Here is a 72,089-nt window from a genome sequence, read left to right on the forward strand (position 1 = left end):
TTGTGCCACTTCCCTCTTCATAGCTGGCCACCAATAAACCTTCTTTAGATCTTGATACATCTTGGTGGCTCCAGGGTGAATGCTGTATCTTGCATTATGAGCCTCTCTCATAATGTCTCCTTTAAGCCCGATGTCATCTGGTACACATAGTCTGTTCCCATAGCGGAGGATCCCCTTATCATCGAATCTGAACTCACTATCTTTGCCTGACTGAACAGTCCTGGCAATCTTCACTAACTCTGGGTCCTCGTGCTGTTTCTGAGCCACCTGCTCCAGAAACACGGGGGTTACTTTCATCTGTGCAATCAAAGCACCTGTACCAGACAACTCCATTTGTAGACCCTCCTCAATGAGCTTATAAAATTCCTTCACCACCGGTCTCCTCTCTGCCGTGATGTGGGATAGACTGCCAAGTGATTTCCGGCTTAAGGCATCAGCTACTACATTAGCCTTACCCGGATGGTACTGTATCTTACAATCATAGTCACTGAGCAGTTCTACCCATCTCCTCTGCCTCAAGTTCAAATCTCTCTGACTCAAGATGTGCTGCAGGCTCTTATGATCTGTGAAGATCTCACATTTTACCCCATAGAGGTAATGCCTCCACATCTTGAGGGCAAAGATAACTGCTGCCATCTCCAGATCGTGTGTGGGGTAATTCATCTCATGCCTCTTTAGCTGTCTAGAAGCATAAGCGATCACCCTACCATTCTGCATCAACACACAACCCAAGCCTACTCTGGATGCATCACAGAATACTGTGAAGTCCTCATTGCTGGTTGGCAGAGCTAACACTGGTGCTGAAGTCAACCTCTTCTTGAGCTCCTCAAAGCTTTCTTCACACCGATCGGTCCACTCGAACCTCTGATTCTTTCTGGTCAATCTGGTTAAAGGAGCTGCAATTTTGGAGAAGTCCTGTACGAACCTCCTGTAATAACCAGCCAAACCCAAGAAACTTCTGATCTCTGTCACTGAGGTGGGTCTGGGCCAGTTAGTCACAGCCTCTACTTTCTTGGGGTCTACCTCTATTCCATTCTCTGACACTATATGCCCCAAGAATGATATGCTCCTTAACCAGAACTCGCACTTGGAGAACTTGGCATACAAGCCATGTTCCCTCAAGGTCTGCAATACAATCCTCAGATGATGGGCATGCTCCTCTGCATTCCTGGAATACACTAGGATATCATCTATGAAGACAATAACGAAGTGATCCAGGTATGGTCTGAATATTCTGTTCATGAGGTCCATGAATGCTGCAGGGGCGTTGGTTAACCCAAACGGCATTACAAGGAACTCATAGTGCCCATATCTGGTCCTGAAGGCCGTCTTTGGCACGTCCTCCTCTCTGATTCTCAACTGATGGTACCCAGATCTCAGATCTATTTTGGAGAAACAACCCGCTCCTGCTAGCTGGTCGAATAGATCGTCGATCCTTGGCAATGGGTACTTATTCTTGATGGTGACTTTGTTCAACTGCCTGTAGTCGATACAAAGCCTGAGGGATCCATCCTTTTTCTTCACAAAGAGTACTGGAGCACCCCAAGGTGAGGTACTCGGTCGGATGAAACCCTTGTCCACCAGTTCTTGCAACTGTTCCTTCAACTCTTTCATCTCGGCTGGTGCCATCCTGTAGGGAGGGATAGAGATCGGTCTGGTACTAGGCATTAACTCGATTTCGAACTCTATCTCCCTAGCAGGTGGTAACCCTGGCAGCTCGTCTGGGAAAACATCTAAGAACTCACTCACCACAGGCACTGAGGCGGGCTCTCTAACATGACTATCTAGTTCCCTCACATGAGCCAAAAACCCCTGACATCCCCTCCTAAGCAACCTACGAGCCTGAAGAGCTGATATCAGACCTCTAGGTGTACCCCTCTTGTCTCCTCTGAAGACGACCTCTGACCCATCCTGACATCTGAACTTAACTACCTTGTCCCTGCAGTCCAAGGTAGCACCATGGGTAGATAGCCAATCCATCCCTAGAATGACGTCAAAGTCTGTCAAATCTAGAACCACAAGGTCGGCGGACAAGCATCTTCCCTCTATAAAAACTGGACTACACTGGCAGACTGCCTCTGCCACTGACGGGTCACACTTGGGTCCACTGACCCATAGGGGACACTCTAACCCAGAGACCATCAACCCTAACCTCTGAACGGCTCTCGGTGCAATAAAAGAGTGAGATGCACCCGGGTCCATTAATGCATACACATCAGAACACCCGATGATGAGATTACCTGACACCACGGTGTTGGATGTGTTAGCCTCCTGCTGCGTCATGGTGAAGATCCTGGCTGGAGCTGACGGACCCTCACCTCTGAACCCTGCTGAAGAAGAGGCTGACCCTCTCCCTCTGCCTCTGCCACTGGCCTGTGTAGCAGCTGGAGCTACTGGCTGTGCCACACTTCCTGAAGCTGTCTGCTGTGTCTGTGCCATAGGAACTGCTTTAGGACATTGCCATGACATATGCCCCTCTTGCCCACATCTGTAGCAGGTCGCCGTCCCATACCGGCATAAACCCCTGTGTGGCCTACCACACTTCGCACAAGCTGCATTATCTGCCCCAGAACTAGAACCACTGCCAAATCCCAGACTAGACTTGACCTTGTTCCAAAACTTATTCTTCTTGCCCTTGGGCTTACCCCATCTCTTACTGCCTGAAGCTGCTGCACCCAAGGTAGAGGGATCTAACCTTCCCCCACCCGGAGTTTTAGAACCAGAAGCTTGTGCCACTGTCTGTTTGACTGTCCCCTGAACGATGGCACTAGCCTCCATTCTCCTAGCCATATCCACTATGGCGTGAAAACTCTCTCTATCTGCTGACTGTACCAAGGAGGAATACCTGGGATGGAGCTTCATGATATACCTCCTCGACTTCTTCTGGTCTGTGCTAAGGTCTTGCCCAGCAAAAGGCAGCAACTCCATAAACCTGTCAGTATACTCATCTACACTCATGTCATCGGTTTGCCTCAACTGCTCGAATTCTATCATCTTCAATTCCCTTGAACTATCAGGGAAAGCCCATCCTGCAAATTCATTAGCGAACTCCTCCCACGATAGACTGTCTACCCTTGGCTTCACATAGGCCTTGAACCACTCACGGGCCTTTTTGCATTTCAAGGTGAAACCAGCCATCTGAATGGCTCTGCTGTCATCAGCTCCAATCTCCTCTGTGATCATCTTGACCTTCTCCAAATATACAAACGGGTCATCACCTGACTCAAACTGGGGAGCACCCAACTTCATATAATCTGTCATTTTAGCCTTACTTCCCCCAGATGAGCTAGGCTGAGGTATCTGGGTATCTGGGCATGTAGGTGCTGGTGGTGGAGGAGGTACAGCATCCCCAGGGGTAGGGTTTGCTGGATTTGGATAGTATGGTGGAGGTGGGTACACTGGGTACTGTGGATATGGTGGGTAGTATGGTGGGTATGACATCTGTGTGGGGTAGGGGTTAAAACTAGGGTAATCCGATGTACCTCCCATCGAATACCCGGGATTTTGGGTGTAGGGCGGATAGTGAGGTGGCTGAACAAATCCCGAGGCCTGAGTGCCTCCTTGGGATTCCCCCATACCCTCTTCTGACATACTAACGCCCAAACTGCCATCCCTCCTTTGATCAACATCCATCTGATCCCCCATATCCTCTGACATACCTCCCTGCACTGTTCCTCTGACTGATCTGCTTCTTCCCAGATCTAAAGACCTTCTAGGGTCTCTCACTGCTCGGTCTCTGTTTGACCTACTTGACATTGCCCTAGGCAATGTGGAAGGACGGGCATCAGTGCCCTCGTCCTGAGGTGGTATTCCAGTCAATCGCGCAGATCGACGGGTTCCTTTCATCCTGTTTTCTGAAAACAGCACATAGCACAGCAAATATTAGCATCATATGATTCATGTGGGCACACATGAATCCTCATCACATACATATCACATCATTATAGCAAGACAGGACTCTACATCCTATCCTAGTGAACATGACTTTTTCCTATTGTGCTTGACCTTCTATAACATCTATGAGCCCGACACTCTAGGTCCGACCATATGAACCTAGGGCTCTGATACCACTCTGTAACGCCCCGGAAATCCGGACCGCTACCGGCGCTAGGATTCAGGTCGGCTTAAGGCCGCCGGAACCCGTAGCAAGCCTACATACATCCTGTTTACCTGTTTAATCCCATACATGATCAACAAACATACATAAGAATTAAAAACTTTTCTTTTTCTTCATTCACCAAACTCAACCTGTGCATGCACTGTATTCATCATATACATAAACATTAATCCCTCTGTGGGATTTCATCAAAGCCTCAATGGGCAATATATATCCTGTGTTGAGTTGGTTCACATATACATCATAAAATAAGATCATGTACATACCAAGGGATTAACACATACTATGGTCAAGCACAACTCTATCCTCAATAACATAATTACATTACATAACTGTTTCCAACTTTACATTACATTCTCATCATTTGTTCTGGTCTGTGCTAAGGTCTTGCCCAGCAAAAGGCAGCAACTCCATAAACCTGTCAGTATACTCATCTACACTCATGTCATCGGTTTGCCTCAACTGCTCGAATTCTATCATCTTCAATTCCCTTGAACTATCAGGGAAAGCCCATCCTGCAAATTCATTAGCGAACTCCTCCCACGATAGACTGTCTACCCTTGGCTTCACATAGGCCTTGAACCACTCACGGGCCTTTTTGCATTTCAAGGTGAAACCAGCCATCTGAATGGCTCTGCTGTCATCAGCTCCAATCTCCTCTGTGATCATCTTGACCTTCTCCAAATATACAAACGGGTCATCACCTGACTCAAACTGGGGAGCACCCAACTTCATATAATCTGTCATTTTAGCCTTACTTCCCCCAGATGAGCTAGGCTGAGGTATCTGGGTATCTGGGCATGTAGGTGCTGGTGGTGGAGGAGGTACAGCATCCCCAGGGGTAGGGTTTGCTGGATTTGGATAGTATGGTGGAGGTGGGTACACTGGGTACTGTGGATATGGTGGGTAGTATGGTGGGTATGGCATCTGTGTGGGGTAGGGGTTAAAACTAGGGTAATCCGATGTACCTCCCATCGAATACCCGGGATTTTGGGTGTAGGGCGGATAGTGAGGTGGCTGAACAAATCCCGAGGCCTGAGTGCCTCCTTGGGATTCCCCCATACCCTCTTCTGACATACTAACGCCCAAACTGCCATCCCTCCTTTGATCAACATCCATCTGATCCCCCATATCCTCTGACATACCTCCCTGCACTGTTCCTCTGACTGATCTGCTTCTTCCCAGATCTAAAGACCTTCTAGGGTCTCTCACTGCTCGGTCTCTGTTTGACCTACTTGACATTGCCCTAGGCAATGTGGAAGGACGGGCATCAGTGCCCTCGTCCTGAGGTGGTATTCCAGTCAATCGCGCAGATCGACGGGTTCCTTTCATCCTGTTTTCTGAAAACAGCACATAGCACAGCAAATATTAGCATCATATGATTCATGTGGGCACACATGAATCCTCATCACATACATATCACATCATTATAGCAAGACAGGACTCTACATCCTATCCTAGTGAACATGACTTTTTCCTATTGTGCTTGACCTTCTATAACATCTATGAGCCCGACACTCTAGGTCCGACCATATGAACCTAGGGCTCTGATACCACTCTGTAACGCCCCGGAAATCCGGACCGCTACCGGCGCTAGGATTCAGGTCGGCTTAAGGCCGCCGGAACCCGTAGCAAGCCTACATACATCCTGTTTACCTGTTTAATCCCATACATGATCAACAAACATACATAAGAATTAAAAACTTTTCTTTTTCTTCATTCACCAAACTCAACCTGTGCATGCACTGTATTCATCATATACATAAACATTAATCCCTCTGTGGGATTTCATCAAAGCCTCAATGGGCAATATATATCCTGTGTTGAGTTGGTTCACATATACATCATAAAATAAGATCATGTACATACCAAGGGATTAACACATACTATGGTCAAGCACAACTCTATCCTCAATAACATAATTACATTACATAACTGTTTCCAACTTTACATTACATTCTCATCATTTGTCATGTCCACATACTCTAGCTATTACATACATATGACTTTTCTCTTCTTTTCTTCTCTATCAAACCCGTACCTGCAAACCTGGGGGTTAGGGGAGAGGGGTGAGCTAAAAGCCCAGTGAGCAGAAACTAAAAACATTATATTAAAATTCATGCTTTCATGAAATGTATCATATCACAGACAATCCACATCAAGGGTGAACCTGTCACCAATTAGTCCCAACATAGTCTCGTGCCAGGCCGTAGCATGGGGTCCTGGTCTTCCTGTCATAACATACATAAAGTCTCGTGCCAGGCCGTAGCATGGGGTCCTGGTCTTCCTGTCATATCATATATAAAGCCTCGTGCCAGGCCGTAGCATGGGGTCCTGGTCTTCCTGTCATAACATATATAAAGTCTCGTGCCAGGCCGTAGCATGGGGTCCTGGTCTTCCTGTCATATCATATGGACTAATTGGATCATACAGCATTCACCCACAACCACAGAGTAAAATGCAATGCGACATATTCGTGAACTAATGCAATCAGCCTATTACATGTCATCATGATGCGTGAAGCATGCTCAAAACATTTAATTACTTGATTTAAAACATTAAGCTTGTTTCCACTCACCTCTGGTTAGCTCTGACCAGACACTGAAGCAGCTCACTCACTGCTGGGGTCCTCGGTTCCTCGGGTCCGAACCTACACAGGTGGACTCCAATGAGGGACCAAACATATATAAACACAACTCTAATATATCCCCCAAAAACCCCCTAAAACATCATGAAAACATCATAGAAAATATGCATGAAACGGCTGAACAGGGCACCTTCGGCGGCACCTTCGGCGGCCGAAAGTCCTGGACAGAGACGAAACTCAGCTAGGTTCGGCGGCACCTTCGGCGGCCGAAAGTGCCAGACAGAGACGAAAGTCTCTTTTCGGGGGCACCTTCGGCAGCCGAAAGCTGCCTTCACAAGAGGGGTTCGGCGGCCGAAACTCCCTTCGGCTGCCGAACCTGGTTTCTGCCAAACGGCAGAAACTTGGTTCAAATGAACCTCCTGTCTCCCAAAACCATAGATCATGCATATTTCTCAACCAAAACACATATACAAGCTCCTAGGGGCCTCCAACATGCATATACCCCATCTACAACACTTCATTCACACACAATCAAGCTACATTGTTCATAAAGTCATCAAAAACCCATAGGTTCAACATATGTCCTAACATGCATTTCTACCCATAGATCTTACTTAAAACTTGTTTAAAACATAAAAAGGGTTCAAGATCGACCCTTACCTCTTGAAGAAACGAGAGGAAAGCGATCCTAGCTTGGAGATGGAGAGATTAAGCTCTTTGAACCTCCAAGCACTCAAAACTTGCTCAAAGCTCACAAATCTTCAAAACAAAGTTATAAACTTGTTAAAACCATGAAAGATCTAGAGGAAACACTCGAGATCGAGGGAGGAACGGTGGAGACTCACCTTGGCCGACAATGGGAGAGAAAAAGCTCGCCCGTGCGGACCAAGGGGACCCTTTTATAGTGGCTGGCCAGACCACGTTCGGGGGCCGAATGTGCCTCCGCATCCATGCAATGTTCGGCGGCCGAACATAAGGTTCGGCGGCCGAACCTGCACTTCCCTCACTTAGACTTTCGGGGGCCTAACGTGCCTCCCAAAGTCCATGCACGTTCGGCGGCCGAAAGTGAGTTTCGGCGGCCGAACCTGGGTTTTTCCTTAAAGAAATTTCATGCAAAAACTTATTTAAAATCATACTTAAAACATTAAAATACATAAAAACATTTTATAAAAACATGCTTTTACCCTTCTAGAGGTTTCCGACACCCAAATTCCACCGGACGGTAGGAATTCCGATACCGGAGTCTAGCCGGGTATTACAAGGTGTGTCTCATGAAGAAGTTTTTGTATGGCCTTAAACAGGCCGCTAGACAATGGAATATAGAATTTTCTTCCTTCCTTCAATCTCTGGGGTTTTCTCAGTCTCCAAATGATCATTGCCTTTTCACTAGAACTTTCTCTAGGTAGTTCCTTACTTTGCTTGTTTATGTGGATAATATAATCATCACTGATACTTGTTTTATTTCTATTCAGCATGTTAAACAAGCTTTACATTCAAAATTCACTATCAAAGATTTGGGCCTCCTTAAATATTTGTTGGGCTTGGAGATTGCTAGACCTACTTCTGGTACTATTCTTAGCCATAATAAATTTGTTTTGGATGTCATTAAAGATTCCGACATGATTCATGCTAAGCCTTCTTTTACTCCTTTACCAAAGGGTCTGCAGCTTTCCATCGACTCTAGTGACAAGTTGTCTTCTCCAGACACTTACAGTAGATTAATTAGAAGGCTGTTGTACATTAACCTTACTAGGTTAGACATAAGTTATGTTGTACAACACCTTTCTCAATTTATGCATGATCCTCGACAGTCCCATTTGAATGCTGCTTTACAGAGGACTTTATTTTCTTGCTTCTGGTGACTTTATACTTATTGCCTATTGTGATGCTGACTGGGCTTCTTGTGTCTATTTACAGAAGTCACTCGTTGGTTTTTGCATTTTCTTGGGTGGTTCCTTGATTTCTTAGAAGACTAAGAAATAGTCTACAATTTCTCATTCTTCTGCTGAGGCAGAATACTGGGCTCTTGCTTTTGTGGTTTATGAGTTACTAAGATTTATTATGTTTTGCAAGACTTCTAACCACATATTCCTCTACCTGTGCCTCTCTATTGTGATAATTAGGCTGCACTCCACATCATAATCAACCTAGTTTTACATGAATGTATTAAATATATCGACATCAATTGCCACATTGTTTGTAATGAGCTTAATCTTGGCTTTATTGCTCATCAGCATCTATCTTCCAACTTGCAATTGGCCAACATCCTTACCAAGCCTCTCAACTTTGTTCCTTATTCTCAGCTCAATTCCAAGTTGTCTCTTGTGACCATGTCACATGCTCCAACTTGAGGGTACTTCAAAAATTAGTTAGCATGAGTTTTTGTTTAAATAGATTACTTATCAGTAGTTAGTTTTTATCATATGTTTTCTTAATTACTTTTTCACTGTTGTAAGTTTTTGTTAATGACTTATCGTTGTAAATCTTCCTAAGTGAGGAATCTGCCGTCCTTCCAAAAAGAGAAAAAGAGTGAAGAGGAGTGAAACATTTATCCTTGCTTTCCGTCGACCGCCATTCATCTGTTTAGATGGCTTCTGATGATCAGTTTCGATGAGATCATGAAACTCTCTTGAGCGATCGTAGATCCAAATTATTATTCGATTGCCTAATGAATCTGGATCTGACCCAAAAGATTTTGCCTTCATATTCGACGCCGCAATCTCTTCGATCAAGTTCTCAAGCTCTAGATCGTTCCCGATTTGCATGAGTTTAGCCCGGTACACTTTGTTTCTTCATTTGTTTTCTGCATTCTCTATATTTAATCAATTTATTCCTTTGCATACTAATTAAAGAGGCAAGGAGAAGATTGGTGTGACTTACATTTGCGATTAGAAAAAGAGATAAATTTCTCCAACAGTTTCTCTGTATTTTCTCTTTCTTTATTTTGCTCCTATATTCATTTTTTATTTTGCCTTTAAACTCTATATGACTGCCATTGTGCAGAAATCCAACTCCTTAACTATTGAACGGTTTATTGATGGCCTTATTGATCTTCCATTTTGTTTTGATGTGCATTTGAACTGAGAAATAGATTAAGCTTTTCACATTCCTTTACCTGCTTTTGATCGTCTTTTCAGGTTTCTACTATTGGATTGGATGGCCGTGATATGATATGGAAGTTTTGAGTACGACATTAGTTGGGGACATGTTTGGCGCTGGTGAAAGCTTTGCATTATTATTTTTAATATATGTTCTTTGCCTTAAGATGGGAGCAAGTAAGTAGGTACTCTGCACTTTTTGTACTGTCATGCTTGATTTATGCCATGGTGTGTAAGGTATTTCTACTTTGTTTCAAAACTCGGACTCTTCATATAATGCAAGAGAATAAAGCGATAGAGTGATCAAATATGGTCCCATTTTCAGAAAAATCTATTAAATTTCTTGATTTTGTCATTTACAGCTCTTTTCAAACATAGCATCAGATGCTATATTGAAGAGTCTTTTGTTTGATGGAGGTGCAAAAGTTTTGCATGATTACTATGAAATAATTGTTCAATTTGTAAGTCCTTACTCAATAGTATGTTAGAATAAGATGGTATCATAATATCACCTCTGCTCTCACTTTGTTTTGTGGTTTTTAACCCATCACTTTATATTCTTTACTCAATTTCATCATGACAATTTAATTTTTACTGCTTTTAATATATTACCTTATTGATTATGAGTTGTGACTACTCATCTCTCTAAGCATTTTCTTATAGAATATTTAGCTTATGGATTTTATTTGCATCGTGCAGATAGTACTTTCAAGGCATTCTTCTATTCGCTTAAGTCATTGTAATTATCTATTTTTTTAAAAAATTCTTTGGGTAATTTATTTTTCATTTTAAAGAGACATGTTGATAAGCGAATAAATCATAAATTTTTATTAAGGAATTATTGATTTTATATTTTCTAAATATTAAAATGATTTGTATTGTTCAATAAAAAGATTAGAAATTAAAGATTAAAATCTAAGTTCACCTCAAACTCCTCCTGTATTTCTTTTAATTAGTTTAATTGTCTTTTATTTTGCATTAGTTGTTCTAATGGTTTTTAATGTTTCTGTTATGGTTTTTCAGGTTATGTGTTTGCCTTTTGTTCTATTGTTATTTATTGTATGTATTATTAGTTATTTATTTGGTTTTTACTGTTGATTATCTATTTTACTCTTTGTTATGCGTGGGATTATGGAGATCCATTTTCAGTATAGTGTATTTTCGTGAAATATATTATTAATGAGAAGGCATTTTAATTTCTGTCAATTGCTTGAAAAATGGGATAGTTGTGTAATGGTTAGTAAGGTAGGAATTAGAGTGGCAGCTATGATGATAGACGATTGGAGCTATTCATCTCACTATTGGAATGCACACACTTTTATTTGCTGAACAATCTACCTTTTATCTTTGAAGGTATGCTGATATAATTTGCAAGGGATGCCATATAGGTGCAAATTTAAGAACTGACAGGCCTTGGCCAGTTAAGCTGCTTTGACAAGCCGAGGAGAATTGAGGTACATAAACTTTGTGCATGTGTTGGTTATCAGTTTGATTATGGTGTTGGTAAACTGAACTCCCACCTTACTTTAGCTGTTTTTGAAACTGAATTCTTCAATCAGGTGAAACAAATTGCAGTATGTGTTGATGAACCATCTGTCAGTAAAAACAGTTGGAGGCTCCAGAGAGGTGAGCAAACACCCTGAAGCTTATGAGAAAGCCATCCAAAGAGGAAAAAGGAACCACTCTTCTCCTTGAGATTAACTGACATAAGCATGAAGAAAGAGTTTTAGAGGGCAAATCCCCTTCATTTAAAAGTATATTTTTTTATTTTCATTTTCCTTATTCTGTTGTACGTTTAGTTTATGAAATAATATATTATCTTTAATTAATTAGGTTATAGATTAAAGGCTATATAAATTATGTCTTTTATTTTAATTGTAGATGATTTATGAATTTTACGAATGTGTCTTAAATTAATTTTATGTTTTTGCTTTAGTAAATCTCATTAATAAAATTTTAACAGATTTAATAATTTGAATAATTGGAATTTTGTAGTTTGGTTCCTGCTTCCTTTTCTTTTTATGGTGGTGGTTTATTTTATATTGCCTTTATGTCTTGGGCATATAAATGATGGGGATGAGTAAGGACTTGATAGATCTTGAAGTCTTGTTTTAACTTATTAAAAACATTGTCGCCTTTAAGTGTATTTTGAGAATGCTTAGGGGAGCATCCATAGTTGGAGGGCTTTTGTGAGTTTTCTTCGTATTTACTTTCTTTCTGTTCTGATTCCCTGCAGTGTTCTTAGATTTTATTCATTGGCACATTAATTTTTTGGCTCTCTCCCTTTGTTAGAGATTTGAAGAAAAATGCTGGCCAATCCGATAAAAAGAAGTTCGAGGGAACAACTCACTAGGAGGTCATTTGCATTAACTAATTATTTACTATTAATTTCCTTATTTGTTGAGTAAGAAAGGATCTATTGGGTTATAGATATTCTTATAGTTTCATTGAGATTGATGGTAGGATTTGTTATTTATTTATTTATGTGTTATTATTGCATTCTGCTGGAAACACAATAAAAATATGCTTTACTGCAAATTTTTTCCTTATGTTTCTAAATTTCATAACGATTACTTGTCCTTTTGGCTTGGTGGCTGCTGTAGAAATTTTAATAACTTGTATTATTGAAATTTCTTTCGTCTTTAGATTGTTGATCACTCCTTAAATGATTTGCAATTGGCTTTTGAAATAACTAATTGAAGAAATCTTTTATTTTGACAATTAGGAATTTGTTTTAGTCGTGCTATGCTTTCTTTTACCTTTACCTTGCTATAATATCTTGCTTATTGACAGGGGATATTTAATTTTGTTTGATTTGTATAGGGTCATCACTACAAGAATTTACAAATTTACCAACGGAAATTTCCGTTGGTGAACATTGATTTTCCGTTAGTGGAACTTTTCACTAACGGATCTGTGACGGATTCATTCCGTTGAGAAAATCCTCGTTGGTAAATTATTCACTAACGGAATTTGTATCCGTTAGTGACACTAACGGATCACCAACGGAAATTTCCGTTGGTGACACTAACGGGTTTCTTGGTTATTAATCCGTTAGTGAATAAAAATGGACACCAACGGAAATTCCATTGGTAATCCGTTGGTAAATCATAAAATTGCAAAATCATCCGTATATTTTCATACATTATGCATTATGCACCTGTATCTGTACCCTGTACATTCATATACATCCATCATCATCCTTCATCATACTGGACAATAATAATACTATAAATGTAAAAAACCAAATTACTCTTTAAAATATATTTAAAACTTAAAGAATTTGTACTACAATTATAATTTGAAATAAAAATTATCAACTGGTCATAACAAAAGATACATACTAAAGTAAACTAGCTAGCTCATCATCATCACTGTCTGTATGATGATCACTAATGATAGGGGCATCATCATGCCGCTGCTGTGGTGACGAAGCTGGAGGTGCCCTAGGAGCAGATGTCTGAGTGGATGTCCCAATACCCTGTTGTGCCATCATCCTATGCATAAACGTCTGCAACTCGTCCAGCACTGTGGTAATTCGACAATTTTCTGTCTCTAGCCGATCAATTTTATTCTGCATCCTGTTCATTGCTTTAATTGTAGGAGGATCCACTGGGGGTGCAGACGTATATGAAGTAGAACAATGAGATGGCTCATTGCTTCACTTACGGATTACTAACGCCCATAAATGAGGCCCAGCTGTACTACGAAGCGATTGGCGGGCAGAAAAAGAGTCGAGTTTATGGGTTAGGGTCCCAGGCTTCAGCATATTTTCATGAGCCATCTCATTGTTCTGCTTTATACACGTCTGCACCCCCAGTGGATCCTCCTACAATTGAAGCAATGAATAGGATGCAGAATAAAATTGATCGGCTAGAGACAGAGAATGGTCGAATTACCACAGTGCTGGACGAGTTGCAGACGTTTATGCATAGGATGATGGCACAACAGGGTATTGGGACATCCACTCAGACATCTGCTCCTAGGGCACCTCTAGCATCATCATACAGACAGTGATGATGATGAGCTAGCTAGTTTACTTTAGTATGTATCTTTTGTTATGACCCGTTGATAATTTTTATTTCAAATTATAATTGTAGTACAAATTCTTTAAGTTTTAAATATATTTTAATGAGTAATTTGGTTTTTTACATTTATAGTATTATTATTGTCTAGTATGATGAAGGATGATGATGGATGTATATGAATGTATAGGTGCATAATGTATGAAAATACGGATGATTTTGCAATTTTATGATTTATCAACGGAATTTCCATTGGTGTCCATTTTTATTTACTAACGGATTAATAACCAAGAAATCCGTTAGTGTCACCAACGGAAATTTCCGTTGACGATTCGTTAGTGTCACTAACGGATACAAATTCCGTTAGTGAATAATTTACCAATGAGGATTTTCCCAACGGAATGAATCCGTCACAAATCCGTTAGTGAAAAATTCCACTAACGGAATATCAATGTTTACCAACGGAAATTTCCGTTGGTAAATTTGTAAATTCTTGTAGTGTGTTCATACATCAAACATATTTTCATAAAACTATGAAGGTATAAAGTTAAATCGAAATAATTTTTCTTGAGTTATTTTTACACTAAACTATTCAGGTAGATTCGTGTAAACATATTATTAATATATTATATTTCAAAATTATATTATTAAGTATAAAAATTCCTATAAACTTATAAGACTTTATAATGTTTTGTGCATCAAACTACTAGTTTTAAGCATTTATGAATATTTAAAATATTTCTTTAACCCTTGTAACTCTTTGATAGAGCTATCTAAACTAATTAAAAACACTGTAAACAGTAGGGCACACACTGCTAAAATGGCAAGGCTTGTAAGCCAATAACTATAGGGCACATCATTTACTAAAATGCTAAGGTCCGAAGACTAGAAACTATAGGATACCAAGTGTCAAAACTATAGGGTCTGACGACCACAATTGTGACAATAATAAGCTCAAAAGCCAAATATGTGGGGCACCTTATTGTATCCCCAAAATTCATATCATGTAATCATAAGTTATACTTTTTAATCTAATCTATGGTGATAACTTAGATATTTAACATATATTTTGATTTAATACTGCCCAATTATTAGGGATATTTCTATTTAATTGGACAGATTTTGATGTTTTGAAGGAATTTGGAAAGTAATAGAGCTGATAGAAATTTTTGATGAAAAATCTATCTATAGGAAATTATTGTGATGAGCTTTGACTAGTAGACTTGGCCAAGTCTAGTAGCTGAGCTGAAGTGACAAAAGAAGCAAGCCTTATGCAAAGTCTTAATTAGAGACTTGAGCAAGTCTCTAAACAGTAGTAAAGGCATGCCTAATGTGGCAGGATCAAAATTTTCTCAATAAAAGATTTTAAATTGAGCCCTAACTTGCGAGATTTTCTATAGGAAGTTTAAGAAATCTTCTCTCGCATTAGAAAGCAAATCAAGACTCTATTTTACTTGAAACTTGAGTTTTATCCTTTTAGGAAGAGAATTTTATTTAAGATTTCTCTAAGGTTTTGCCATATATATACAAAATAGCAACAATATCATTTTTCTTTGACCAAATTTTTAAATAATTTTTATGGTTCTACAGCAGCTATGAGTGGCAGAATTCTTTTGTTTTGATTAAAGATAGGTTAAAGTTTCAATTCTACAAGGATTGTAGGATCTAAAATTTGTTGTTCATTTTTATTTTTCTAATATTTGTGGAATTTCAATTCTTCTTATTATTAATGATTTGTTGATTAATCAATAAGGCTCGTGGTTCATATTAACAAAGTAATATATTGTTAGTTTGGATGCTTGAGTCTATAATTGTTTTATTTATTTAGCAATATGTAACAATTAGTATAACCTATTAAGAAATTGCATAATCTAATTTAACTTACCATGTGGTTCGGTTTATTAATTAGAATTAAGTCTCTCTAATTTTTAAAGTAATTAATAAAATAAATCTAATAGACATTCTTTGGGTTCTTTATTGGTTAGAATTAATTAGCAAATATTTCCTAATTAATTTACAGCTCAGTATAGATTGATTGTGAAGAGTGTCACCAATAACTAGAAGCAATTTATTGAAATCAATAAAGATTTGTTTTTGCTTCAATGATCAATTCTCACAAGTAATATGAATTATATTTTTCAATTAGAATTTATTTTCATTGATATTCTCTCAAATTAATTATTTGATTTTCACTTGTTATCAATATCATTAGTTGTCTTGGTTGTTAATTTAGTTTTATTCTTGATCAAAACTCCCTTTTCTATTTTATTGCTTATCTGCTTGGTGATTGATTGGAAGTTTTTAGTATCAACTTCCTATAGATACGATCCTATTCACCTCTATGCAATTATTTTTTGTTGGATTTGGATAGATTATTTTTTTTATGGATTGGACATCCATCAAATTTGGTTTGCTAGGGAATTGATTTAAACTAATTTATGTCTTTTTGTGACCAAGTTTGATCATGAAGAAGGCTTGCTTTATGATCCAAAAATTGAGAGAACTACCAAAGGCTTGCAAAAACAAGCCAAATTAATGAAATATGTCTCAATAACATCTACTTCTGCAAGTTCTAAAGAAACAATCCATGAAACAACAGTTGCTGAAGAAAAAGATTTTGAACCAACCCTTGAAACTATTGAATTAGGAGTTGAAATTAAAGAAGAAAAAGAACTCATGGCGCAAGAAATAACCTCACATGAACTAGCAACCCCTAATGGTGATCAAACGCCACTTTGCATCATATATCCCAACTTGAAAGCACCATTTGAGCAAAATTAGGTCTAATACACTTGCTTCCCAAGTTCAAAGGGCGTGAGAATGAAGAAATGCACAAGCACCTTAAGAAATTCCATGTAGTGTGCTCAAGCATGAAGCCCTAAAGGATAATTGAGGACCAAATCAAATTGCAAGCATTCCCATTTCACTTGATGATATCGTAAAAGATTGGTTATTTTACTTATCATCTGGATCCATTACTACATATAGTAAAATGGTAAGGGCAAACTCTAAGGTGTTGTATGAATATTAGGAAAGGTTCAAAAAGCTATGCTCAAGTTGCCCCAACATGGAATTTTGGATCAATCTCTTGTGCAATATTTCTAGGACTCATGCCTTCGAAAAAAAAAATGCATTCATGCAGCAAGTGGAGGAAATATAGAAGACAAGACACCTCAGGCAATAAGAGAGTTAATTTCCATCATGGCTGCCACTTCTAAGCAATATGGAAAGAAAAAGGGACCGCTAATAAGAGTTAATGTTAATGAGCTAAGTATCTATTTCCTTAAGTCTAAGATATCTAAACTAAATTTTGTGATGCGAAGTCTTGCTTTAGGGAATATGCAACAAGTTAAGGATTGTGGTATTTGTGCAACTCTTAGACATCCTATGGACACGTGTCCTACTCTAAGAGAATGAGCAATATGTCAATATAATTGGAGGTTTCGCTAGGTAATAACAAAAGAAGTATAACCCTTATTCAAACATATACAACCCAGCGTGGAGGGATCATTACAACTTTAGCTATGCAACATCTAACAACTTTCAAAGTTTTCAGCACTGTTTTCCTCAATAACCACCTCTTCAAAGCAAGGTATACCTCTTGAAGGTATGGTAAAATCACTAGCTAACACTGTGCAAAATTTGAAAAATCAAATGAATGAGAAATAATTGCAGGAAATTCCATGCGGACGGAGACTTGGGCAAGGCTTTGAGACATAACTGCAGGTTAAAGCAATAGTAACACAACAACCTAAGGATGAGAAGTCTATTTCTAAAGAGGACCAACATGTCTTTTGTGATTCCACCATCCTTTGTTGAGAGGTTATCAAAATCTAAGAAGGAGAAAGAAGAAAGGGAGATACTTGAAACTTTTTGCAAGATGGAGGTAAACATCCTTTTACTTGATTATATTAAGCAAGTATCTCGCTATGCTAGGTTTTTAAAGGAATTGTGCACCAATAGGAGAAAAATAGCCGAGCATGAAAGAGTATTATAGGGGAAAATTTGTCAATTCTTATTCAAAGAAAATGGCACACTAAGTGCAAATATTAAGGAACATTTTCTATTTTATGCACCATTGATAAATGTTGGAATTAAAAAGGCCATGTGTGATCCAGGAGGTTCAATCAATGTCATGACATTATCCATTTACTCATCTTTAAATGTTGGTCCATTAAAGAAAACTAGTGTTTTTTATCCAACTTGCTTATAGGTTTATAGTTTATCTTGAGAGTGTATTAAAGGATGTCCTAATTCAAGTTGCTGGTTTGGTTTTTCCTATTGATTTTTATGTCATTGTCATGGAAGAGGATAAAACTAACATAAATTTTTATATTTCATTGGATAGATCTTTTCTTAGCATGGCTCGGATCAAAATAGATGTGGATGATGGAACATTAACTATGGAATTTGATGAAGAAGTGATTAAATTTAATGTTTATGATTCCATAAAATATCCTAATGATTTATCTTTTGTTTGTGGTGTGGATGCTATTGATACTTTGAGCTAAGATGCATTTGGGTTGAGTTATGATGAAAAGCTGTATGTGGTTTTATATAGGAGTTTAGACATGGGTAGCCTACAATATTTGGACCAATTTGTTCGTTATGATTAAGAAATACAAAAAACTGTTTGTTCTTTAGGGATTGGACTGCCATTGACTAGGTCAGCCTCGACCTAAGCCTTACCCAAGTATAACACCAAACAATTACCTTCTGTTTTGCAGGCACTTAAGTTGGAGCTGAAGCTATTTCCTAGCCACATCAAATATGCATACCTAAGGGCTGAAGAAATGCTTTCAGTAATAGTGTATAAAAAAACTTAGCCCCTTAGAAGAGGAAAAGTTTATTAAAGTGCTCTAAAAGTACAAGGAAGCAATTGGGTAAAATAGTGCTGATATCAAAGGCATATCCCCATCCATTTGAATGGACCGAATTCTCATGGAGGAAGATTGCAAACCTAGCGGAGAAGCACAAAGGAGACTTAGTTGCCCATGATGGAGGTAGTAAAAAAACAATAGTGAAACTCCTCGATGTTGAGGCTATCTATCCATTTTTCGATAATAAGCGAGTAAATCCAATAAATGTAGTGCCAAAGAAGATAGGTATTACCATTGTTCAAAATAGTGATGGTGAGTTTATTCCTACTAGAGTTTAAAATGGATGGAGAGTTTGCATGGATTATAGGAGATTGAATGCTTCAATTAGATAAAACCACTTCCCTCTTACTTTTTTGATCAAATGCTTAAAAAGTTAGCTGGTTGAACTCATTCTTGTTGCCTTGATGGACATGCAAGTTTTTCTCAAATTCTAGTTGCATATGAAGATCAAGATAAGACTATATTCACTTGCCCATTTGGTGCTTTTGTCTTTAAGAGAATGCCTTTCAATTTATGCAATGCTCCTGCCACTTTCCAAAGATGCATGATGAATATTTTTCTGACTATGTAGAGAACATTATAGAGGTATTTATAAATGATTCTATTGTTTATGGGAATCCTTGTGATGAATGCTTTGGTAATCTTGAAAAGGTTCTTGAACGATGCATTTAGTCCAATCTTATACTTAATTATGAAAAATGTCATCATATGGTTGATCAAGAGTTGATATTAGGACATACTGTATCTTCAAAGGGAATGACAAAGCCAAAATAGATGCCACAAAGAACTTGTCTTACCCTGTTAGTATGCGAGAGATTTGCTCTTTTCTTGGTCACGCATGTTTTTATAGGTAATTCATCAAAGATTTCTCCAAGATCACACACTCTTTATACAACCTTCTCCAAAATGATGTGTCATTTGAATTTGACAAACCATGTAAGGAAGCATTTGACACAATTAAGGAGATGCTAATTTTAGCCTCTATCGTCCAGCCTACTAATTGGAACCTCCCATTTGAGAAAATTTGTGATGCAAGCAATTATGTAGCTGGAGAAGTTTTAGGAAAAAAAGTTGGCCAGGACCCACATGTCATTTACTATACTTTGAAGAGCCTTGACGTTGCCCAATGCAATTATTCCATAAAAAAAAAAAGAACTTCTTGCCGTGGTTTTTGCTTTAGAATTTTGTTCTTATATTCTTAGTACTAAAGTCATTGTTTATTTTGATCATACAACTCTAAAGTACTTGCTCAAGAAGGAGGCGAAACAAAGGCTCATTCGATGGATTTTGTTGCTGCAAGAGTTTGATATAGAAATTCGAGGTAAGAAAGGCTCTAAAAACTTGGTAGCTAATCACTTAAGCTGCTCTCAACTGAAGAACTATTGTCAATGATGAATAATCAAATTTCTCCTTGGTATGCTGATACTCTAAATTATTTGGCAATCAGCAGATTACTTGAGGAATTATCTGGGTATGAGAAACATAAAATAAAAAGTGATTCTAGATTTTATGTATGGGATGAGCCCTATCTATTGAAATTATATTCTAATCAAGTCATTAGGCTTTGCATTCCTAAGAGAATAGTGCCCAAGGTTTAATGTAATTAACACTTCTGTCCCTCTATTTTATCGATCCAACACTTAAACTCCTCACTTATTATTCTGTCTAAACTCGTAGTCCTTCCGTCCAAAATAGCCGTTTGGAACACTGGAATTGAAAAAATTAATCCTAACTAAAAGACGCGTGATTTCAAAATCATGAAACCCTATCTCAATTCTCCCTCTCTCTCATTCTCTCTCTCTCTCTCTCTCAAATTTCTCTCCATTTGTCGAAGTTTTCTCCCTCAAATGCACTTTATTTGTGGTCTCATTGTCCTCATTTCCCTAATCTTGTCGAGAAACATTGAACCCACTATATTCTGAAGGTGGAGTCAGTATTCTTTTACGCAGAAAAAAAAAAGAAATTCTAGTCCATTTCGAAGGTATGAAAATCTCTTTTTTTTTACAAAGAAGAAAAGTTCGTTGATTTACAGTTGATAATTTTATTTATATGGTTTATATGGAGCACGATTTCTTGAGTTACAGTAGATAATTTTTTATTTATATATTTTTCTAGGGTTTACTGTTTAGATTAGGGGTTTAATGATCCAGAAATAAATTTTATAATTTTCTTTTTATTTTCACATATAGCAATAGATAAATTTGAGAGGTACAATTTGTTAATCAAATATGAAGAGCGTGATGATAGAATGAACAATTTGCTTACTGACAGGTACTCCTACATGAGACTGTTAACTGACATATATGAGTTTTTAAATTTAAAGAGTGATTTTATAGAGATTAAGGCTGCACAAGAGACAATAGACATGAATTCTACTTAACCAATGGATCTCAACAGCCAAGTATTAGTAACTGAGATGCTTTTTGGAAAATTAAAGCCATTTTGGAACTTAATTTTTTTGGGCAGATTTTATTTTGGATGTTGTGATTTTTTTTTTGTGCACAGGTGTGCAGGTTATGAGTTTTTTATTGGATAGAATGGATCTGCAGCATTTTTTTGGACAGATTTGGTGAGCTTTATTCTTATACAAATTGGATGAAATTGTGATTTTTTGGGATATAATTAGTGTACAGCTTTTAATGTTTTTTTTACGGATTTGATTGAACATATATTGGTCTTCCTGAGAGCTTTTGATGTACAGCTATTTTGGATATATATTGGTTATTTCGGATATGTAGCTATTGTAAAGCTATTTTGGACAACTTTAGAGAATTTAGATAGGTTTTTTTGGATATATTTTGTGATGTAATGAATAAAATTTCATTTGCTATGTCATAGACTTGATCAGTGGAATGATAAGTCTAATATTGTCATTCAAATAATCAAGTTTTTATATGAATAAATATGTAGTTTTCTTCACATCCTGTGTATGTGTTTACATTTCTTGTTGGCAATTTTTCCTAACATTTTTGTGTATGAATGGAGATCAAGTACTTTGCAACAAAATAATGGATTTGTGAAGGATACTGTCACTTAGTTCTAAGACTTCAAAACACTATAATCCTTATACATTTAAATATATAAACACTATAGTCTTCATATCTTTAATTTTTCAGACACTTTAATCCTTATATGTTCAGTATTTTAAATACTTCTTTTCGCTGACTAAAAAATCCTTATCTCAACCCTTTTGCCACATCTGCAGTTCACACTCGTCAATCTTCCATCCTGGTACCTAGCTAACCCATTCGATATAGATATTATTCTTCGCCAATGATAATTCACAACAATGGCCGAAAGACAATAAAAAAGATATAAGGGAGAAGAAAGATATGAGGGAGAAAAAAGGGAAATCAATAATTTCGTAGAGAGGGAAATCAAAAGAGGGGAAGTGAATTATTTATAGATTTCACGTTGAAAGGGAGGGCTTTTAAGAAGTTCATTACATGCATTTTTGGGAAAAAATATCACATCTCACCTTAGACTTTTTGACGAAAAGACTACGAGTTGGGACAAAACAGTTAGTGAGGGACTTAAGTGTTGGGTCGTCAAAATAGAGAGACAGAAGTGTTAATTACGTTAAACCTTGGGGACTAAAATGTAATTTCCCCATTCCTAAAATATCATTCTCATGCATGCAGTGGGCACTTTAGTCCTTATAAGATAGCTCGTAAAGTTCTTTACTATGGGTTATATTGGCCTAACATTTATGGTGATGCATATCTATTTTTCAACTCATGTGCTAGCTATCAAAAGGTAGGAAAATTAGCTAGGAGAAATCAAATGCCATAAATCCTTATTCTTGTTTGTTAGGTCTTTGATGTGTGGGGTATTGGTTTCATGGGTCATTTCCCTTTATCTTTTAGCAATTTATATATCATACTTGCTGCTGATTATGTGTTGAAATTGATGGAAGATAAAGCCACCCATATTAAAAATGCTAAGTTTATTATAGACTTTATTAAGGCCAATATTTTCTTTAGGTGTGGGAGCCAGGGCAATCATTAGTGATTGAGGGACTCACTTTTGCAATAAAGTAATGGAAGTGCTTTTCCAGAAATACAATGTTGTTCACAGGACTTGCATCGAATTATCACCCTAAAAAAAATGGTCAAATTGAGTTTCCAAATCATGAAATAAAATCCATTTTGGAAAAGACTGTCAATCTGAATAAGAAAGACTAGAGTTTATGGCTTGATGATCCTTTCTAAGGCCTATTGAACTGCTTATAAAACTCCTTTATGATAATCTAACGCTTAAATCACTCTAATGCTCAAGTCAGTATACTAAAAAAGAGAGTGAATGCAATGAATTGCTTAGAACTTTTGTGTGAGAGAATAACGTACTTTTACCTCTATAATGCTTCTCCTTTTATACTGTAAGAAGGTGGAGATAAACACAGTATTTTCCGATTATCCAACTGTGATGTGACCAGCTAATTGATAAAGAATATCGCTAGTTAATAGGTTGGTAATTCTACAATTATAGGCATAATGTGCATACGTTGGACTGTTCCTGCTAATAGTAACTTCGTGCTGAGGCTCGCCCTATCGAGGGAAGGGTGAGTCTTGATGATGAACCGGGTATTAAGGTGTCTGGATCTTCCTTCCCTTAGGCTAGACTGCATTTCCCACTTATCAGATACTTGCTACATGACCTTGTCTTGTGGTGATAGCTCATGGCTTACTTTGGGCAATTGTTATGTTGCATTAGAGGTACCCCGCTAGTCTTCGGTTCTTCAAATTCGAAGGTGACAGTTTGTCATTTTGGTTATGTGGCATGATTTGACTAGTCTTTACTACTTGCGTCGTCTTGTCTATCTTTGGTCACGATGGTCACCTTATTTTTTGAGCCATATTTAAAGCTTTGCTAGCTGTGCCACTATATAAGAACATTCTTTCTCTTATTTTTGTTTACGACTACCATCTGCGGGAGACATATATTAGGGTATTTTCTTTTCTTTTCCTTAGACAGATCTATGCAGAGGATATCATCATGATCTACGAAGAGCAACTGAAGGAGGTTCTTCATAAAGGTGCAAGTATATTGCTTAGCTTTGAGGACTATAACAAGTTCGACTATAATGGCTTTTTAGCATTACGACCTAGGGAGAGGGGTTGGATTGTGCAAGATTGATTCTAAGGACCAAGTTAGGAAGGCAGCTGGAGAAGTGATCGTTTCTGCGACTTTTCCTGGATAAATGATATATTTTCGGAGGATGAGATCAAGAGAGAGGCTGAGGAGAACCCTGCTAACTAGCTCTCTTTTAATAGATTTTTAGGAGATTCTGATATAATAGAGACTTTTCCAAGTCTATTTTATCTCCTTGTGATATTTTTTAATGAAAATTCATATTTTATATATCTATTGTTAGGTGTATTGTCGCTACCAACGATTTAAATAGGGGCATATATCTCGAATTACGAATTTGGAGACCCTAATTTTTTGGCCCAAAAAAGGGGGCTAAAGCATATTCCCTTTTCAAGGCTTAATTTCCAGTTTAATAGACATAAATAATTTATAGTTTTTGCAAAATTGGATTAATACCTTGGTCCGTGGCCTGGCAGACTCCTGCTTTTCCGTCATAAGACACCTTGGGGTAATTTTGTAATAAGGGACTTTCATCCGATCATTCATCTTGATTCTTGGTCATAAGACTCGCCTCATCAACATTAATCTTTCATTGATACTTTCGTCTTTTGAGGGTTGATATACCCGCCTCGTGGCTGTCTGGCATAGATAACCTATTTATAGGGACTAATGCCTGGGTTGTAGCCTAGTGGAACCCATCTCGTAGCCTTATTTAGTGGGAAGAATGCCTAGATGGTCTGGCGAAACCCTCTTTGTGACCTTGTTTAGTGGGACCAATGCCCGGATAGTCTGGCGGAACCCACCTCATGACTTGGCCCGGTCAAACCTGCCTTGTGGCCTTGTTTGGTGGGACCAATGCCCGGATGGTCTGGCGGAACCCGCCTTGTAACCTTGTTTAGTGGGACCAACGCCTGGATGGTTTGGCAAAACCCGCCTTGTGACCTGACTTGGCAGAATCCGCCTTGTCCTCTTCTTTTCTCCTTGAAAATATTTTTAGGAAGGCAATCCCATCATTCCTTATCATTGAGGACCACAACATGTGAAAGAAATACCTCGTTAACTTGTTATTGATAAAACTTTCTTAGATTACAGATATTCTAGGCATGGGGAATGACTTGATCTTCTAGCTTTGCTAGCTTATATGACCCTAGATGAATAACCTTTGAGACCTTAAATGGTCCTTTCTAGTTCTCGCCCAACTTACCAAACCCGACATTGCCACTTGTTACATATGTTCTTTTGAGGACTAGGTCCCCCACATTAGAAGCTCGGGGCCTACATTTTGTTTATGTAGACCTCCATTCTGATTGTGGCTGTAATACCCGGCTAGACTCCGGTATCGGAATCCCTACCGTCCGGTGGGACCTCGGATGTCGGAAACCTCTAGAAGGGTAAAACTATGATTTTATGAAATGTTTTCATGTATTTCATGTTTTTAAGTAAGAAATTAAATGAATTTTGCATGAAAAATCTTAGGAGGAAAACCCAGGTTCGGCCGCCGAACTCCAAGTTCGGCCGCCGAACCTTGCATGCATGCGGAGGCACCTTCGGCCCCCGAACGTGGCCTGGCCAGCCACCTATAAAAGGGGCACTTAGCCGAAATGGGAGAGTTTTCTCCCATTTTCAGCCACCGCAAGCTTCCGACCTCCCTCTCCCAAATCTTGTGTTTTTCCTTCAATCCCCACCATTTTCTTTGAGTTTTAAGGTTTCACAAAAGTTTTTGAGTGTTTTTAAGCAAGTTTGGAGCTTGGAAGTCTTGGAGCTAAATCCCTCCATTTTCCGAGCTAGGGTCGTTCTTCCTCTCGATCTTCAAGAGGTAAGCTTCGATCTATGCTTCTTTTATGTTTTATGAAGGTTTTATGCAAGTTGATGGGGTAGAATGCATGTTTAGGCTTGTTGTTAGGTTTATGGGTTTATGTTGTGATTTGAACAATGTATGTTGGAAATGTGCTGTTTGAAGTGTTGTAGTTGGGGTATATTATAGTTTGAGACCCCTAGGTGTGATGTATGATGTGTATGCATGTGTAGAAACAAGCTTATGCATGTTTTGAGGCGTTTTGGAGGCTGTGGACACAAGGGAGCCAAGTTTCTGCCCTTCGGCAGAAACTCAGGTTCGGCCGCCGAAGTGACTTTCGGCCGCCGAACCCCCTTGTGGAGGCAGTTTCGGCTGCCGAAGCCTGCCCCCGAAACTCAAGTTTCGTCTCTGTCTGGGAGGTTCGGCCGCCGAAAGTGCCGCCGAACCTGCATGACTTTCGGCTGCAGAGGGACTTTCGGCCGCCGAACCTGCCGCCGAAAGTGCCCTGTTCAGCCATTTCTTGCATGTTTTCATGTGATGTTTTCAGGATGTTTTAGGGGGCTTTTGGGGAGTATTTTAGAGTCATATTCATGTATGTTTGGTCCCTCATGTGAGTCCACCTGTGTAGGTTCGGACCCGAGGAACCGAGACCCCCAGCAGTGAGCCAGCTGCTTCAGAGTCTCTTCAGAGCTAGCCAGAGGTGAGTGGAATAAACTTTAAGTTTTAAAGCAAATTAATGAAATGTTTTAGCATGATTCACGCATCATGAATGCCATGAGATATATTAGGTTGTTTGCATTAGAATTCACGAATATGTTGCATTGCATACTTTGTTGTTGATGTGGATGAATGTTGAATGATCCATTAGCCCTTGTATGTCATGATAGCCTATGTGAGTCCAGGTGTGCCTGCTACGGCTCTACGCCCCTGGCACTATGACTGATTATGAAAGTCCGGGTGTGCCTGCTACGGCTCTACGCCCCCGGCATGTATAAGTAAGAAAGATAGGGGCTAAATGGTGACAAGTTCATCCTTGTTGTGAAATGTTTGTGTTATGGCGCATACATGAAAGCATGATTTAAATTGATGTTTTATTATTCTGCTCACTGGGCTCTAGTAGCTCACCCCACTCCATTTATCCCCAGAGTTGCAGGTACAGGATAGATCGGGAAGTCGGCTAGAGTGAAGTTAAGTCATGTATGTTGTAATAGATAGTAGTGGACATGAACATGATGTAATGAGTATTTATGACCATGTAATGTAATAAATGATTTGATGATGTATTGAGGATTATAGTAGTGCTTGACCTAGAGGTGTGTGAATCCCCATTATGTACAGAGTGTTTAATGAGTAATGATGTTAATGACCATGATTATCCAAGCTGATATGTATGATGATGATACCCCATTGGAGTATTTGATGAGGACTCCAGTGTGGGGTTTATGTATGATTTTGTGCATGCACAGGTTTTGCTTGGATAAGAGAAAAGAAAAATTTTTACAGATATTGTATATGTTGTTATGTATGGGATTCCACAGGTTTACAGGAGGTATGTAGGCTTGCTACGGGTCCCGGCGGCCTTAAGCCGATCTGGATCCTAGCGCCGGTAACGGGTCGGATTTCCGGGTCGTTACAGAGTGGTATCAGAGCCCTAGGTTCATATGGTCGGACCTAGAGTGTCGGGCTCATAGATGTTCTAGAAGGTCAAGCACACTAGGAAAGTCATGTCCACTAGGATAGGATGTAGAGTCCTGTCTATATGATGATATGATATGCCATGATGATATACATGTGCATAAATGCTATGATGTGATGCTATGTATGTGATGAGGGTTCATGTGTTTCCACATGAACCATATGATGCTAATGATTGCTTATACTATGTGCTGTTTTTCAGAAGATAGAATGAGAGGAACTCGTCGATCTGCACGATTGACTGGAGTGCCACCTCAGGACGAGGGCGCTGATGCCCGTCCTTCAGCATTGCCTAGGGCAATGTCCAGTAGGTCCAACAGAGACAGAGTAGCTAGAGACCCTAGAAGGTCTTTGGATCTGGGTAGAAGCAGATCAGTAAGGGGAACAGTGCAGGGAGGAATGTCTGAGGATATGGAAGTAGATCAGAGGAGGGATGGCAGTCTCGGTGTGAGCATGCCGAAAGAGGGCATGGGAGAATCAGAAGGAGGCACTCAGGCCTCGAGTTATGTCCAGCCACATCACTACCCACCCTATTCACACCATCCAGGGTATTCGATGGGAGGTACATCGGATTACCCCAGTTTTAGCCCTTATCCTCCACATATGCCATACCCACCTTACTACCCACCATACTCTCAGTACCCCATGTACCCACCTCCACCTCCCTATACCAGTACAGCAAACCCTACCCCAGGGGATGTTGCACCTCCACCACCACCAGTACCTACTGTCCCGGAAACACAAGTACCCAAACCTGCCTCATATGGAGGGAGCAAGGTCAAGATGACCGATTACATGAAGTTGGGTGCTCCTCAGTACAGAGCAGGCGATGACCCATTTGAGTATCTGAGCAGGGTCAAGACTATTACAGATGAGATAGGGGCTGATGACAGTAGAGCCATTCAGATGGCTGGGTTCACACTGGAGTGCAAGAAGGCACGTGGTTGGTTTAAGAACTATGTGGACCCGAGAGCGGACAGTATGTCCTGGGAGGAGTTCGCAAATGAGTTTGCAGGATGGGCTTTCCCTGAGAGCTCTAGAGAGCAGAAGATGATAGAATTCGAACAGTTGAGGCAGACTGAACAGATGAGTGTGGAGGAGTACACAGACAGGTTCCTGGAGTTGTTGCCATATGCTGGGCAGAATTTGGACACAGATCAAAAGAAGTCAAGGAGATATATTATGAGGCTGCACTCCAGGTATTCCTCTTTGATACAGTCAGCAGAGAGGGAGAGTTTCCATGCCATAGTGGATATGGCTAGGAGAATGGAGGCTAGTGCTATCGTTGAGGGGAAGGTAAAACAGTCAGTGGCACAGTCTTCTGGTTCCAAGACCCCAGGTGGGGAAAGGTTAGACTCTTCTTCTCTGAGTGCAGCAGTTGCAGGCAGTAAGAAGTGGGACAGAGGCCACAGAAAATCTAAGAAGAATAAGTTCTGGAACAAGATCAAGTCAGGTCTGGGTTTAGGCAGTGGCTCAAGCTCTGGCGCAGAGGTTACAGCATGTATGAGATGTGGGAGACCACACAAGGGAGTATGTCTGGCAGGGACAAACACATGTTTCAGATGCGGACAGGCGGGTCATTTGGCTCGGGATTGTCCTAGAGCAGCCTTTGCAGCACCGTCTCAGCAGACAGCCTCCGGCAGTGTGGTACAGCCAGTAGCTCCAGCCGCAACACAGGCCAGTGGCAGAGGCAGAGGGAGAGGGTTAGCCTCTTCATCAGCAGGATACAGAGGCGAAGGTCCATCAGCTCCGGCACGGATCTTCACTATGACTCAGCAGGAGGCCAACACATCCAACACCGTGGTGGCAGGTAATCTCATCATTGGTTGTTCCGATGTGTATGCCTTAATGGACCCGGGTGCATCTCATTCTTTTATTGCTCCGAGAGTCGTGGAGAGGGTAGGATTGATGGTCTCTGGGTTAGAGTGTCCCCTATGGGTCAGTGGACCCAAGTGTGACCCATCAGTGGCAGAGTCAGTCTGCCAGTGTAGTCCAGTTTTCATAGAGGGAAGATGCCTTTCCGCCGACCTTGTGGTTCTAGATTTGACAGATTTTGACGTCATTCTAGGGATGGATTGGTTATCGACCCATGGTGCTACCTTGGACTGTAGAGACAAGGTAGTCAGATTCAGAGATCAGGATGGGTCAGAGGTCGTCTTCAAAGGAGACAAGAGGGGTACACCTAGAGGTCTGATCTCAGCTCTTCAGGCTCGTAGGTTGCTTAGGAGGGGATGTCAGGGGTTTCTAGCTCATGTGAGGGAGTTAGATAGTCATGTCAGAGAGCCCGCCTCAGTGCCTGTGGTGAGTGAGTTCTTAGACGTTTTCCCAGACGAGCTGCCAGGGTTACCACCTGCTAGGGAGATAGAGTTCGAGATTGAGTTAATGCCTGGTACCAGACCGATCTCTATCCCTCCCTACAGGATGGCACCAGCTGAATTGAAAGAACTGAAGGAACAGTTGCAAGAGCTGGTAGATAAGGGTTTCATCCGGCCGAGTACTTCACCTTGGGGTGCTCCGGTTTTGTTTGTGAGGAAGAAGGATGGATCCCTCAGACTTTGTATCGACTACAGACAGTTGAACAAGGTCACTACCAAGAACAAGTACCCTTTGCCGAGGATCGACGATCTATTCGACCAGCTAGCAGGAGCAGGTTGTTTCTCCAAAATAGATCTGAGATCAGGGTACCATCAGTTGAGGATAAGGAATGAAGATGTACCGAAGACAGCTTTCAGGACCAGGTATGGGCACTATGAGTTCCTTGTGATGCCGTTTGGGTTGACCAACGCCCCTGCAGCATTCATGGACCTCATGAACAGAGTATTCAGCCAGTATCTGGATCACTTCGTTATTGTCTTCATAGATGATATCTTAGTGTATTCCAGAAATGCAGAGGAGCATGCCCATCACCTGAGGACAGTTTTGCAGACCTTGAGAGAGCATGGCTTGTATGCCAAGTTCTCCAAGTGTGAGTTTTGGCTTAGGAGCATTTCATTCTTGGGGCACATTGTGTCAGAACAGGGTATTGAAGTAGACCCCAAGAAGGTAGAGGCTGTAGCTAACTGGCCTAGACCCACCACAGTGACCGAGATCAAGAGTTTTCTGGGTTTAGCAGGTTACTACAGGAGGTTCGTTCAGGACTTCTCAAAGATTGCTGCTCCTATGACCAAATTGACAAAGAAGAATCAGAAGTTCATATGGACCGATCAGTGTGAGGAAAGCTTTGAGGAGCTTAAGAGGAGGTTGACTTCAGCACCGGTGTTAGCTCTGCCAAAAAGTGATGATGACTTCTCAGTATATTGTGATGCGTCCCGTGTGGGACTGGGTTGTGTGTTAATGCAGAATGAGAGGGTGATCGCTTATGCTTCTAGGCAGCTGAAGAAGCATGAGCTGAATTACCCCACACATGACCTAGAGATGGCAGCAGTGATCTTTGCACTCAAGATGTGGAGGCATTACCTTTATGGGGTAAAGTGTGAGATCTTCACAGATCATAAGAGCCTGCAGTACATCCTGAGTCAGAGAGAACTGAACTTGAGGCAGAGGAGATGGGTAGAGCTGTTGAGTGACTATGATTGCAAGATTCAGTACCATCCGGGTAAGGCGAATGTTGTGGCAGACGCCCTAAGCCGGAAATCACTCGGCAGTCTATCCCACATTTCAGCAGAGAGGAGGCCGGTGGTGAAGGAGTTCCACAGACTTATGAGTGAGGGATTACAGTTGGAGTTGTCTGGCACAGGTGCCTTAGTGGCTCAGATGAGAGTGACACCCGTGTTTCTGGAGCAGGTAGCTCAGAAACAGCATGAGGACCCAGAGTTGGTCAGGATAGCCAGAACGGTTCAGTCAGGCCAGAGTAATGAGTTCAAGTTTGATGATAAGGGGATCCTCCGCTACGGGAACAGATTATGTGTGCCAGATGACATTGGTCTGAAGGGAGATATTATGGGGGAAGCCCATAATACCAGGTATAGTGTTCACCCTGGAGCCACCAAGATGTATCAGGATCTGAAGAGAGTGTATTGGTGGCCAGCTATGAAGAAGGACGTGGCACTGTTCGTGTCAGCCTGCGATGTGTGTCAGAGGGTGAAACTAGAGCATCAGAAGCCGGCTGAAATGTTGAATCCACTACCGATTCCAGAGTGGAAATGGGAGAACATAGCTATGGACTTCGTAGTGGGGTTACCGGCGACGTCCAACAGATTGGACTCCATATGGGTGATTGTGGACAGACTCACCAAATCTGCTCACTTCATCCCTGTCAGGAGTGGTTACTCTGTGGACAAGTTGGCGCAGGTGTACGTAGATGAGATTGTCAGACTGCATGGGGTCCCGGTATCAATAGTGTCAGATAGAGGGCCCCAGTTCACCTCCAGGTTTTGGCGGAGTCTGCAGAACGCTATGGGTACCAGATTAGACTTCAGTACTGCCTTCCACCCACAGACAGACGGACAGTTAGAGAGGACCATCCAGACAATAGAGGATATGCTCAGAATGTGTGTGCTAGATTTTGGCGGTTCTTGGAGGCAGCATCTACCTTTGGTGGAGTTTGCCTACAATAACAGCTATCATGCTAGCATAGGGATGGCTCCATATGAAGCTTTGTATGGGAGGAAGTGCAGATCACCTATCTGCTGGGAGGAAGTAGGAGAGAGGACTCTTGCGGGTCCGGAGTTAGTAGAGCTTACCAGCAGGGTGGTACCCATAATCAGAGAGAGGATCAAGACTGCTGCTAGTCGGCAGAAGAGTTATGCAGATATCCGCAGAAGACAGCTAGAGTTTCAGGAGGGGGATTTGGTTTTGCTCAAGGTGTCTCCTATGAAAGGAGTGGTTCGGTTCGGGAAGAAGGGTAAGTTAGCTCCACGGTACATCGGTCCTTTCGAGGTGCTTCAGAGGGTCGGTAATGTGTCGTACAAGCTAGACTTGCCTGCTTCGATGGAGAGAATCCATCCGGTTTTCCATGTTTCTCTGTTACGGAAGTTCGTGTCGGATCCTGGAAAGGTTCTTAGTGAGCCTGATATGGAGATCCATGAGGATCTCACCTATGTAGAACAGCCAGTGCGGATCCTAGACACTCAGATCAGAAAGCTGAGGAACAAGGAAATCCCGATGGTGAAAGTCCTTTGGAACCACCACAATATTGAAGAATGCACCTGGGAGACACGGGAGTCCATGCTCCAGCAATACCCCCATCTGTTTTGAGGTGAGTGTTAGTTGTTCTATGTGTTGCATGTATGATATATTGTATGCTATGTTGTATGTTATGATTGATGCCATGCTTTGTATGTTAGTTGAGGAACATTCGGGGACGAATGTTCTTAAGGGGGGGAGAATGTAATACCCGGCTAGACTCCGGTATCGGAATCCCTACCGTCCGGTGGGACCTCGGATGTCGGAAACCTCTAGAAGGGTAAAACTATGATTTTATGAAATGTTTTCATGTATTTCATGTTTTTAAGTAAGAAATTAAATGAATTTTGCATGAAAAATCTTAGGAGGAAAACCCAGGTTCGGCCGCCGAACTCCAAGTTCGGCCGCCGAACCTTGCATGCATGCGGAGGCACCTTCGGCCCCCGAACGTGGCCTGGCCAGCCACTTATAAAAGGGGCACTTAGCCGAAATGGGAGAGTTTTCTCCCATTTTCAGCCACCGCAAGCTTCCGACCTCCCTCTCCCAAATCTTGTGTTTTTCCTTCAATCCCCACCATTTTCTTTGAGTTTTAAGGTTCCACAAAAGTTTTTGAGTGTTTTTAAGCAAGTTTGGAGCTTGGAAGTCTTGGAGCTAAATCCCTCCATTTTCCGAGCTAGGGTCGTTCTTCCTCTCGATCTTCAAGAGGTAAGCTTCGATCTATGCTTCTTTTATGTTTTATGAAGGTTTTATGCAAGTTGATGGGGTAGAATGCATGTTTAGGCTTGTTGTTAGGTTTATGGGTTTATGTTGTGATTTGAACAATGTATGTTGGAAATGTGCTGTTTGAAGTGTTGTAGTTGGGGTATATTATAGTTTGAGACCCCTAGGTGTGATGTATGATGTGTATGCATGTGTAGAAACAAGCTTATGCATGTTTTGAGGCGTTTTGGAGGCTGTGGACACAAGGGAGCCAAGTTTCTGCCCTTCGGCAGAAACTCAGGTTCGGCCGCCGAAGTGACTTTCGGCCGCCGAACCCCCTTGTGGAGGCAGTTTCGGCTGCCGAAGCCTGCCCCCGAAACTCAAGTTTCGTCTCTGTCTGGGAGGTTCGGCCGCCGAACCTGCATGACTTTCGGCTGCAGAGGGACTTTCGGCCGCCGAACCTGCCGCCGAAAGTGCCCTGTTCAGCCATTTCTTGCATGTTTTCATGTGATGTTTTCAGGATGTTTTAGGGGGCTTTTGGGGAGTATTTTAGAGTCATATTCATGTATGTTTGGTCCCTCATGTGAGTCCACCTGTGTAGGTTCGGACCCGAGGAACCGAGACCCCCAGCAGTGAGCCAGCTGCTTCAGAGTCTCTTCAGAGCTAGCCAGAGGTGAGTGGAATAAACTTTAAGTTTTAAAGCAAATTAATGAAATGTTTTAGCATGATTCACGCATCATGAATGCCATGAGATATATTAGGTTGTTTGCATTAGAATTCACGAATATGTTGCATTGCATACTTTGTTGTTGATGTGGATGAATGTTGAATGATCCATTAGCCCTTGTATGTCATGATAGCCTATGTGAGTCCAGGTGTGCCTGCTACGGCTCTACGCCCCTGGCACTATGACTGATTATGAAAGTCCGGGTGTGCCTGCTACGGCTCTACGCCCCCGGCATGTATAAGTAAGAAAGATAGGGGCTAAATGGTGACAAGTTCATCCTTGTTGTGAAATGTTTGTGTTATGGCGCATACATGAAAGCATGATTTAAATTGATGTTTTATTATTCTGCTCACTGGGCTCTAGTAGCTCACCCCACTCCATTTATCCCCAGAGTTGCAGGTACAGGATAGATCGGGAAGTCGGCTAGAGTGAAGTTAAGTCATGTATGTTGTAATAGATAGTAGTGGACATGAACATGATGTAATGAGTATTTATGACCATGTAATGTAATGAATGATTTGATGATGTATTGAGGATTATAGTAGTGCTTGACCTAGAGGTGTGTGAATCCCCATTATGTACAGAGTGTTTAATGAGTAATGATGTTAATGACCATGATTATCCAAGCTAATATGTATGATGATGATACCCCATTGGAGTATTTGATGAGGACTCCAGTGTGGGGTTTATGTATGATTTTGTGCATGCACAGGTTTTGCTTGGATAAGAGAAAAGAAAAATTTTTACAGATATTGTATATGTTGTTATGTATGGGATTCCACAGGTTTACAGGAGGTATGTAGGCTTGCTACGGGTCCCGGCGGCCTTAAGCCGATCTGGATCCTAGCGCCGGTAACGGGTCGGATTTCCGGGTCGTTACAGTGGCCTTTTCTCGTAGGAATTCGGCTTGATCCAAATTGAATTGCATCTCTTCAAGATCTCCTGAAATCTCTAGTGTTATGTCCTGAAGCTACTTGGATTTTCACGGGGATGACCGCCTCAGCCCCATATACAAGAGAAAATGGCGTTTCTCGTGTAGCTATTTTGGAGTGGTCATGTATGCCCACAGTATGTGAGGTAACTCCTCGGGCCAGTTGCCCTTGGCTTGGTCGAGCATTTTCTCTAGCCCCTGTAGGATAGTCCTGTTTGTCACCTCTATCATATCATTAGTCTGGAGGTGATAGGCTGAAATGAACCTCAAGTCAATTTTTCATTTTTTACATAAGTCTTTAAATCTGGAGCTTGCAAACTGAGTTTCATTATCAGTAGTCACTATTTTGGTATTCCGAATCGAGTGAATATGTTTTGCTGACAAAAGAGATCACTTGTTGGGTAGTGATGGACTGTACTGCCTCAGCTTCCACCCATTTGCTGAAATGATCTACTGCCATGATTACAAACTTCCTTGACCCTGATGCTTTAGGGAATGGGCCAAGGATGTCTATCCCCATTGAGAGAATGGCTAGGGGCTTCCAATAGATGCTTGCATTTCTCCCAGGGTCCTGGGGATGTTCGCATGTACTTGACATCTTCAACACTTCTAGACAAGTTGCTTTGCATTTTGCATTATCATTAGCCAGAAGTACCCTTGCTTGAAGTTTTCTAAGCGATTGTCTAAGCTCCTTTATGGCTCCCGCAATCACCTTCATAGGTATCTTTTAGGATTTCTTAGCCTTCCTCCTCTATAACACACTATAGCATGGCTGTGTCGAGGACCTTCTATATAACCAACCATCAATTAGTGCATAGTTAGAAGACTTACTTATTACCTATTTGGCGGATAACTTATCGGCTGAAAGGTCATCTTGTGTCAAAAATTTGTATACGGGCATCATCTATGATTTCCTCTCTTTTATGGAAAAAACTCTTCCGCTTCTATTGTTGGAGTGTGTAATTCTTCAAACTAAAACGGTTGAGTCAAGTGCTATTCACTTGTCGCTGCCATTTTAGCTAGAAGATTCACCTCTTCATTGTTGCCTCTAGCCATTTGGCAAAGTTCGCAATTGTCTTGTCCTTCTTTGATTCGCTCCATTAGGAATCGAACCTTTTTCTCATATTTGACAAGATTCAGTTCTCAGACTTTGAATTGTCCCTGACACTAGTTAACAACCAATTGTGAGTCACTAAAAACAATGGATTTTTGTATACCTTATTCCTTGATGATCCTCAAGGCCATTATCACAGCCTCGCACTGGGCCACTTTGTTGATGGCATTGAAAGCGAGCTTTGACACATACTGAAGTTTTATACCGGTTTGAGACTATAACAGATCCTAATTCTAGAACCCCCAGCCTACAAGCTCCATCTGTCCAAACTTCCCATTCCTCTATGGTTGACTCAGGGGACTCCGAAGCTTCTAACGACGGAGTCATTTCCACAACAAAATTGGCTAGCACCTGGGCTTTCATTACCTTCTTGGGAACATACCTGATATTATAGGCCGACAATATTACTGCACAGGTGGATAATTGCCCTGACAACTCTAGCCTGTGTAGAACCTTCCGCAAAGGATAATCTATTCTGACTTCGATGGTATGCGACTGGAAGTATGGTCGTAGCTTCGTAGTTGACATTAAAATTGCAAAACCAACTTTTCAAGAGGATAATTCAGCTTCGCTCCCTTCAAATCTTGGCTGGCCTAATACATTGGACTTTGCTCCCCATTGTTTTCATAAATGAGTACTGAGCAAACTATTTTCTGTGTCACAGACAAATATAGAAACAAAACTTCGCCTTCGACAGGCAGGCTTAGAAATGGAGGAGATAATAAAAAGATTTTTAGGCTCTCAAATGCCTCTGCACACTCCTCCCCCCACTCAAACTTACCTTTGCCATTTAAGACTTTGAAGAACAAGAGACATATTCTGGCTGAGCATGATATGAAACAACCCAGGGCAGTGATTCGCCCATTCAACCTTTGTACTTCAATAATACTTTTGGGTCCTTCCATGTTTCAGATGGCATTGATCTTCTCAGGGTTTGCCTCTATCCCTCTTTCTAATATGATATACCCTAGAAACTTCCCATTCTTTACCCCGAAGGTATACTTTCAGGGTTCAGCTTCATACCCGCCATGTCCAGGACGTTAAAGACTTTTCGGGTATCTTCTAGATGGCCTTCCAAGGATCGGCTCTTTACTATCATGTCATCCACATACACTTCAACTATTGATCCCACCATGTCTTTAAAGATTCCTGACACCAGCCTTTAGTATGTTGTCCCCACGTTTTTTAAACCAAAAAGCATTACCTTATGGCAGTAAACTCCTTCATCTATTATAAATGCAGTCTTCTCTGTGTCCTTGGTGTCCATCATGATTTGGTGGTATCCTGAAATGGAATCAAAGAAGGAAAGCATTGCATGTCCTGAGGTCGAGTCTACTAGCCTGTCGATGGACAGTAACGGGTAATGATCTTTTAAACAGGATTTATTCAGGTCAGTGAAATCCACGCACATTCTCAATTTCCCATTAACTTTCTTCACCAGGGCCGCATTGGCGAGCCATGTGAGATACTGGACTTCCTTTATCAACCTTGCACTCAAAAGCTTATCAGCCTCTTCTTTGATCACCTATTGCCTCTCTGGTGCAAACTTTATCTTCTTTTGTTGGACTAGTTTGACGGTCTTATCAATAGATAGCTTATGAGTGATGAGAGTTGGGTCCACACCTGTTACATCTTTTGGAGACCAAGCGAAAGTGCTTACTCGGCTCTTTAGCAATTCTATTAGGCGAGTCTTTGTTTCACCGGTTAATGCAGTACCAAATCGTACCTTCTGTTTCTTACTTATCTAGACCTCCTCTACTGGGTCTGCAGGTTCTAGCTTTAGATGAGATTCCTGCTTTTCCGAAGCTTTTTGATGGGTGTCCGTAACCTTCTTTTGCCAATCTCGAATTGCCTTGGACCATAGCTATTCCCTCTGGAGCTAGAAGCTTAAGACACATAGCACCATGTTAATAATGATACTGTGGCAGTTTAGGACTGGATGGCCGAGTATCACATTGTATGCAAATTGGATATCTACCACCGCAAACTCTATATACAACTCTCGCCTATAATTTTCTCACCTAGTACGAGGAGAAGGTTAATGGTACCCAGTACTGCCACGGTCTTATCTCCTAATCCTACTAAAGGATGAAAAACTTTGACAGGGTTGTTTTTATGCAAGCCTAACTTGCTAAAAACATTTAAGGTGAGAAGGATAACAGAGCTACCTGTATCCACCAATACTCGCCTTACCTTGTACCAATTTAGGAGGACCTTAACGATCAATGGGTCGTTCTGAAAGAATCCAATCGATTTGTCAGCAGGACCAAACCTTACTTCTTGCTTGGCCCATGATTCTTGATCAACTGACAAGACGTCTTTTGCTACATGCTTATTTTTTTCTTTGCCCTTATCGAGTTCCCCTGTAATGATATGCATAATTCTGGCCATTTCGAAAGATAAAGAGGAGAGATTTACTTTTCCAAGAGAAATGGAACTAGAGACTGGTTTTAATACAAATGAATAGAGAGAATTCAATGGATTTCCCAATAATAGAACTAATTGATGTTGTAGAGATTATATCAATGACATGGCCGTAATGGAGCTATGCTGTGATTGGCTATACCTACAAGGAAGGGAAGATGAGGTGGTTGTGGGTTCCCACGGCAGCCACTCGACGCTCAAGTTAGTATGCTAAAGAAGTGAGTGAATGCAATGAATTGCTTAGAGCTTTTGTGTGAGAGAATAACGTACCTTTGCCTTTATTATTCTTCTCCTTTTATACTATAAGAAGGTGAGGAGAAATATAATATTTTTCGATTATTCAGCGGTGATGTGACCGGCTGCTTGATAAGGGATATCGCTAGCTAATAGGTTGGTAATCCCGTAATTATAGGCATAATGGGGATACATTGGACTGTGCCTGCTAGCAGTAACTTCATGCCAAGACTCGCCCTATCAAGGGAAGGGCGAGTCTTGATGATGAACCGGGTGTTAAGGTGTTCAGATCTTCCTTCTCTCTCGGCTGGACCGCATTTTCCACTTATCATATCCTTACCACATGGTCCTATCTTGTGGTGATAGATTATGGTTTACTTTGGGCGATTGCTATATTGCATTAGTTATTAATTATGTGCATGCTAGTGAATTGTGATGTTTCAATTCAAAGGTCTTGGTAAATGGGTTGTGTAGGCTGTTAAGTGTGAGAATGGAATTGCTAGTTTAAATTGTTTGAATGCTTGAGCCCAAACATGGTTCAGGTGTGGGGCTATTTGATAATGCACATATTTAACATATATTTTGATTTAATACTTGGTAATTGTTGAAGATATTTCTATTTAGTTGGATAGATGATGTTTTGAAGGAATTTGGAAAGTAACAAAGCTAATAGAAATTTTTCATGAAAAATCTAATATAGAGAAAATTGTTATGATGAACCTTGGCCAAGAGACTTGAGCAAGCCTAGTTGATGTGCTGAAGTGAAAAAAGAAGCAAGCAGCATGCAAAGCTTTGACTAGAGATTTGGGTAAGTCTCCAAATAATAGTAAAATTGCATCTTATGTAGTAGAATCAAATTTTCTCATTAAAAAAGCTGAAATTAAGCCCTAACTCACGGTATTCTTCTCCAAAAAATTTAGAAAACATTTTTCTCTCATTAGGAAACGAATCAAAGCTCTATTTTACTTAGAAAACTTGAGTTTTATCTTCTTATAAAGAGAATTTTAGCTAGGATTTTTATGAGGTTTTGCTATATATATATATATACTTCTTTTGTAATAGTCAAAAAATCTTTTTCTTTGGCCAAATTTTCTTTGTAATTTTTATAGTTCTATAGTAGTTATGAGTCTTTAAATTCTTTTGTTCTAGTTGAAGATAAATTGAAGTTTTAGTTCTATAAAGATTGTGAGATCTAAACTATATTAATCAACTTTATTTTTTCAATATTTATACAATTTCAGTTCTTATTATTAATGTCTTGTTGATTGATCAATAGGCCCATTGTTTATATTAGCAAGGTAATCTATTTTTATTGGATGCTTGAGTTATTCAACATTAGGTAATGATTAGCATAATTCGCTAAAAATTACATAATCTAACTTAAACTTACTGTGCGGTTTGTTTATTGGTTAGAATTGGATCTGTCTAATTCGTATGACAGTTAATAAATTAAATATAATAGACATTCTTTAGATTATTTATAGACTTGAATTAATTAGCTGTCATTTCGTAATTAACTTATACTTATAGAGAGATTAGTTGTGAGAAACGCCTTCTATAAGTATAATCAATAAAGATTTATTTTTATTTCAAAGATCAATTCTCACAAATGAAACACATCCTATTCTTCTGTTGGAATTTATTTTCATTGATATTTTCTCAAATGAATTATTTAATTTTCACTCAATTCTTTTAATTGTCTTGATTGTTGCATTAGTTTTATTCTTAATCAAAATCACTTTTATTTTATTTTATTATTTATTTGCCCGTGTTTAATTAGAGGTTTTTAGTGTCAATTCCCTACGAACATGATCATATTAGCTTTGGATAGGTTTTGGTGACTTTGACACCTATTATACAACTCCTACAAAGTTTATTAGAGCCAATAAATTAATATTTAATAAGGCAAATACTAAGTTTCACATATTCAACTGAGCCCCATTTTTATTCTAAGCTCTATTTTTTTTTTTTTCCATCTTCAAAATCTCTATTGCTTCAACTCATAGTATTTAAACACATACACATACTTATAAGAAATCTATATAACATTTCATCTTTCTATACTCTTAAAGCTCTATTCAAGAGACTTGTTACTCAGTGACCATTTATAAATTTTGCACACAATCCATGAATTCAAATCAAGTATGAAGAAAAACGCAGTAAATAATTAAGACTTGAGTCATTTAGGGAAAGGAGAACAAACTCACCAAGAAGCCTATAGGCTTGAGTTTTGGCCATGTAGTAAAGAAATTTCATCTCAATCTTCCCATTTCAACACATTACCATAATAATAAAATCTCAACTTATAAGAAAATACTATTACCTAACTTGAGTGATTATGTTAGCATTCCAACATCCAAACCCATCAACTACAATCAATTCAAAGGAAATATTATTATGAAAATAATTTATCTATTGATAAAGGACTAATTAGACTCTGTTAGAAATTTTAATCGATATCGTTTAGTTAAGATGATATGAAAAATAAAATAGATCGAAAGATGAACAATCTTTTTGAAATTTTTCAAAGATTGCAAAAGTGAGTTTTTAACGGTCAAGCAAGCCTATTTATAATAAAATCAAAACTCTAATATGCAAAATTAGAAAAATATCTAAAATATCCAAAAAAAATAATTAAAATGCAAAATTGACCCCCTAAACGATGGAATTTCCATATTGAATTTTGTGATCAGTCTATGGCTTTCATCACACTTTTGAAAGTCGTGCGTATTGAAATTCTCTTTTTGAAAAATTATCGTGAATCTCTATCGAATGACAACAACAAAAATTAGATACAGTCCAAGTTTATCGTAAACTCCAAAACTAATTACTCCATGTCATCTATGATTCGCGCATTTGAGCATTCAGTCATTTTTCACAAATTTGCATAACAATTCTCTTTCAATTACTCATCATTTTAACTTCCAGTCTTGTATCATTGAAGAGATCCTAGCATTAATAAATAACATAATGCCAACCCATAAATCCTTTTATTTAATGCAGCAACTTTAAATTATTAATTAGACAAGAAAAAATAAAATAATTAATTAATATATAAGATAGCACATACACGTTTTTTATATTAATGTATATTTATATTTTATATTAATGCCTATTAAAATATTAGAAAATTGCGAAGAATATATTTTTATTAATTAAATTAAATTTCCGAATTAATGTCATGTTTTCTTTTTGTTTGTTTTTTTTTTTTTTTTAATTTAAGAATGCCCTCTTTAAGTTTTCATCCTCTTTTTAGTTTAAAGTCTCGTATTACTAAAAATACCCTTTAAGGTTTTTATTGTTTTCCTCATTTGGCTGAAAGTGCCCTTTCAAAATTTTTTTCTTTCTTTACTCTTATTTTTGCAACGGACATCCAATGTTGTCCAACTTTTTTTTTTTTTTTACTTTTCTTTTATTTTTCCTCTTTTTCTTTTTTATTTTCCTTTTTTGACAACACGGTATCTTTAACAACTTCATTCGTCACTTTACCCACTTTTTCTTCAACTAAATGGTTCACTATCTAAGCACAGCTGGAAATAGCATTCTTTATTACATACTAACTCACATGGTTTTCTGACATCATCTTGATACATATCTCCAAAATGAGTTTGACATGCAATAAGGATAAACTGTAAATGATTGAGCCGCGAAAATAATTTATTAAGAGAAAAAGAAAAATAATTAATGATTGTAAATTATTTTTCTTTATTAGTGAATTTATTATGGATAGACTTACCTCAATCCACGCTACATTTAGTATGATTTATTTTTTGTGAGTGATTATTATAATAAATTTATATCAGAGCTGAGGTCTGTAATGTTAAAAATAGCGAGAATAAATTCTGAGGCAGAGTCATTCGATATAAAATAATAATTTTAGTTTGTGATAAAGTACAATGAAAAATATCATTGTACAATAAAAATTAATTAAAGTTTTGAATGAAAAACAATTAGCGATGATAAAAAATTATAATAAAGTGAAATTTCAACAAAGAATAGTGAATACGATTAGCTTGATGTTAACTTTTGAATTGAAATACAATGCCTTAAAAAAAAAAAAAAAAAAAAAAAAAAAAAACCTTTGCCAATTATATTATAAAAGAAAGTAGAGCGGCAAAGACACTCATAAACAGTTTACACTTGAAAAATGAATTACATTATTTAAAGCTGAGGATAATGTTTGAAATCATCTCAGTGCTTTTAATAAATTAATTTTTTATTAAACGTGCTTTTGCACTTTCGATTATTTCTTTTTTCAAATATAATATAATTAATTTTCAATAAAAATTAACTATAAATTTTTTTTCACTATGTAAAAATAGAACTGAAAAAGGATAATTTTAAAATTATTATCTAGCTTTTTTAGAATAAATTATCAAAATAAATATATGAAAAATAAAATATTTTGTAGATATATCCATGAAGCTACTTCGAAGGATTCAACAATATTTTGTAGATATAAGTATCTATTAATATGTGATGCAAACTAATTGTTTCATTGGATGATTCAACGATATTTTGATTCATAAAACCTTAAGTATTATTTTTTTCATTAATAAATCTTTAAAATTGTAATAAGATAAGAAATAATTGAGTAATTTCAGTATATTTTTTAATTGAAATGAGTGGGTATATATATAGATTATAAGGTCTTGTTAAGACAACTCCAAATAATTTTTTATCAATCAATTAGTATATAATAACGTAATCTCCTGTAATTATGTATAGATTATATTCACACTTTAACACTCCTTCTCAAGTTGGATTATAGATATTTATCATGCCCAACTTGTTAGAAAAATATTCCATTCGAGACCCATTTAAAGTTTTGGTGAGTAGATCACCCAATTGCTCTCCTGTCTTCACATAACTGGTGGAGATTAAATTTTCTTGAATCTTCTCATGAATGAAATGATAATCAACTTCAATATGCTTAGTTCGTTCATGGTATACTGATTGGAAGTAATGTGAAGAGTAGCCTGATTATCACACTAAAGTTTCGCGGGTGATGCAACATCCATACCAACTTCCTTCAGCAGATGATTTATCCACATAATCTCACAAGTGGATTGAGTCATGACCTTGTATTCTAACTCAGCACTGGATCTGGATACCACATTTTGCTTCTTACTTTTTCAAGACACTAAGTTTTCTCCAACAAATACATAGTAGCCTGTAGTCAACTTTCTATCACTTTTAGATCCTGCCCTGTCAATATCAGAAAAACACTCAAGTGCAGTATGCCCATGATCCCTGTAGAGTATATTAAGTCCAGGAGTCCCTTTTAGATACATGAACTGGCTTACAACGCTCACTGCAAAAACAATATCTGGCCGAGTCATCACCATAAGGTAGTTCAGTTTTCCAACCAACCTCCTGTACCTCTCTGGATCATCATAAGGGTTTCCGTCATCTTTTGTAAGACATATATTAGGAATCATTGGTGTACTACATGGTTTAGCTCACATCTTCCCAGTTTCTACAAGTCAATAACATACTTCCTTTGAGACAGGAAAATTTCCTTTTTACTCCTCAAGACTTTGACTCCTAAGAAATACTTAAGCTGACCCAAGTCATTGATATGAAAACTCACATGCAAGTAGTTTTTGAGAGAAGAGATCTCTATACTATCATTCCCTGTAATGACAATATCATCAACATATACAACAAGGAGAATAATACCAGTATTTGAATTTTTATAGCAGATTGAATGGTCACACTTGCTTTTTTTCAACCCAAATTTTTAAATAACTTCACTGAACTTGCCAAACCATGCATGAGGACTCTGCTTCAAACCATACAAAGATTTCTTCAAATGGCAGACTTTCCCATATTGTCCCTGAGCAACAAACCCTGGTGGTTGCTCCATATACACCTCCTCTTGGAGGTCACCATGTAAAAATGCATGCTTGATATCTAATTGGTGTAAAGGGCAATGCTAAGAAGCAATTAGGTAGATTAACAAGCGAACTGAGGTCATTTTTGCCACAGGAAAAAAAGTGTTAGAATAGTCAACGCCATAGGTTTGGGCATAACCTTTGGCGACAAGATGGGCCTTAAGCCTTACTATGGAGCCATCTGGATTGACTTTGATGGCAAAAACCCATTTACAGCCCACAGCCTTCTTGCCAGCAGGTAAATCAACTAGTTCTCAAGTATGATTTTCATCTAAAGCCTTGATCTCCTCAAACATTGCATCACACCATCTAGAATGAGCCAGGGCCTCTTTAACTGTCTTAGGCAAAGAAATAGAATCTAGAGAGACAATTAAAGAGGTAGAAAAAGGAGACAGGTGATCATAAGATAGAAAGTTAACAACTGAATAGATAGATTTACACTATCGTTTACCTTTACGAAGACTAATGGGGAGGTCAAGGTCACTTGGTGGTGGATCTGATGGCAAAGAAGATTCTGGTGTAGGACATGTATCATCAAGTACTAGTCTCCGAGAGTAAACTTGAACAGCTAACGGTTTAACAGGAGGCTGGGTATTAGGAGGAATGTTACTATCAGATTGTATAGTAGAAGGCATACTCGAAGAGGTCCCACCATCAGATATGATTCTATAGATGGGCCACTCATCATCATTCTCTTGATCAGGAGAGGTTTGTGAAATAGAATAAAAAGAAACTTGCTCGAAAAAGACTACATCTGTTGAGACCAGATACTTGTTGAGGTCTAGAGAGTAACACCGATACCCTTTCTACATTAGATTGTATAGTAGAAGGCATACTTATTGAGACCAAATACTTTGCATAAGGGGAAGGAGAATTCATACATGTTCACGTGGAATCAAAAGAAGATTACTATCTTGCCTTCCGGTTCAGCAAAACATTCTAAAATGGAAGGGAAGAATGTTGTTGCTGTTTCTACAAGTGCAGAGGCTATCAGGCACAATTGAAAAATCTGGAAGCACACTAGCTTTATTGGTCAGAAAAAAAAGTGCAATGGAGGATGCACCATCTTTACCACCACCCATCAAAGAGCTGTTGAAGGAGTTTCCTAAGATAGTAGAGGAATCATCCAAGCTTTCACCTCTGCAGGATATCTAACATCAGATTGATCTCATTCCTGAATCAAAATTACCGAATCTGCCTCATTATAAGATGAATCCAAAAGAGAGTGAAATCCTCCATTAGTTTGAGGAGATCATTAGCCCCTACGGAGTACTTGCCCTATTAGTTTCAAAGAAAGATGGGACTTGGAGAATGTGCATGGATAGCAGGGCCATCAACAAAATTAGTTCAGTATCGATTTCCTATTGCACGACTGGATGACATGCTAGATCAGCTATCCGAGTCTAAAGCTTTTTTAAAATCGACCTTAAAAGCGGCTATCACCAAGTTCGAATTAAGAATGGAGATGAATGGAAGACCGCATTCAAGACTAAGAAAGGCTTGTATGAGTGGCTGGTTATGCCCTTTGGTTTAACGAATGCACCTAGCACTTTTATGCGACTCATGAACCAGGTTTTGTGTCCTTTGTTACGCAAATTTGTGGTTGTTTATGTTGATGATATCTTGATTTTTAGTCGCAGCGAAAAAAAATATTTACAGCTTCTCCGTCAAGTCATGACATCCTTGCAAGAAAGTGAGCTGGTTATTAATTTTAAAAAGTGCATTTATATAATAGAGCACGTTCTGTTCTTGGGATTCATTGTTAGTGCAGAAGGGATACATGTTGATGAGAAGAAGGTAAAAGCAATACGGAATTGGCCCATCCCTAAAACTATTTATGAAGTTCGCATCTTTCATGACCTTGCTACTTTCTATCGACGGTTTATTAGAAATTTCAGCAGCATCGTTGTCCCTATCATAGATTGCTTGAAGAAAGAGAGAGTGTAGAAATTTGCATGGACTGACGCTGCCAACAAGAGTTTTAAAGAGATTAAAGATAAGCTTACTTCTGCTCCTATTATTGCTCTATCAGATTTTGATAAACTGTTTGAGGTTGAATGTGATACTTGTGGAGTGGGGATTGGTAGAGTTTTGTCACAGTCTAAAAGTCCTATTGCCTTCTTTAGTGAAAAACTGAATGAAGTTAGGAAGAAGTAGTCTACTTATGAGCAGGAGCTATATGCAGTATTTCAAACTTTTAAAACTTGGGAGCAGTATCTGATGGGGCGAGAGTTTATTATTCACACAGATCATCAATCTTTGATCCACTTTAAAACTCAAAAACATGTGAATAATATGCATGCTCTTTGGGCAGCTTATTTTGGAGCCTTTCATTATGTCATAAAAGATAAGGCTGGCCATAGTAATAAGGTGGCAGATGCTTTGAGTAGGAGGGCTGCTTTATTCATTACAGTTAATCAGGAGGTTGTAGGTTTTGAATTTATGAAAGATTTGTATGCTACAGATGATGACTTTGCTGATATATGGGCTAGAGTCCAGGCTCACTAGCCTGCCGATGGGTTCTTGATACATGATGGCTTTCTTTTTAAGGAGAACATGTTATGCATTCCTCGATCTTCTTTGCGGGAAAGCTAATTCGGGAGGTCCATAAAGGAGGTTTGAGTGGTCATTTGGGGCGTGACAAGACTATTGCTGGGTTGGAGGAGCGTTTTTACTGGCCACAATTAAAAAAGGGATATATGTTGGATAGTCCAGAATGCCCAGTTTGTCAAACTCAGAAGGGACATTCGCAAAATACATGCTTATACACTCCACTGCCTATTCCAGCACATCCTTGGGAGGACTTGTCTATGGATTTTGTTCTTGGTCTTCCACGAACTCAACGTGGATCTGATTTCATTTTTGTTGTTATTGACAGGTTCTCCAAAATGGCGCATCTCATTTCTTGTAAGAAAACTAATGATGCTTCTCATGTGGCAAAACTGTTTTTCCATGAGGTTGTTCGCTTACATGGCGTCCCTAAGACCGTTACTTCTGATAGAGATGTGAAGTTTATAGCTCATTTCTAGCTCATTTCTGGGTGACTTTATGAAAACGTTTTGGAACTGAACTTCGATACAGCAGTGCTACCCATCCCCAAACTAATGGACAAACTGAAGTGGTGAACTGCACGCTTAGCAATATTCTGCCCTGCATCTACAGTAATAAGAAAATTGCTTGGGATCTTGCTCTTGTACAAGCAGAATTTGCTTACAACAGTGTTGTCCACAACTCCACAAAGATGTCACTGTTTGCAGTTGTGTACATGAAAGTCCCAGCGCATACAGTTGATCTTATTGCCCTTCTTATAGGTTCTCACAACAGTATTGCAACAAGCAACTAGGCAAAGCAGCACGTGGATGTTTTCAAACAGGTACAACAATGCCTTATAGAAACCAATGATAAATATAATGCTACAGTTGAAAAATATATGTGTTTCAAGTCCTTCAATGTCGGTGACCAAGTTATAGTGTATTTACGCAAGGAGTGTGGTGGAGGACAGAAAAATCTTGACGCCAAGAAGATTGATCCATTCTGGATTATTCATAAGATTAATAACAATGCATATGTTCTTGACCTCCTATATGAGATGAAAATTTTCAAGACGTTTAACGTGGCAGATCTATTTCAGTACTACCCTGCTGATGAAAACTTGAGGTCGAGTTCTTTACAAGTGGAAGGGAATGACATGGAGCAACTAGTCTTGAACTTTACGGCAAACTTGGACCGGATCTAACTTTTGCTGCCGACGTCAGATGGAGACCCACGATAGCTTTTCGAAAAGGAAATTTTGAGACACACGATTTTCAAAAGTGTGACGAGAGCCGCAAGTCTGTCACAAAGTTTGATATGGAAATTCCATTGTTTAGAGGGTCAATTTTACATTTTAATTAATTTTTTTAGATATTTTGTATATTTTCATAATTTTGCATATTAGGGTTTTGTTTTTATTATAAATAGCCTCATTTGTCTATTAGAAACTCACTTTTTAATTTTTAAAGAATTTCAATAAGACTGTTTATTTTTCAACCTATCTTTTCTCTTATATTGTCTTAACGAAACGATATTGATTAAAACTCCTGAAGGAGTCTAATTAGTCCTTTATCAACATGATATATAAGTCTAGTTAAGTGAGGAGATGAATGACGGAAAATAATCTACAAGAAAGTATCTACATGGTGAGATTTGTTTACTTAGCTGAAAGTCGTCAAGCATACATGCTAACTTTTCTTAGAATGACTGAGAGCTTGATTACAGGTTACAATACGTAAAAAATTTTATTTGTGACTAAGATGGCATGGTCATAGTTAATTTCAAAAATCAAATATGGATTTTGAAGATAATATTAAATCATGAATCTTAGTCCCAAGTAGAGAATGTAAGCTAGTGTAAAGGTATAACATATTATGATTACATGTTATGGATTATTGAAGCTACATAAGCATCCATGAGTTTTATTTTTGAGCCTTACCACTATCGATATAGTTTTAGTCTTTAGATCTATTATTTTGGTTTTTATATCCTATCATTTTGACTTTTGACCGGTAGCATTTTAATTTTCGAGTTCTATTAGTATGGTCTTTGAACCCTATAGTTTTGATACTCTATAGCCTAATGATACAGTTGTCCTTATGTAGCTATTGATCCTACCTCAAGTTTTAAATATTTTACTGACCAATTGTCTTATGATTATAAAAAATATAGTGTGTAAGTAATAAAATTTATACAATGTGCATATGAAATTAAATTTTCTAAGAAATAATCATGTTGTAAGAATTCGTTTATCATATTTAATTTGCCTAGTTGTTTGAACATATTAATATCAAATTAATTATTTTTAGTTCGATTTTATTAAATTTTATGAATCCAATGAAAAATATTATCTTGTAAAATATACATATATAAGTAAATGTAATTGTATGAAATTCATATATATGAGCATTCACTAAATGAAAGCTTAGCATATTGAATTTTCAACAAGTGCATATATTATATAGTAGAGGAGAAAGAAGAGTTTTGGGAGATAGAGTTACTAGAGCTAGGTGGTTGCTTATTGTAAAGTTTAATGCACATGTTGTATAAAATATATATAATGACTTTTAGATGTATATAAATATTTATAATTGATTTATCGAAAATTAAATATTTAGTGGTATTAGTGTAAAGGTTTAAGTTAAGATAATGATATAACTTTGATACATATTTATTTTAACTACTAGAACAAAAAAAAAAAAAAAAAAGTAGAGGATGAAGTCGATATATTGTGTTAATTAACCTGAGATTTCTTCTTATATTTACCACCAGATTAAGCCTGTGAGTGCATATATAGATATACTTATAATAAGTGTAAGAGAATTTTAGATAGATTTTTTAAAAAAGATTTTGATATGATAGTAACCAATGCTTTTAAGACACATCATAGAAGTAAATAAAAGTATGTAGGATTTGAATTACAAGGGTTATTTAATAAGGTTGTCATATGCTTAATCTCTCATCCTAGCCTTAGGCTATTATAATAAAGTTAAGGATTAAGTTAGCTTACACTAACCCATTCAAGAAACACAAACAGGAAGACAAGTAGATAAGATTGTAGGTAAGATAAATCTAAATTGGGAAGGAGAGACAGGTTTAAAAATTGAGTTAAGGAATAAGTTAGCTTACAATAATCCATTCAAGCAACACACAGGAAGATAAGTAGATAGCATCATAGGTAAGATAAACCTACATTAGAGAAGGGAGATGGATTTAAAAAAATAAAATAAATAAAATAAAAATAATTTTATATAGACATAAAAGACTATGGGGAGAGTGAATAGATGGTGATGAGTAGTACCACGTGAGTATAGGAAAACTTTACTCTTATTTTTAGGTTTTGTATAAATTATTAATTAGATAATAAAAATAAAAAAACTGATTAAAATATTTAATTTGATTGGTTAATTAGATTGATTTCTTATTTAAATGAAATTTTATTGTATTAAAAATTATCTACATATTATATTTAATTTTATAATTTATTAAAATCTAAAATTATTAATCTTATTTGTAGTTAAATTATACTTTAAGTTTATTATTATAATTCAAATATTTTATGAAAAAAACTAAAATTATCAAAAAATTACGAAGTATTTTTTTTTTCAAAAAAAATAGTTGCTTCATATATTTTAGATAATTTAAACTTATTGATATAATTGTAACTTTTCACTAAATTTTATTTGTTTCTATAAAATTAAATAAAAGTTTTATCATTTTTTTATAATTTTATATTTTCGAAATTAATAAATATTCGATTCCATAAATATTATTCAATTAAATAATTTTGTTAACAACTGTTTCTATTCCTTATAACATGGAAATTATAAATTCCATAAAATTCCCACATAATTTTATTATATAATTAGCTTTCACTAAAGTTTCCCTCAGTGATTCCTCTGTGGCTCGATACTCTCGCTTTTTTCTCCCGTCAAAGGTCGGGATAGCTGAAAGCAATGGTCGTCCTGTGTTGGAACTGCTGAGGACTCGGCAATTCTCGGACAGTTAATGCATTAAAAGATTTGATTACTAGTTACAACCCGGACATTTTATTTCTGATGGAAACAAAAGCTCTTAATTCACGCATGAAATTTTTTCGTAGTTTTTTACAGTTTGACGGTTGCTTCTCAGTCAATAGACAAGGATTGGGAGGAGGCCTTTCGTTACTGTGGAAGAGTTATGTATCTATTTCTGTGGTTGGCTTTTCTTCAAATTTTATTGATTCGGTTGTTTCGAAAGGTAATATTCAATGGAGGTTTACTAGTTATTATGGGTTTCCGGAATCGCAATGACGACGTCAGTCTTGGAACCTTATTCGAGCTTTATCTCATATAAGCTCTCTTTCGTGGCTTTGTTCGGGAGACTTTAATGATTTATGCTCGAGAGATGAGAAAGAAGGAGGAGCATCTTTGTCAAATTATCTTATGCAGGGGTTTAGACAGGCACTTAAGACAATAATCTTGTTCAAATACCCACTGTTGGCTCTCTTTCTTCACATGGGAGAAGGGCAGGGAGTCGAATAATCTGGTTAGAGAGAAGCTTGATAGAGCCCTTGCTACTGAGGACTGGGCTCGTAAATTCACTAATGTGGTCTGCTCGATTGTTTATGTTCCTAGATCGGATCACAAATCATTGGTGATTAATACAGCTCCTAAGGATAATAGGGGAGAAAGAAGGAGATTTTGATTTGATAATGCATGGTTATGTGATGAGGGTCTAGCTGAGGTTGTTAAAGGAGCTTGGATTAATTCTATACCACGCAATCTTTTGATGGAATGTGATAATTTAGTTTATGCTCTTTCATTGTGGGTAGGAGTAGAAATAGAGAGTTTTGGCAAAAGAAGAAGACTATACAGAGATTATTGGATAATGGACCCAGTACTGTTCCTCACGCCTCTTTAAAGGAAGACTGGAATCATCTCCTTGAGCAGGAATAAGCTAGACTTAAACAACATGCAAAGTGCTTTTGGCTTAAAAATGGGGACCGAAATACAAAATTTTTTCATGTACAAATTAATAGTAGACGAAGAATGAACCGTATTACTAAATTAAATGAGTCGTCGGGTACCTAGATTGAGCATGAGCAGGAAATTAAAAATCATGTTATGCATTAATTCCAGTCTTTTTTTTATGGCGGTTTTGTGGATTGTGAACGGATTTTTGAGTTGGTGCCGCCCTTGATTAGTATCGTCGATAATGTTGATCTTTGTGCTCCCTTTTCGAATGAGGAATTTAGAGCTACTCTTTTTCAGATGCATCCAGACAAGGCACCTGGGCCGGATGGGTTAAATCCTGCATTTTATCAAAGATTTTGGCACTTGATTGGCAATAATGTTTCCGATGGTTATCGCCTATGGCTTCAACAAGGTACTTTTGCTTCTTCTCTTACTGAAACATTGATTGTTTTGATCTCTAAAGTGGATAGTCCTGAAACAGTTAAAGATTTTCGTCCAATTGTAATGTGTTATATAAGATTGTGGCTAAAGCTTTGGAGAACAAATTTAAAAGGGTCCTTCCTATGATTATCTCTAAGAATCAGTCTACCTTTATCCCTCATCGGTTGATTGCCAATAATATTATGGTTGCGTTTGAAATGATTCACAATATGAAAATTAATAAGGGCAAAAATTATGGTAATTGCGCACTTAAAATTGATAATTCTAAGGCTTATGATATGGTAGAGTGGGAGTTTCTGAAAGGCATGCTGGAACGATTTGGTTTTTCTACTCAATGGATTAAGTGGTTGACTATGTGCTTTTCAGAAGTTTCTTACAATATCAATTTTAATAGTGATTGGATTGGTCCTATTGTGCCTGGTAGAGGTCTTCGACAGGGGGATCCTATTTCTTCGTATCTTTATTTGGTGTGTGCGGAAGGATTATCGTTACTACTTAAAGATGCTGAATCTAGGGGCTTGTTACAGGGCTGTAAGGCAGGTGTTAGATGCCCAAAGATCTCACATTTATTTTTTACAGATGATTTTTTGCTATTTTTTAATATTAGACTGGAGGAAGCAGATAATATTAAATCTATTCTCAATACCTATGCGGCTGCTTCTGGACAATTGGTGAACTTTAACAAATCTGGCATTTTCTTCAGTCCCAATGTGATCTCCTCTGTAAGATCTAATATCAGTAATATCTTGGATGTTCATTCACCATTGAGTCATAGTGCCTACCTGGGGTTACCTTCTCTTATTGGGAGGAATAAAAAAGCAATTTTTGATTTTCTGAAAGAAAGAATATGGAAGAGGATTAATTCATGAATCAACAGATTCCTATCTAGAGCAAGCAGGGAAGTTCTCATAAAATCTGTGTTGCAGGCTATACCTGCATATTGCATGAATATTTTTTTGATTCCCATTACTATTTTGAATTAATTGCATAAAATGATCAATGGCTTTTGGTGGGGGAGTAAAAGAGAAGGGCGGAGGGGTATTAATTGGCTAGCATGGGAGAAGATGTGTAGTAGAAAGAAGGAGGGGGGTATGGGGTTTCGGGACTTTAGGAGTTTTAATTTGTCTTTACTTGGCAAACAACTATGGAGGTTCTTAACAAATCCTAATACTCTTTGTCATAGAGTGTTTAAAGCAAAGTACTTCCCAAATGGTGATTTATTTTCCACCAATGTAAGTAATGGTGCTAGCTTTGTTTGGAAAAGTGTGATGGCATCAAGAGAGTTAATTCGAAGGGGTACAAAGTGGAGGGTGTGTAATGGAGAGAAGATTTTAGCGGCTTCGGCTCCCTGGATTCCTAAAGAGAATACCTTTTTTGCGGATGATGGCCCCGATTTTATTGAACCACATTTGCGTGTTTGTGATCCTTTTGAAGGTAATTGGAGGGCTTGGAATATTGCTCTTTTAATGGAGCTTTTTTTTTTCCCAAGAGATATCAGAGTTATTATCAGTATTCCTATTAGTATTACCAGTAAGGAAGATTCCTTCTTGTGGCACTTTAATAAAAGAGGTGTGTATACGGTGAAATCTGCATACTTTGTTTGTATGGACTTACTAGGAAGATTATCTTTTAATGTGGGGGGTGAGTTGTGGACTAGTTTGTGGAATGTTTTGGTCCTTCCAAAAGTGAAGGATTTCTGTTGGAGAGCTTGTAGGAATATATTGCTTACAAAGGGTAACTTAAGGCAAAACAGTATAGATGTGGATGCTAGATGTCCTTGATGCCATGAAGATATGAGATGAAAGTGTCAATCATATTTTGTTGCATTGTCCTGTGTCTAAAAAAGTTTGGAGGTTAGGGGGAGTGGGAGATTTATAGCCTAATGATAATTTTTATAATTTTTTACTGCAGATTTTGAAGTTCCAAGACAAGGTTCGAAAAATCTTCAAGCTTGGACAATTTCAGTTGGCTTTGTCAAGTGGATGGGGCTTTGTTTCAAACTCAAGATTTAATTGGCTATGGTTTTGTTATGGAAAACTCTGAGGGTATATTTCAACATGGTATTTCTGGTTTCTCGGAAGGTAGTAGTATGCCGGTAATTGTTGAAACTTTAACTCTCCGTCACTGTTTGCTCTTTGCGATGGAATTTTTGCATTTTAATGGCTGCATTCTTATGGATTGTTTGCAAGTGGTTCAATCTCTTCAGTCTCCACATTTAGACATTTTTGAACTGAGTTTGATTTTGAATGATCGTAAATCTTTGTTAGACTCTGGAACTGATATTTCTATTAGATGGGTTCGTCGTCATACCACTCTAACTGCTCATACTTTGGCTAGAGAATCTATTAAGCATGGTTGTCTCTCTATTTGGAATGATATCTCTCTTTATTTGATGAAATTTTATTAATACAACTAGTAGTTTTACTTTAAAAAATAAATTAGCTTTCACTAAAACTCGAATTCAACACTTCAAAGTTATGAAGATAAATTTAAATCTATTGATAAAATTTAATTGATATTTAATAATAAAGTATTTATTTGTAAAAAGAGCAATTATTATTATAAATTGTATTTTTGGTATAATTGGAGTTTAAATTTGAAAGCTCTTCATTATAGAAACGATTCCAATCCACCATCAATGAAGGAAAGGCCATTGATATTATTATAAATTATAATATAATTACAAGCACACTGGATTTTCTGAAATGTGAAGGAAGCAGTTTAGCCTAATAACACACAAGAGAAAGAAGGGTTTAATACATTATTGGTGTGACTTTAGGTATGTGAACAGGAAAATCATTAATTTCATCAATCCAAGGATTCTTCTCGTTGGCTGGATTGATAGACCTTATAGCACGCCACACAATGCTGTTGCACTTGAAACCTGCACCAAAACCTAATTGCCACACCCTATGACCCTTCTTGATCCTTCCCTTAGCTTCTGAGTAAGCCAATTCATACCATATTGAAGTACTTGAAGTGTTTGCAAACCTATAGAGAGTCATTCTTGAAGGCTCCATGTGCCACTCAGTGAGACTTAGGCTTTTCTCCACTGTATCTAAAACAGCTCTTCCTCCAGGATGGATGCAGAAGTGTTCAAATGCCAATTTGAAATCTAGAATGTATGGTTTTATCTTTATTTTGAGAATCTTTTTTATTATTAAAGTTGCAAGATATTTTAGTTGTTCAGATAATGGAAGAACTAATGGTCCAAGTGTGGTGATGTTCGCCTTAAGAGCGCCTCCAGCAACCACTATGAGTTCTTTTGAAAGTGAGACTCCAATGGTACCATTCTTATCTTCTTGTTGCATTATACAATTATAGGACTTATCATCAGCACCCATGTGAGTTCGTACACTATGCATGAGCTGGTACTTAGAACGTCGACGATCAAATGATCGGTTGGATAGAAGAATTGCAGCTCCTCCAACTCGAAATAGACAGTTTGTGATAAGCATTGAGCGTTCGTTGCCTTCATACCAAGTACTAATGGCATTTTCTGTATTAACCACTAAAGCATAGGAGTTTGGATGGACCTACACAATGAATAACAGAGGTCATCTATCATCATCAACATATTAATCAATATTATAATTGTATATAGAGATTTAATAGTTGTATTTATAAATTTTAAGTGTTAATTAACTAGTTATGTTTTTATAAAAATCATTTATTAAAAGTAAATAATAAAAAATTAGGGTATAAATTAATTTTTTATATAATTATCAAGATCAAATATTGCAATACACATTAATCAAAATACATGAAATTAGAAATTGAAAATTGAAAAAAATAATAAACCTGTAAAAGATCTTTGGCGAGGTATATAGAAATAAGTCCAGCGCTGCAGCCCATACCACCAAGATTAAAGCTCAAAATATTATCTCTTAACTTGTAGTGATTGACAATCATGGCCGAGAGAGAGGGTTGAGGATTAAACGTACTGCAATTCACTACGAGTATTCCTATATTTGCAGGCTTCACTCCAGTTTTGGCCAGCAGCTCATCAACTACTCCAAAAATCTGCATTTCTGCATCCTTTCTTGCCTCAGCCATGCATAGGTTTTGAGGGATTTGCATTACTCCATTGGATCCGTATGCTTCCTGACCAATCCCAGATTTCTCCAGAATTTTTCTTGCAAACTCTAAACTTTCCTTTGTGAACGCTTCCCCACTATCAATTACTTTCATGCAATGCTCTTTGGGACACTTGTAAGATGGCTCTGGTTTGTAACAAGCAAAATCAACTAAGTAAATCTTTCTTGGCTTTCTCATGAAATATAGAGTGCTTATAATAAGTATAAAGGTTGAGGATACAACAACTATTTCCAAATTGAATCTAAGTTGGTTCCATAGCTCACAGAGATTTTCAAAGGTGAGCATTGAACAACGAACCAAAGCCATGCCAAGAAATAGTTTGAGAAAGAGGATCATGGGATTCAAGAGCAAGCAGTTTTTGCTGTGAGAATTTGTGAGATGTTGGTGCCTTATATATATTAATACTCCTTGTATTTTTCTTTTTAATTTTTCATTTTAGGAGTTAGTTTTATTTTTAAATAAGTGAGGTTTTATAATTTTAATACTTTATTAAATATTTTATTTTCTGATTCACATTTTAATAAGTAAAATATTAGACTTCAAAAAAAAAAAAGTAAAATATTAATTACGTTCATCATATTTATATAGTTATTTTAATTGAAGAGTAATATAATTTTTTTTATTTTATCAAAATTTTATGTATTTATTATTTTTTAAATCATGTGAAAAACATTAAAACATGAATTAAAAAAGGTTGATAGAATATTTCAAAAGTTGGTATTAGGTGTCGCCATATATAGCAAGCCACATTTCTGTTATGTAAAGTCATAATTCTTTTTTAAGAAATAGAAATATTGTTAGGAGATTTTTTTTTTTCTAAACAGATATGGGAGATTGGAAAATAGAATTTGATTTCTTATATTTATTTAAACACACTTATTATCATGTTAAATCTGTGAGTGCTGAAAGAAAAATTATTTAAACTCAGTTGACCGTGGATTTATGAGTTTATTAATTTGTAAAATATAGATAGAATTTATTTTTATATATTTTAAATGCATAATGAACTAAAATCATTTAAAAAAATTCTAATTCATATTTTTTATATTATTATTTAATTAATTGACAAAACATACTTTTTAAATAGTATAAAACTAAAAAAAAGAATGTAATTTACGTTTACTTTAAATAATATTAATGGTAGGGTTAAAACGTTTTTTTTATGAAATCAGTAAAACATTACACGTAACCTTGACTTATAAGGATTGAGTTGGAAAAAATACTTTTATTCTTTTTTTTTTTTTTTTTAATTCCTTTACGTATTTAAGAAGTATATAAAAGTAATCAAACTAAATGCCTTCATATCACTGTATGCTTTACATAATTTTTTATTTATAAAACTAGCTTTGTATTAAACATTTTTAACATGTTGCTTCTGTTTATTGTAAACTTTTTTTTATATAATTTGATATAATTTTTCATAAACAATATAATAAAAAATTATCAATTTAACTCTATCGTTTATAATTTTTGTAATTCTATTCTGAATTTTAAAAATTACTAATTAAATCCTATAATTTGAACATTTTACTAATTATACCTATTATTTATTTTGTTGTTAATTTATTAATAAAAAAATTATATCACGTGCCACATGAATCTGTCAGTAACACAATATAATTGTCAAAAAAATTTTATACTTTTTAAATCATTATAATTCTATCCGATATTTTAAAAATAACTAGTTAAATCTTGTATTTTGAGTATTTAACTAATTCTACTTCATTTTTAAGAATATTTTTATGTCATTGGTGGAAACACCATATAACTATCAATAAACTCCTAAATTTATTTTTTATCTCTCATTTTTCAAAATCACTTCTATAAAATATTGAATATTGGATGAGAAATAAATTAAGAATTATTTTAAGAAGTGAAAGTTTAATGAATTATTTTAGTGATATTGCTGAGATTAGATTGATGACGTGACCAGACTGAAATTGTATTGTGATTGCCTAGAATCTGCAAGAGAGGAAATGTGAGGCAGTGGTGGGTGGCCACGGCAGCCATTTTGATGCTCAAGTCAGTATCGAGAAGAATAGAGAGAATGCTTTGGATTACTTAGAGGTTAAATAGTCTTAGAGATAGCGTACCCTTGGCTCTGTGATCGTTCCCCTTTTATACTGTAAGAAGATAGAGATAAACACAGTATTTTCTGATAATCTGACAATATTGTGGCCGGCTACTCGATAAGAGATATCACCAGCTAATAAGTTAGTAATCCCGTAATCTTAGGCAAAATAGGAATGTACCTGACAATAGTAACCCTGTGCCAAGACTCGGCCTATCAGGGAAGGGCGAGTCATGACGACAATCCGAGTATTAAAGTGTTTGGATCTCCTTTTACTCGGGTAAGATCGTGTTTTTCACTTATCAGATCCTTACCACATGGCCTCTATCTTGCGGTGACAGCTTATAACTTACCTTGGGTGGATGTTATATAACATCAGAAGTCCTCCCACTAGTTTTCGTTTCTTCATATTCGAAGGGGACATCTTTTATCGAGGTCCAGGATAGTGGCCCCTCGAGATTGACTCCTTGCTACTCATGTTGCTTGGCCTACTAATCCTTTTGATGGCTACTGCAATGTTTATCATGCCGCATTTAACGCTTGCCATCGAAACTACCTTTATAAAGGTTCATCATCTTCTCCAAGCATTACTTTTGCATTTTTTTGCAACTTCTTTTTTAGAGGAATTCACTCTACGACTCTCTTCTCGTTTCTATTAAAGTTGTCTGTTTCACGGTAACTTTTGTTGTCCTTTTAATATGGATAGAAACACCTCTTCCTCCCCTAGCAAGGCTCTATTTTCAACTCCTCCTCTGTTAGCCCCATCCGAGTGCTAGCCCTTATTGTTCCATTGAGGGAGACATCCGAGAATGAGGATGGCTCCCTTAGTGATATACTGTTCGTCTTCTTGGATAGCGATGTGGATCGTTTGTATGACACTTATTGCATTCCTCGGGATTTTTTCCAAATTTTTGCTCCTTCTCCCTACATTCTTACTAACGACTTGATTCTTATTGGTGACACTATCATGGTCTTCGAGGAGCAGTTGAAGGCGGGTCTCCGTTTCCCTTTAGACCCCTTCTTTATGGAGGTCCTTCTATTTCACAAGTTTTATGTCGCTCAACTTCATCCTAATAGTTGGAGAATCTTTGTAGCCTTTTGGTTCGTTTGTTTCAGCAGTCACATTGAACATAGCGTAGCAATTTTCCCCCAGCTATACCAACTAGGTACTCATAAGAATGAGGAATTATGATACTTTCGCAGTCAGAAGTACTTGAACATTTTTATCGGAAGCCTTCTTCTTTAAAATGGTGGAAGAATAAGTTTTTTGTCCTCCATCATCATACTTCGAGGGGTTTTGGGTGCCTCCAAACTAGCTAGCGCTACTAGGTAAAGTTGAAGAAGGATGGAGTCCGCCCGAAGAGAGAGGAAGATGAGGCTTTAGCTTCCCTTATGGTAATGGTTAAAGCCTTAAGGAATATTGATATTGTAATACCCAGCTAGACTCCGGTATCAGAATTCCTACCGTCCGGTGGAATCTCGGATGTCGAAAACCTCTAGAAGGGTAAAATCATGTTTTTATAAAATGTTTTAATGTATTTTATGATTTTAAGTAAGAAAGAAAATTGAGTTTTGAATGAAAAAGACTATGGAGGCATTTCCAGGTTCGGCCGCCGAACATTGGATAGTTTAGGGGGGCAAGTTAGGCTTCCGAAAGTTTCAAAGGTTCGGCCGCCGAACCTCATGTTCGGCCGCCGAACTTGCATGAGTTTTGGAGGCACTTTAGGCTGCCGAAAGGTGGTCTGGCAACCCCTATAAAAGGGCTCCATGGCCGAAATGGGCGAGCTTTCTCCCCATTTTCGGCCAACGGTGAGTCCATGCTCTCCCATGGTAGTTTTTGATGTTTTTCTTCCAATCTTTCATGTTTTACCAAGTTTTACCTTGATTTGAAGATATTTGAGCAAAGGAACAAGTTTTGGAGCTTGGAGACCAAGGAGTGGATTTCTCCCCATCTCCAAGTTAGGATCGTCTTTCCTCTCGATCTTCAAGAGATAAGCTTAGATCCAACCTTCCTTGTATGTTTTAAACAAGTTTTATGAAGATTTATGAGTAGAAATGCATGTTTAGGTTATTGTTGGTTTTTTGGGTTTATGTTATGTTTATGAGCAATGTGAGTAGTATGTGTATGTTTGATGTGTTGTAGTTGGGGGTTTAAGATAGTTTGAAGCCCCTAGGAGCTTATATGCTTGAGTTTGCATGTTGTAGACTAAGTAAATGCATGATGGAATGAGTTGGGAGGCTTTTGTGCATGTTGGAGCTGAGTTTCTACCCTTTTGGGAGAACTCAGGTTCGGCAACCGAAGGGACTTTCGGCCGCCGAACCTGCCTGTGGTAGCATGTATCGGCTGCCGAACCCTGCCCCCGAAAGTGGACTTTCGGCTCTGGAAGGGAGTTTCGGCCGCCGAAGGTGTCGCTGAACATGCATGAGTTTCGTCTCTAGAGGGAACCTTCGGTCGCCGAAAGTGCCGCCGAAGGTGCATGACTTTCGGCTCTGGAGGGACTTTCGGCCGCCGAAAGTGCCCTGTTCAGTCTTCCTTTGCATGATTTATGTGATTGTTTTAAGGTGTTTTAGGGGGTTTTTGGGGAGTATTTTAGAGTCATGTTCATGTATGTTTGGTCCCTCATTTGAGTCCACCTGTGTAGGTTCGGACCCGAGGAACCGAGGACCCCAGCAGTGAGTCAGCTGCTTCAGTGTCTTGTCAGAGCTAGCCAAAGGTGAGTGGAATAAACTTTATGTTTAAAGTAAATGAATTTCGAGCATGATACATACATCACGTATGCCATGAGATATACTAGGTTGTTTGCATTAGAATTCATGAATATGTTGCATTGCATAACTTGATGATGATGTGGATGGATATTGAATGACCCTTTAGTCCTCGTATGTTATGGTATGATGATGCTACAGTATGGATAGCCAGTGAGGCCCATTCTATGCCCCTGACACTATGTTAAGAGAAAGACCAGTGAGGTCCATTCGACGCCTCTGGCACTATGGAATGTTATGCTATGTTATGTTATATTAAGAGAAAGACCAGTGAGGCCCATTCGACGCCCCTGGCACGATTGGACTATGTAGAGGACTATTGGTGACAAGTCCATCCTTGATGTGTTTTGTCTGTGATGTGATGCATTCCATGATATCACATGTTTTAAATATAATGTTTTATTATTCTGCTCACTAGGCTCTAGTAGCTCACCCCACTCCCTTAATCCCCCAGGTTTGCAGGTACGGGATAGACCAGAAGGTCAGTTAGAGTAAAGTTATGGTCATGTAATAGGTAGTGGTGGACATGATAAATATTGAAATGTAATATATAGTTCAGTAATGTAATGAATAGTATTAAACAGTTATGTAATGTAATAATGAGTATTGAGGTATAGAATTGTGCTTGACCCTAGTATGTTGTTAATCCCTTTTTTGGTTACATGATCTTTTAATGAAATATTTTATAATGTTAAGTAAACCAAACTTAAAATATGTTATGTTACCCCATTGGAGCAATTGATGAGGACTCCAGTGTGGGGTTGATGATTATGTATATGATTAGTGCATGCACAGGTTGAGTTTGGTGAATGAATGAAAAGAAAAGTTCAAAATTTTTATATATGTGTTGATCATGTATGGGATTAAACAGGTTTACAGGATGAATGGTTGGCTTGCTACGGGTCCCGGCGGCCTTAAGCCGATCTAGATCCTAGCGCCGGTAGCGGTCCAGTTTCTGGATCGTTACAGATATTACTCAGTCGGTGAGGAATGTCATCTTGTCTCGGCTGAGTAATCTACTGGTAAGCTAGACCCACGCTCCTCACCCGTCTATCCTTCCCGAAAGTGCACCCCTACCTCAGGATCGGGGTACTCCTCTTTTCATCCTTTTTATTTTCTGAACTGACTATCTTACTTATTTTCCTTTTGTTTGCAAATATGTTCAGGTCAAGCAGATTCGTCAAAGCAATACGTGCTACTCAAAAAGGCAAGGTTGTTGCTACTAAGCTTGCTAGTCCCCCTACTAAACATGCTCGCACTTTGGAGGAGGTGATTGTACTTCCCCCTCCTCCTTCCCAATTTATGGCCAAGGAGCTGGCACCCCTTCAGCTTGAATCTTTGGTATCGGGCGTTTTTGCTCTTGCCTCAATTCCTATGCTTCTTACTGATGCCCCTTCTTCCTCCGCTCCTGTGAGTATTGGGGTCGAGTCTTCCTACCCTGCTAGCATTCAACATTTGGCCCTGGCGCTAAACAGGGTGCCTTCTCTCCTTGATGACCCTTCTCTTTGTCTCCTGCTATTCAAGAGTGCCTTGAGGCCCGCAGATCGCCCTCACTTGAATGAGGTTGAGACAGACAAGCTGTTTGTTAATGCTATTCATTATGTGCTGGAGGATGCCCTTTACACCTATATGGTCAAGGAGCATTTTAGCGCCTTGAGGCGAGAATTTGATGAAAATGAGATGCACAAGGAGTTTTTTATTGAGGAATGTTCAAACTTGAAGGCTCGGTGGCCGAAGTTGAGGGTATGATGAAGGAGATTTTAGAATCAGTGGACAAGTTTCAGGTTGACCTTGACGCAGCCCTTGTCTCCAACTTGGGCCTTGAGAGTCGGGTCAAATCTGCTGAGGGTCAAGTGGTCCTGTTGCAATGCCAGGTCTTGGAGCTATAGGCTTAGACTGAAGAGGCTCGGGCTGCCTCCACCAGGGTAGCCGAGCTCAAGGTGAAACTCTAGGAGATACTGGCCCAAGACGGGGTCAAAGCCAGGATTCCGTGAAGAAGGAGCTGATGAAGCATTTTCCTTGTAAGGATTTCTTCTGGATAGATGACATCCTCCCAAAAGAAGAAAATGAGGGTGGGGGCAGCGTACTGAAGATACTCCCCTTGAGGATTAGCGTTATGAAGATGTATCCTCTAACCAGGTTTCTTCCGTAATAAATGTGGAAAATATCAATGTAATGGAGACTCGAGTGGATGAGGCTGATGACCTTGCCCTTTTGTAAGCTTTTCATATTTTTCAATGAGAATGTTTCCTTTATTTCTATTAGGCATTTATATTTTTTCTATATAATATTTTTTTCGAGGGAAAAGGTTTACTCAAGGGGCTAACACCCATTTATGATGTCTAGTCACTGACCCATTTTGGAGCCATGAAATAAGAAACTTAGTGAATTTCTAGAGTGGACCTAATGTCCCAAACATAAGGTATGGCAAATGCCCCCCTTCTGGTTATAATTCATGGCCTGGCAAAAACTGCATTGATTCGTAGGATCAACTCTCGAGTGGTCTGGCAAAAATTGCCTTGTGATCTAACTTGGCGAAAATTGCCTTGTAGTCTTGATTCATGGAACCAAAGCCCGAGTGATCTGGCGAAAACTACCTTCTGATCTGGCCTGACGAAGACTGCTTTTGATTCATGGAACCAAAGCCCGAGTGATCTGGCGAAAACTACCTTCTGATCTGGCCTAACGAAGACTGCTTTATGACCTTGATTAGTAGGACTAGTCCCGAGTGGTCTAGCGGGAACTACCTTGTGACCTGGGCTGGTGAAAATTGCCTTATAGCCTCTATTAGTGGGTCCAGTGCCCGAATGGTCTCGATGGGAGCCGCCTTATGATCTAGCCTAGCGAAAACTACCTTGTGGCCTTGATTATTGGGACCAATTTCTGAGTGGTCTAGCGAGAACCGCCTTGTGACTTGGCCTAGCGAAGACTGTCTTATGGCCTTTGCTAGTGGGACCAGTGCCCGAGTGTTCTCAGCGGGAATTTTCTTATGACCTGGCCTATAGAAAACTGCCTTGTGGTCTTGATTCGTGGAACCAATGCCCAAGTGGTCTGGAAAATCGCGTTGTGGCCTTGATTCATGGGACCAACGCCTAAGTGGTTTGGTGAAAATCGCCTTATGACTTAGCTTGGCGAGAACTGCCTTGTGGCCTTGATTCGTGGGACTAATGCTCAAGTGGTCTAGGAGAAACTGTCTTGTGACCTGACCTGGCAAGAACTGCCTTGCGGCCTTGATTCGTGGGACTAATGCCCAAGTGGTCTATTGTTCCTTTTCATCGAAGAACATACCATATAAAAATACTTTGTTGGCTTTATTATTAAAAGAATATCCTTCATTTACATATGAGGGTAGGACTAAATTGCTATCAAAATGTGAACGATACCACAACTCTCTTGAGATTTTGGGCGGACGACCTTCATAGGCGAATGCTTTTCCAAGACTTCAAAAGTTCCTTAACTCTCTGGTGATTATGCTTGTAATTTGTCTATCCCTCGCCAGGTCCTTTTGTTATCACATGTATGACTCTTATGGATTCTCTATTAGGAGTTGTCTCGAGGGTTGTTTCCTTGAGCTCAAACCTTTGCCCTTCTTTTCCTTTTCTCATGAATTTTCAGGGGTGCCATCCTTTATAAGTCTTTCGATCTCATCCTTTAATTTTCGGCATTCTTCCATTGTATGGCCACGATCTTCATAGAAGCGACAATACTTAGTCTTGTCTCATTTTTTCGCCTTCTCAGGATTGAGCTTGGGAGGACACCTGATTTCTTTATTATTTTTCCTAATCCATATCAATATATGAGTTCGTGAGTCACTTAGCGGGGTATAATTCTTATACTTACTCTATCCGTCCTTTTGCGAGATAGGATAATTCCTGTGATCTTTTTCATGGGCTCCTCTTTTGGGTTTTTTATTTAACTTTTAATTTACCTTCATGTCTTATTTTAATGCATGACTCTCATCATCCATCTTGATATACTTATGGCTCTTGTCTATCAACGTTTGGTAGTTCGCGACTAGACACAGACATGAAACATTGGTCAAATGTGAGCCTATGGTCTAGTGGGTAGCATTTGGTTGCTTCAATTATTATTCATGCGTTCAATTCCCAACAAACAACTTTTATTGAAATTTGTTTTCTTTTTTTTTTTTTCTTACTATTTAGGATATATATATATATATATATATATATATATATATATATATATATATATATATTAAATATTTAAAATATTTTAAGGTTTCAATATTTATTTATTTATAAAATTAAATATTATTTTTATCAAATATTACTTAAAAACCTTTTAATTAAATATATAAAATGCATTTAATGTAAGATTGACAATACAATATTGCGTACAAAAATTATTTTTTTAAAATATTTATATTAAATTTTATGTAAAATAAATTAAAATATATATAATAAACATATAAATCTATATATGAATGGTCTAAGAAAGAGAGAGTAAGTTTATATTTAAGTTATATAGTTTTAATTATGTAATTTTATTGTTAGTACCGATAGATATTTTTATATTAAATTTATTCATATATTATTATTTGATTATTTATATATTATTATTTGATTAAAATATATGATTTATATTAAATTATTTTATATTATAAAAAAATATACATATAATATAAATATAAAATAAATATATTAATGTAAACATAATCGACTTCAATTATATAATTACATTTATACATTATACTTAAATTTAATCACTAGCATTATATTGATTTATATTTAAATTATATAAAAAATTTAATTTATAAAATTAAGTGGCTAATATTAAATATGAAAATAATTATAAAAATAATATAAAATTAAGTGGCTAATATTAAATATGAAAATAATTATAAAAAAAATATAAAATTAAGTGGCTAATATTAAATATGAAAATAATTATAAAAATAATATATATGAGCATATGAAAGTAGTAATTAACAATAGCTAATTAAGAGATATTTAATGAAGATATTTTTTAACCGCGTAAAGAGAGTATTTATTTAGAGACATATATCGAAAAATAAATATATAAACTAATAGTATAGTTACACAATAAATAAATATAAATATACAAACTAACAATATGTATGGTTACATAATTTAGTATTATTTAATTTTTTAAGAGTTCAAAAATGAATATAAATCCAAATTAAAACCCTATATTTTTACTCAAAGATTAAATAAGGCTAATTTAAAATTTTGAACTAATTAAGCCTTGTACTACTACTCAAGAATTAAATAAGTCATTATCTAATATAATATTATGTTTTAATAATAAAATATTATTTTTAATAATAAAACATTATTTTTAATGATAAAAATTTATTTTTGTAATTTTAAAAATTATTTATTATATCTATGTATTTTTAAAATTTTTATGGTAATTAAAATACTAAATTTTTTATTTTTAAAATTATAAAAAATAATATGTTAGTATTAAAAAATAATATTATATTATATTAGGACTTCTTTGATCCTTAACAAAAGTATAGGGGCTTAATTAATTTAAAATCCTAAATTCAGCTAATTTGGTCGTTGAGAAAAAGTATTGAAATTTAATTAAACTTATTTCCGTTTAAAAATTAAGGAAGAGAGACAAATAATATAAATAAATATTAAAAATAGAGTATTTATAATTTTTCTATTAAATAGTATTTATAAAATTACTTAATTTTTTAAGAGATTTTACTTAATATTTATTAGTTGTATTATTATTTTACATTAAATGTACTTTTATCAGGTATATTAAATTTCTTCATATATATAATGATTGCATTAATTTGTTTTTTTATTACAAATTTAAAATAATTATATTTTATGAATATATATTTTTATAATATCCATATTTAATATATTTATAAATCAACCTATTAGTAAATCTATTTATGAGCCTTGTAAATGAGTTTAACTCGCGATTCTCTTAACAAGACTGCCTTTTAACAAGGCTGCTTTTTAACGAGTCATTCACGAGCCACTTAATGAGCCAGCTCATGAGACTTAACGAGTCGAATACCATTGAGTTCAATCTTGACTCGTTTATTAAGCGAGCATAAAAATTGAGTTCAAACTCGGTTCATTTTCTCGACATTTTATCAAGTCGAGTCTCGGATGGTTCATAAATAGTTTGGTTCATTTATACTTTTATCTAACAATTACTGCTTAATACCGCTCCTATCTTGCATAATTTGGTGTTGTATGGAATTAAAACATTTTCCATGCGTCCCTTTGTTTTGCAAAAGTAGAAACGCCGAAACTTTTTATATTTTTTATCTCCATACTAGCGCCACCTTAATTATTAAGTCTTGCTCTTATAAACCTGATATTATAAGATTTTCAAGCTTTTTAATTTGGTGAGGGACTCTTTAAGACCATTTCCAACAAGAACTAAATAGTATAACTATATATTATACAATTTATTTCTCTTTATCCTTTAGAATAAATATAGGAATAAATATAGTAAAGAAGTTTTTGAATCTAGACATAAAGCCCTTTGCTACTTTATCTCGCATTACTCTTCGCTAGATGGAACTACAATAGTATCGTGTTTTTGATACTGCTCCATCACACAATTCTCTACCTCGGCCTAGAGGGAATATTTTGTACCTCTTTCACATAGAACTTTAAAATTTAATACTGATGAGACTTGAAATGATCGATTTTCTCCTACTGCTATTACTGTAGTAGTTCAGAACAATACTAGTATTATGAGATGGGTTACTAAACGTGCTTGGAGCTATTCTTCTTTAGTAGCATAAGCTCGAGAGTATAAGCTCAAGTATACTTGAAACTCGCTAGTTAGCTTTGGTTAGAGGCCCACGATTATTTATTTATTCAATGGATACAAAGATTCTCTTTTTAGTACTGGTTGAGTATAGTTTTCTGCCTCCATCAGACATTATGGCTATTATTGTAACTATTATAGTCATGCGTTCTCGATTTTCTAGAGTATCATTTGAACTCATATATTGGCAAGTAATAAAGTCGATGATATAATAGCCAAATGTTATTTAAGGAATGTTTTTCCATTTGTCTAGTTCGTAGCTTGTCCTACAGAGTTAGTGTCGGTTATATAATTCTTGTTATGTTCTTTAGATAGCCATATAAAATATTAATATACACAAAAAAAAGTTGTTAGCTGGCTAATTAAAAAAATATATATTATATTTATTAATATAAATTTAATAAAAATAATTAATTTTTGATTCAAAAAAAAAAATAAAAATAATTAATTTTTAATAATATTATTGAAGATTTGGTAACAAAAATACATATCAGAATAAATAACAAATCATTAAAATATTTGGTAAGTTTAAAACTTACCAAATATATTCCATAACATATCAAAATATGTATTCCAAAACTTGCATAAATAGCTGAAATATCACAGCTTCACATATTCTATAATTGTTTAACAAACAGAAGAAGAGAGGTTGGCTGAGCACTTCACAATGGCAAAAATTCTTCTCTTATGTGCATTGTTTTTCATGAGTTTTATTATTCAAGGTGAAGTATTTTCTCATAATAACTATTCTTTATTTTCATTATTTATTTTTTTATTTTCAAAATTCAAACATACCCTTTTTAACTTATATATAATAATTTATTTAAATGCCATTGAAAATGCAATTTGTAACTATTTTTCTTAATAATAATAATACTAAGTAATTGTTATATATACACAATTGTGAAACTTGTAGGAAATTGCCAACCATGTGGACCTTCAGATATTGAGATTAGTCAAAGTAAAACTGGAAAGAAAGTGCAAAACAAACCAGAATGGAAAGTGACAATACAAAATAAATGCGTATGCACTCAACAAGATATAGAATTAGATTGCAAAGGATTTCAGACGACAGAACCAATTGACCCTTCAATCTTAGCAGTGAATCAGAATGCTACTGGTGAATGCCTCATTGTTAAAGATGGTGGAATTCTTCATGGATCTAGAGTTGATCAAGTGGTATTTAACTATGCTTGGGATACTCAATTTCCCTTTAAGGCAATCGCCACTAGTTCTCTGTGTTCTTAAGGGAAATAACTTGATGAGCTTTGATGCTTATTAAATATAATAATTTTATGTTATTACATATTATTGAGATTATAATAAGAGTATGAGCTCCAAAAGCATCTGAATCAGATTTTTTGGTTTTTAGCATCATACTGCATAGCAACTCAAAGGCATGAGCCAAGTATAATGAAGAACTACTCTTTGAGAATTTGCTGAATGCAATATATATCTTTCGTCTTTTGTTTGGTTATTTTGTAAGAAAAGAAGTAAAATAAATTTTTATAAAATTATGCATATTTTTATAAATTAAAGAAACAAATTTTTGTATTTCAAAAAAAATTGATAAAAGAGAATTGAATTAAAGGGATGTAAAATTTTTAGTTATAAACAAAGGGTAAATAAATTTTTGGACTTTGTACTATAATAATAATTAGATGATTGAATTTTGTTATCATTAAAATGAATATTATTTTTAATTTATGAGTAAGCAAATTTTATATAGAATCTATTTGACTAAAGAAAATTATTTACCCAGTATATTAAACGAGTATTGATTTAAAAAAAAAAAAAGAGAAAATTTTAATTTAGTACTTAAGTTTTATCTCTAACAAATTTAGTCTTTATATATTTCTTAATGCAATTGACAGTTGTTAGATGATAAAAATTCAAGAACGTTCTTTGACAACTTATTGATTAGTAATTAATTAGAGGACGTTTTCTAATTTATTTATGCTTAAAGAGATATATGGTGGTGAGAAGCGCCTTCCACCTCCATAACTAATTTATTGAATCAAATAAAGAAATTTTTGTGTCAATGATCAATCCCAACAACTGAAGTGGATCCAATTCTTTAATTAGAGCATTTCTCATTATTGAATTTCTTTACTTTATTATTTGCTTTACTTTGTTGCTTTTAATTCTAGTTTAATTCATCAATCTCAAAACCCCCCTTTTATTTTACTTTCAAATATTGTTAATTAGTAATTAATTAGAGGACGTTCCCTAATTTATTTATGCTTAAGGAGAGATATGGTGGTGAGAAGCGTCTTCCACCTCCATAACTAATTTATTGAATCAAATAAAGGAATCTTTGTGTCAATGATCAATTCCAACAACTGAAGTGAATCCAATTCTTCAATTAGAGCCTTTCTCATTATTGAATTTCTTTACTTTATTGTTTGCTTTACTTGATTGCTTTTAATTCTAGTTTAATTCATCAATCTCAAAACCTCCCTTTTTATTTTACTTTCAGCTTATTTACTTGGTCTTGATAGGAAAAATAGGTAAGTATCAATTTCCTGTGGATTCGATTCTTTTGACACTATCTGCAGTTGTAAAATTGTTGATAACCAAAAAAGTTATTTTTGACCGACTTTGACAACCGCACAGTCAGTTAGTGATGGATGTCCACAACAGCCAATCCGATGCTCAAGTCAGTATCTCGGAGAATAGGATGAATATGGTGCTTGAGAGTAGTTGTATGAGAGAATTGCGTATCTTTACCTCTTTTATCATTCCCCTTTTATATTGTAAGAGGATGGAGATAAATATAGTATCTCATGATGATCCGGCGATGATGTGGCCAGCTAACCTAATGAGGGATCCCGCCGGATTAACTGGTCGGAGATCCATGATTACAAGCATAACTGGACATGCTGGATTATGTCTGCTAACAGTAACTTTATCCCGAGACTCGTCCTATTCAGGGAATGGTGAGCCTTGATAATAAACTGAGTGTTGAGGTGTCTGAATCTTTCTTTCCTCAGGTGGGACCGTATTTCCTACTTATCAGATCCTTACCACGCGATTCTATCTTGTGGCAACAGCTTATAGCTTACTTTGAGTGATTGTTGTGTAATATTAGTTAGTTTTTCAGGTTTATAAAAATATCTACTATTTAGTCCCACTATATTGAGAAATCTTTAAATTTTTGTGCAACACTTAATAAGTAAAATTAACGAAAAGACTAATAAACTTTTTAAAATTTCAAAAATATTTTCATATATTTTTTAAAATCAAAGAATTAACAAGTAAGTTTCTCTGTGACACATAAACTAAATAATAATTTTTTCTAATATTTATATAAGTGACACAAATAAAAAATTGACTATATCAATAGTTTAAAAATATCAGGTCACTGTTATATTTGATACTAAGGTTTGTGGATCAAAATTAGCATCTTTTTATTATGCTTTTTTCAGTATTTAAAGCCCTGCAAAGAGCAGTGCAAGAAGAGAGAATGAGTTCGATTCTAAAATACTCGAGATCGAGAATTATGCCTTTAGCCAATTGACCTAAATAGCCTAGGCATCAAAACTAGCAGTTGGGTAATGGAAATGGATAAACCTTTCTTCAGTCAAATGGGATTTTTTTTTTTTTTCTTCTGAAAAATCTTCGCCTAATGGCTATTGGCTAACGTTAAACAATTTTTCAAAGGAAAGTTTATGATTTTGTTCTTGAATTTTATTATTTATAACAATCTGATCTCTATATTTTGAAGATTATACATTTAATTCTTCAATTTTGATTCCATCACATTCCTTTCATCCATCTTTTTGTTCCTTTTAAAATTAAATTACTATTTAATACTTGAATATTGTAATCATTTATAATTATATCCCTCAATTTTGAAATTAGTTATAATTTCATCCTTTATATTCATATCTTTATCTCTTCCTTTCTCTTTGTGGCTTCCCCTCTCTAGAGGTCTCTCTCCTTTGTAAAAGAGAAGAAATAAAAAAGATAAAATGAATGGCTAAAATTATAAAT

At 37.0% G+C, this 72,089-nt stretch overlaps 1 protein-coding gene and 1 long non-coding RNA gene across 21 annotated transcripts; one reads left to right on the forward strand and one right to left on the reverse strand.

Annotated features, from left to right (window-relative positions):
* The first annotated feature begins 8,907 nt into the window (after positions 1–8,907).
* LOC110609366 lies at positions 8,908–39,568 on the forward strand. Of its 20 annotated transcripts, XR_006348984.1 has the most exons (8): positions 8,926–9,481; positions 9,842–10,541; positions 11,156–11,256; positions 11,362–11,556; positions 12,095–12,158; positions 17,503–17,713; positions 18,555–20,028; positions 21,213–21,533. It is a non-coding gene; the product is annotated as an uncharacterized LOC110609366 (long non-coding RNA). The 20 variants fall into 20 exon arrangements; XR_006348971.1 differs by adding an exon at positions 26,222–26,248 and having other exon boundaries at positions 8,908–9,481; positions 11,362–17,713; positions 21,213–21,276; XR_006348975.1 differs by having other exon boundaries at positions 8,908–9,481; positions 11,362–17,419.
* A 15,445-nt stretch (positions 39,569–55,013) lies between these two features.
* Positions 55,014–56,832, reverse strand: LOC110608931 (3-ketoacyl-CoA synthase 11). The gene is made up of 2 exons (XM_021748211.2): positions 56,168–56,832; positions 55,014–55,902 (listed from the first exon to the last, which is right to left on the reverse strand). Exons 1-2 carry the CDS (start codon positions 56,798–56,800, stop codon positions 55,120–55,122), a joined length of 1,416 nt encoding a protein of 471 aa, XP_021603903.1. The 5' UTR covers positions 56,801–56,832; the 3' UTR covers positions 55,014–55,119.
* Between the last annotated feature and the right edge of the window lie 15,257 nt (positions 56,833–72,089).

This window comes from Manihot esculenta, chromosome 2 (genome assembly GCF_001659605.2).
Source record: "Manihot esculenta cultivar AM560-2 chromosome 2, M.esculenta_v8, whole genome shotgun sequence".
NCBI classification, from domain to species: domain Eukaryota; kingdom Viridiplantae; phylum Streptophyta; class Magnoliopsida; order Malpighiales; family Euphorbiaceae; genus Manihot; species Manihot esculenta.

Bases quoted from the DNA above. Each gene is read 5' to 3' on its own strand.
- LOC110608931 (XM_021748211.2), bottom strand. From the start codon at position 56,800: ATGATCCTCTTTCTCAAACTATTTCTTGGCATGGCTTTGGTTCGTTGT. The intron at 55,903-56,167 runs GTTTATTATTTT...TTCATTGTGTAG, and splicing joins TCGCCAAAGATCTTTTACAG to GTCCATCCAAACTCCTATGC.